Here is a 72,089-nt window from a genome sequence, read left to right as displayed (position 1 = left end):
CACCACCATCATACTCTTCTAGAGATAGGAACTTACTCTGGTCACTAGTCATATGGTGAGAACACCCACTATCAATAATCCAATCATTGGAATTATCAAAATGGGAGACAAGAGCCTTCTTGTCAGACATATCCTCCTTGACAGTTACAAACACAATATCTTCATTTTCTTCATCTTCTGATTCCTCATCAGTGACACCTTCATCAATTGCTACAAAACAGTTTCTCTGGTTTCCTCCTTTGAACTTCTTGAACTTTTCTAGTTTGTCCTTGTTGTCATGATTAGGACAGTTTATAGTAATGTGTCCAATCTGATTACAAGAAAACCATTTCAAAGGGAGCTTACCTCTATATTTATCGGTTCCCTTAGGAAGCCTTTTGGCAAGAAGAGCTTCAAACTCCATAAGGATCTCCTTATCATCCATTTCTTTTCTTTATCTTGATTCATAATGGTACTAGCTTCTTTTCCTTTTCTAAAAGGTGCAGCAGATGCTTTAAAAGCTGACTCAATCTTTTGAATACTACCATCATAATTATTTAACTCATAGGTGGTCAACTTTACAATGATGGAGTCTAGGGATATCTTTGTCTTATCTATTGATCTCAGCTCCTAAATAGCAGCAACCCTTATTGCATAGACTAGTAATAAGGATCTCAAGACTTTTCTTACAATAGTGGAGTCCTCTATTTTGCCTCCTACACTCTTGATGTCTCCAACAATAGTTTTGATTCTTATTCCATATTATTGAATGGTCTCTCCTTAAACCATCCGCATGTCTTCAAACTTTCCCCTAAGGCTCTCTTCCTTAGCTTGTTTTACATGCTCATCACTGCCATAGATATTCTCCAGAGCTTCCCATACTTCTTTGGGATTGTCTTTGTCCTAAACATCAATAAACTCAATGTCAAATAGACTACTAATTAGGGCTTCCATGGCTTGCCCATTCTCCTAAATCTCTCTCTTCTGATCATCAGTGAGAGTACGGGTAGGGATAACATAAACATTCTCAACATAGTTCCAGTGTTGACCACCTATTCTTCTGATGTATATCTTCATTCTTTCCTTCCATATTTTGAAGTTATCTCTGTTGAACTTTGGACCTTCCCTCTTCATCATTAGATTAGGATCTTTTCCCCAAGCGGTTAAGATTATAACACAGAGGACTTGGAGGATGCTCTGATACCAATTGAAGAATAATGATAAACAGTTAGTACTAAACCAATACTAAGAGGGGGGGCTGAATCAATACAGATAAAAACTCTTCCCTGAACCAGTTAGACTATAGACACTATATTCAACAGGTAAACAATAACACTGGTCTGAAGAAGTGTATAATTGATAAAGCCAAGAATGATTGAGACAAGCATAACCCGGTCAACACTTAGCTTTCCGCACAACCTAATACCATATTTCCATTTCGTCCTTATGCATGAACAAGTAATCTATCATCAGAAACATAATAATAGCTAGTTCAACAAGTTTTACCACCAGACATAAAACACTAAACCATCACATGAAAACATCACACATGACACATAGATTTTTCACATGGAAACCCAACTGGGAAAAACCATAGCGGGGATGAATACCCACAAGCTATTCTTTGAAATCTTTTGAAGTCTGCTCTATTAGGAGCCTTGTCCAGTTAAAGACATTACAATAGGTTCTGCTAGGAACCAATCCTGCTAGGGATCACCCGATTAAGGGATGGCTAAATACCTGGTTAAGGGTTAAACCCTGTTAAAGGTTACCATGTTAGAGGATTTCAAGAACTCAATGACTTTGAGTCACCTTGTTAAAGGATTTACAACAATCTACTTAAAGCTACCCTGTTAAGGGATTTTCCAACTATTGAAGTGGTTAAAGATCAATAGGTATTACAATGATCTAGTAATAGCACTTAATGCCAGTGGAGATTTGCTTTATTTCCTCTTTTCCTTCTGCACTCACACTCTGCAGGTATCACTTCTCTTCTCTGGTCTAGCAAGAATCTCGTATCTCTTCTCTTGGATAGACATACAACATTTGCCAGAAACATTAGAAAGAAACACAACATCAACCTTATAGGAAACAGATAGGTCAGTAGCATAAACCCTAAACCCTAAGACATTTAGGTTAAGCAATTCAAATGGTTCAATCTTGACCATTGAGCACATAGCATTGAAGACAATAGTCTTTAAAATATCTCAAGACATTCTCCATTGTTCATACTACACCGTTTTCATGGCGGCTTGAAACCCATCGCGTGTTTTCCACTATTTATAGAGACTTTACACATTCCCAAGGTGGATAGGAGAAATCTCCTTCATGCAAGATCCTTCACGTGCTCAAGCTGACATGACAACATGATCTGATCTTTATTACAATTCTAACTCATCACACAATTTCATCAGTTGAGTCTCATAGGCTTGGAACACTTCAACCGGAAACCCTGATGTTGAGACTACCAACTAGTAGTCATGTTAAGTTTCCATAAATGAGTTCTCATACCAACATGCCAGTTCACCTTGAACAAACATACCACTTCACCCTTTCACATATACCAATTCACAATGTTATGCTGGTTCTCAACATCATACCAGTTCTCTTACCAGTTGCTTACTTCCATATACCAGTTCACTCTTTAGCATATTGACATCAATAACAACATACAATGTCATCATGTCTTCATACCGATTCACATATGCCAATAGTAGCCACTCAGAGGGGTAATGGGTCAAGTGGATCAACATAGATCAATGGTAATCAAGATGGATCCAAGGCCTGTTGCTATGTCGCGATGCAAAAATGCTCACCAGATATCACCTATGACTTGGCAAGAAACCACTAATGATAAACCATGGCCAACAATTAATGCAAGCGGTTAAGGTAGGCAGTTCATTCTGGTGATTAGTAGAGGTCGTGCTAAGGTGGTAGAGTCAAGAGCCTAGAATGAATACCTTGGTGATAGGGGACTCCTAGTTGTAAACTCTGGAGCAAATCAAAGGGTGCCACGTGGCAAACAGGTGGTGTTGGCATATGTGCAGAGTGTGATGACATGACGATATTGTATGTTGTCATTGATGTTAATATGCTGAAGTATGAACCAGTGTATTGAAGTAAGCAAACTGGCAAGAGAACTGGTATGATGATGTGAACCGGTATATGTGAAAAAGTGAAGTGGTATGTTGGAATGTGAACCAGTATTAGGAAATTTTTGTATCAAGGTTTCATTTGGTATGACTACCGGTTGGTAGTCTCAGCTTTAGGGTTTCTGGTTGATGCATTTCAAGTTTGTGTGATTCAATCGATGAAATCCTGTGATGGGTTAGCATTGAAATGAAGATCAGATCGTGTTGCCATGTTAGCCTTGTGCACATGAAGGATTTTATTGAGGATCTTGCATGAAGAAGATTGATCCTATCTACCTCAGGAATGTGCAAAGTCTTAGTAAATGGTGGAGAGCACGTGATGGGCTATCAGCTTCTAGAAGTGGCAAAGAACGAATGATGGAGAACATCTTGAGATTTTTTCAAGATTTTTTTACACTATGCAATATCATTGAATGGTTAGGATTGGACTGATTGTATTGATAACCTAAATATTTAGGGTTTAGGGTTTATGCAACTGACCTATCTATTGTCTATAAGGTCGATGATGATTTGCATTGTGAAGTTATTGGCAAATTTTATGTGTGTATCCAAGTGAAGAGATACTTGATTCTTGCCAGACTAGAGAAGCATTTTGATACCTGCAGAGTGTGATTGCAGAAGAAAAGGAACTAAAGTGGATCTGCATTGGAATTGAGTGTTGTTATCAGATCATTGTATTACTTGTTGACTTTGAACCATTTCAACAGTTGGAAAATACCTTAACCAGGTAGCTTTAATAGGCTTTCTGTAAATCCTTTAACAGGTTGACTCAAATTCATTGAATTCTTCAAATCCTCTTGCGAGGTAAGCTTAACAAGGTTCTAACCTTTAACTAGGTATTTAGCCATCCCTTAACTGGGTGATCCCTAGCAGGATCGGTTCGTAGCATAACCTATTGTAAAGTCCTTAACCAGACTAGGCTCCTAACAAAGCAGACTTTAGAAGAGTTCAAAGAACAACTTGTGGGTATTCATCCCCACCGTGGTTTTTTCCAGTTGGGTTTCCACATGAAAAATCAGTGTGTTATGTGTGATGCTTTTCATGGGATGGTTTAGTATTTTATGTTAAGTGGTAATGCAAGTTGATTCAATGATCATAAGTATTTTTGATGTATTACTTGCTTAAGCTTTTGAGTGAAGTTGTGATAGGGTATTAGATCTTGAGTTGATCTAGATGTTACCAATTTAAGTCTTTCACAGTCAAACTGTGTTTTACCGGTAGTGCCTTGTTTCTAATCGGTGATTTTGGTTTACCGGTTAGTGCAGTCTATACAGCTTGTGTTGTAGAAATTTTTCTTGTTTGTACTAATTCACCCCCCCTCTCAATACCTGTTGGGTAGTTACTGTTCATCATTATTCATCAATTAGTATCAGAGCATCCTCCAGGTCCTCTATGTTATAAGCTTAACCTCTTGATGAAAAGATCCTATTCTAATGATGAAGAGCGAAGGTCCTAAGTTCAATAGAGATAACTTTAAGATATGGAAGGATAGAATGAAGATCTACATTAGAAGCATGGGTGCTCAAAACTGGAGCTATGTTGAGAATACTTATGTTATCCCTACCGGTACTCTCACCAATGATCAAAGAAGAGAGATTTAGGAGAATGGGCAAGTCATGGAAGCTCTTATCAACAACCTATCTAATATTGAGTTTATTGATGTTCAGGATAAAGACAATCCCAAAGATGTATGGGATACTCTGGAGAATATCTATGGCGGTGATGAGCATGTGAAACAAGCTAAGGAAGAGAGCCTTAGGGGAAAATTTGAAGACATGTGGATTGTTGAACGAGAGAACATTCAACAATATGGGATAAGAATTAAAACTATAGTTGGAGACATCAATAGTGTAGGAGGTACAATGGATGATTCCATTGTTGTTAGCAAGGTTTTAAGATCCTTGTTACTAGTCTATGCAATAAGGGTTCCTGCTATTCAGGAGTTGAGATCTATTGATAAGACAAACATATCCCTTGATTCCATTATTTCTAAGTTGACTGCATATGAGCTAAATAGTTTTGATGTTAGTATTTAGAAGACTAGATCAACCTTTAGAGCATCTATTGCACCATCTAGAAAGGGAAAAGAATTTGGTACTAGCTATGAACCTAGACAAAGCAGAGATATGGATGATGAGAAGATCCTGATGGAATTTGAATCTCTTCTTGCTAAGAGACTTCCTAAGGGAACTCGAAAATACAAAGGTAAGCTCCCTTTGAAATGCTTTTCTTGTAATAAGATAGGACAAATTGTTGTCAACTATCATAATGGTGATAATAAGGACAAACTGGATGTAATGCCCCGCCAAGAAACCCCTAAGGGTTTAAGTTAAAAACACTCAACTACAGTGCAAATATATATATATATTTTATAATAATAATTATGAGCATTAATAATAAGTTACAACATTAAGATAATTTTGGAGATTATCTAAAATTAGATAACACAGCGGAAGGATAAACAAACCTAAGGAGTTTCCCAACGTGATTACGTACCTTACACCTAACTCAACTTGCATCAATTGATCCAATAAGCTGGATATCTTAATTACGAGATAATGCATAAGACATGATTATATATATGTTCAATGATATGACATCTTAGAATTTTAGGAAGCGTTCATTTATTTCAGGTGGATAGGAGGCCATCGCAAGTTTATTTACTTATTGCACTTTAAATCATAATTACATTAAGAGGCCTCCCAAAAGGTTCAAAGCATTTAATATAACGAAGTTCATTCATTTGGGTTTAAGGTAACCACCCATAGTTGATATCTTTCTTTATAATTAGAAGTATGGATAATAAGGTGAGATTCATTCATTAAGGAATAAACTTCCATTAATAGAGTGAGGTTCCCTCATTAAAGTTTAAGCATAACCAAACTAAAGAGTCGTAGTTCTTTTATGGAGGGTAAACTATAATTAGCCATAGGATTCATTGAAGTTTTAATAATGCTAATAGATGGGCTAAATTCATTAAGATGAAAATGTATTAGGACCACATGAGTTCATCCTTTATATTAGAATATAGTTAGCAAGATGATATTCATCATTTCAGGATTTAAAATATAAGTTCATAGAGACGTTCTTTCATTAGGATTAAAATACAATTATCTTATTGCCGATCACTCTTTTCAGTTAAATAATGTTAATATGAAAATATACATTTACTAAAATTAAGATATAAACAACTATACAAATGCTTCCCATTTTAGTTCATTTTTAGCAATCATAAGAGATTCTTTTATTAGGGTTATAATGATGGAAAAATAGTTGAGTTCACCCAATTTTCAAGTTAATTTTTGTAAGGATTATTTGTGGAGATTAAAGCTTGCAATAACTAAACAAATCCATCCAATATAGTGAAACATAATTAACATGGCGTTACTCATTTACTAAGGTAAAAAGGTAGATATCAATATGGTGTTCATCCTTTAGATTTCCACTTAGAAATTGCAACATTAATTCTAACTTTGTTATTCATACACATTCAATCAATTTACCAACTCATACCAAGCTAAAACAATGAAGGCATCCTAATGAGATTCTTTAATTAACAATATCCAAATATTATTTTACACTATCATAATTACAATATTTTATGAACTTGATTACTACATTTATCAAGACGAATAATTTTATGCACTTGGATATAGCTTCATTAAATTCCCATCATACACTTATACAAGATAACAACCATACATGATAACTAAAAGCATGAAACAAAGGAAGCTAAAACACCGCATGACATAGATATGATCTCAGAGTTCACCCCTAAAGGGCTACATCTCTGGGTCTGCTCAACTGCAAGACCCCTCTGGCATTTAATATAGTTAGGAATACATAATTTATAAGTCTTTTACATCCTTGCCACTTTGGCGAGTACAACCAATATACAATAGCCACCTCGGAAGTTAATTACATAATGATCCCTTTTGAAGTGGATCCTACCCAATACATCAAAGCAAAAACAAGGATTCTTTATCTGTCGGTACCCTAAATGGAGACTTGACCGACATTGGTCAGACAAAAGCAATCAGATGATAGAGTCCCAACATACCTATCAAGACATGCTATTATAACAGATGCATCGATTACCAAAATAATAGGCCATGCTCTAGCATTGACGGGTAATTACAACATTTTCTCAAGTTGACTTAAGCATCTAAACAGATTAATTAATCCTTAGATAAACACTAATGACAAGCTAGTTTACAACAATAGTCTAGCCCCTTCTCTAACGACACAAAAATTACCCTTTTACTATAAAGAACAAATTACATTAAGAGTAAATGAAGAAATGGAGAAATCATTACCGAGCTAAATCAAGCTTCTATTGCATACATTTAAAAATTAAAGACCATTACCTCCATTCGATTTACTCATTATCATATAATTAATTATCATTCGGTTTAAAAATACAATGAAAGTCATTGCTATATTAAAGCCCAAAAATCTGTATATATAATTAATAATATATGCTAAATAGATGTTACCTATATTAGCATATATTTTAAATATATACATTTATCCCTTTTTTTTTCTTAAACATTATTTACTAAAATAAAATCTCAACTCATTTTTAAAATACAAATATTGCTTAAAATAAATTTACATCAATAAGCATCTCCCTTTTTTTTTTATACAATGAAAACCCCAAAAATCGAGTTTTAACCATACTTAAAATACTAAGTAAAAATAAATGAAAAAAAAAACATTTAAAAAAAAAATAGAGGACGGCAAAACCCTGGGCGCCGAAACCCTAGGGTGGCCGTGCCCTAGCCGAAGAGGTTGCGGCCTCCATGGAGGATGCAGGCCCCTCGGCCTCCACTTACAGTGGAGTCGGGGGTACTGCGCTCGCTGTGGGGGTCGTAGGCCCTTCAGCTCCCCACACAGTGGCGCTGGGAGGAGCTGCGGCCTCCATGGGAGATGCAGTCCCCTCCGGCCCCCACTGTGTGTGGGAACCAAAAGGAAACTACGGCGGCGCGCGGGGAGGCATAGGTTGAGCTTCGGCTCCCCCCCCAAAACCCCAAATTTTATTTTCCCCTTTTTTTTGTTCATTCATTTTTTTTTTGTATATATTTTTTTTGATACAGTCCAGTTTCGACCCAAGCATTTTTATTTTTATTTTTTTTAAAATCACATGATAAAATAACATCAAACCTCCATTAGCCATTTCACACAGTCACAACCATTTCTCTTTTTTTTTTTTTTTTCACAGACCCATTCATTTTCCAAATTTTACCAAAATCTTCATTATGGGAAAAATATTTCCTCATCAAGTTTAAAACCATAAAATCTATTAAGAAACAAAAATTTGATCTAAGAACTACCCATGTTTTCAAAACTGAATCCTACGTTTAAACAACAATCATGGAGGTTTTGGAGCAAGAAATCTTCAAGACAAATTTCGGAGATATACCCACAATTTTAAAAGGAACAAAAACGGTGCATTCGAATCCTACCTCCAAATGCATTCCGAGAAGAGTTTTGATGAAGAGCTCCACCTACAACTCAAAGCAATCTCCCCTTTTTCCAAAATTTCCCCATCCCCATTTCTTCCCAAAAAAAACTCTCAAGAAAGAATCCCCCAAAAATATTCAAAAACTAGGTTAAATGAGAAACCCCTTTTTTTTTTGCCCTAATTTTCAATTTCGAATTTAAGCATTTATTTTTTATTTATTTTTAAATAAAAGAAACATGAAAATGGAAATCATTATTTTCCACTACTCAATAAATCTAACTTGTTTTATTCTAATTAAAATTAACATGCTTCTCTTATTTAATTCTAATTTTAATTTCTCAATATCAATTTAGGCCTACATTTATATTTTGAACTGTTAACAAGGGTAAGGTATTTAAATTAATTTAAATTTCAAAAAATTAATCCTTTATACTATATCAACTTTACAAGTAAAAAAAATAATAATAATTTCTTTTAAATAATAAAATTTACCCTTTCTAGTCCAAAATGCGAAAATGATAAATTTATTTCTATTTCCCAAATGACTTTAAATCCTTCCTTTCTAAAACGCATAACTTATTGAATTCATTATTTTTAAAATTAACTCGATATAACATAATAAAGCGATCTTTTTAATAAATGACTAATCTCATGAAATAAATCTATTTATTCTAATTTTCTCAACTACTAATGTGTAAATGAACACATTAATTCAAGTTAAATACTTTAAACTTGCTACAATTATAATTAAAGTGATCTCTTTAAATTAACGATTAATCATGTAAAAGAAGCTACCTATTTTAAATTTCTAAATTACTAATGCGTACATCTACTCATTAAATTGAATTAAATACTTAGGGTAACAACTCCACTTACCCCGCGCAAGGCACGCAAATCGAGGAAGTCCACCAAATCTCATGACATGCAACCCAAGGAAAAGAAAGGCCCACAAATCCACACATGATGCTCACCTGACCATGGCTAAGGCAAGACGAGAGTTTTATGACCCTCAAATCCAAATTCTAAGGATGGAGGAGGTTTACTCAAACCTGTGAATCCTGAAGGAGATGAACCTCACCCTAGATGGTGTTGTACCTGCAATCTCCTGCACCCATGAATTCATGCAAGCATACATATACATATACATATTCAATGAGGGCGTTAACTTGGGATTTATCACAAGAGTTAGGAAACAATTACATTTACACAAGAATCGATGCAAAAGCACAATAATAGGTGTGCATGATTATTTATATTATCTAAACTACACATTGCATCATGGTTAACCTACCATTCAAGAATGCCACATAGGAAGTCAATCAAAGTCAAATGGGTTTTACAAGTCCGACTAGGAGAGGTTCAAAAAGTTCAAAGGAGGAAATAGGAGAAACTCTCTTGTTGCAGTTGATGAAGGTGTCACTGATGATGAATCAGAAGATGAAGAAAGCAAATACATAGTATTTATGGCTGTTAAGGAAGATGTGGCAGACAAGAAGGCTCTTGTCTGCTACTTTGATAGTTCCAATGAGTGGAGTATTGATAGTGGTTGTTCTCACCACATGAGTGGTGATCGGAGAAAGTTTCTATCTCTGGAAGAGTATGATGGAGGTGTAGTCCAATTTGGTAATGATGTACCTTGTATGGTAAAAGGCAGAGGGTCCATCTCTCTAAATGGAAAAAGCAGTGTTGATAATGTGTATTGGGTAGATGGTTTCAGGCATAACCTTTTGAGTGTTACCCAGTTGAATGATAATGGACTCACTCTGGAATTCAAAGATGGAGTGTGCAAAATAAAAGGAAAGAGTGGTGAACTGATGGCTACAAGTATGCAGACCAGAGGTAACTTATCTCAGTTAAATGCAAATGCCAGTCAATGTCTAATGGCTAAGTTTGATGATAGTTGGATATGGCATGGGAGACTCTGCCATGTAAATTTTGATAATATTATGAAGGCCAGTAAGATCAAGCTAGTTAGAGGATTGTCTATGCTGAACAAACCAGAGAATCCTTTGTGTAGAGAATGTCAATTGGGGAAAATGTCTTCCTCAACCTTCAAAGGTAAATCTTTCACAGCAGATAATTTACTTGATCTTGTGCATACTGATTTGTGTGGCCCTATGAAAACTAGGAGTGTTCAGGGAGATAGGTATTTTATAATTCTTACTAATGACTCCTCAAGAATGATGTGGGTCACATTCTTGAAAGACAAGTCTGAATCTTTTGGGAAGTTTAAAGCCTTCAGAGCACTAGTTGAAAAGGAAAGCGGTAAGAGGATTAAATGCCTTAGAATCGATCAAGGAGGTGAATTCAGTTCTGGTGAATTCAATAAATACTATGAAGAGAATGACATCAAGAGACAACTATTTGCCCCCTGGACTCCACAACAGAATGGGCTAGTAGAGAGGAACAACCAGACTATAGTTGAAGCAGCCAGAATGATGATGATTCAAGGGAAGGTTGCTCACACTTTTTGGAGAGAAGTGGTGAGCACTGCAGTCTACACTATGAACCGAGTACTCATCAAGAAAGGAAAGGATAAAAATCCTTATGAGTATTGGACTGGTAAGACACCAATGGTAAGCTACTTTAGAGTGTTTGGTAGCAAATGTTATATGAAGAGGAGTGAACACCAGAGCAAGTGATGCAAAATGTGATGAGGGAATATTCCTAGGGTATTCTACCATGAGAAAAGATCTTAAGTGTTTTAACAATAGGACTCAGAGAATTGTTGAAAGTATCAATGTTAGAGTTGATGCAACCTCTGAGAAACCTAAGGAAACCGATAGTGAGTAAGCGATAGATGAACTGGTTGTAACTTTCTGGGAGCTAGTTGCAAAACAACCAAGTACTAGTAATAGTGCTCCTACACCAGTAGATGTTGATGCTGATGAAGATGAGGATGAAGAGGAAAAGCAGGAGGAATCAGTTAAGATCATTTCTAGGTATGTAAAGCTGAACCATGATCCAAAGCAGATCATAGGAGATAAGGATGTAGGAATTCATACAAGAAGAAAGGTCAGAGAAAATTCTTGCATGATCTCTGAATTTGAGCCTAAAACATAAAGATGAAGACTGGATCAAGGCTATGGAAGAGGAACTTGACCAGATAGAAAATAATGGTACATGGTCTTTGGTACCCAGACCTGAGCACAAAAATGTTATTAGCACCAAATGGGTTTTCAGAAACAAGTTGAATGAAGATGGCTCAGTGGTAAGAAACAAAGTAAGATTGGTATGTAAAGGATATGCTCAAGAGGAAGGAGAAGACTATGGAGAAACCTTTTCTCAAGTAGCTAGATTAGAAGGAGTTCGAATGCTACTTGCATATGTAGCCTTCAAGGGATTCAAAGTGTATCAGATGAATATGAAATCTACATTCTTGAATTGAATAGTTGAATAGGAAGTGTATATAGAGCAACCAAATGGGTTTTCCCTATCAGAGGATAGTGATATGGTGTGTAGGCTACATAAAGCCTTGCATGGCTTAAAGCAAGCACCTAGAGCATGGTATGAACATCTACACTCCCATCCTGTGAAGATTGGATTTGAAAGAACAAGTGAAGATAGCAATATCTAGCTGAAGTCAGAAGGAGATCAGATTCTCATTTGTGAAGTGTTTGTTGATGACATAATTTTTGGTGGAGATGATAAGATGAGCCATGTGTTTGCAGATGAAATGAAGAAGGAATTTGAGATGTCACTGATTGAAGAGATTAAGTTCTTCATTGGACTATAGATTCAACAAATGAAAGATGGTATCTTTATTACTCAATCGAATCATGTCAAAGAGGTGTTGAAGACCTTTGGCATGGAAGAAAGCAAACTGGTTGGTACACCGATGATGACCGGTTGTAAGTTGTCAAAATAAGATAACTTAGCATTGGTGAATGAGAAGGAATACCAATCAATGATTGGTAAGTTGAAATATGTAGTACACAACAAACCAGACATTGCACATGCAGTGGGAATTGCTACATGTTTCCAGAAATGTCGAAGAGAATTCCACTTGGTAGCAGTCAAGCGGATTCTTAGATATCTAAAGGGAACTATAGATTATGGATTGTGGTATCCATATAGTAATGATTTCAATATCAAAGTGTTTACTGATGTCAATTGGGATGGTAATGTGGATGACCAAAAGAACACAACCGGTGGTGCATTCTTTCTCAGAGGCAGACTAGTCTCATGGATGAGTAAGAAGCAGAGGTGTATCTCACAATATACATTAGAAGCAGAATATGTAGCAGCATTTATGAACTACACTCAGACAATTTGGATGAAGCATCTACTAAGTGGTTTCAAAGTCCCTGTATCTAAACCGGTGAGCATATTTTGTGATAGCACAAGTGTAATTAATATTTCCAAGAATCCGGTATTGTATGGTAGAACCAAGCACTTTGAGCTCAAGTATCATTTCTTGAGGGAGAAAGTTCAGAACAAAGAGGTTGTATTGGAACATGTTTCCAGTAAGGAGTAGTTAGCAGACATATTCACCAAGCCTCTACCAAAGGATACATTTACCTACTTAAGAGGTGAATTAGGGGTGCTACCTCTTCAAGAGGTGAATTAAAGGTATGTGCTCCACATCAGTCAGGTATTGCACTATCAAATCTTTTTCAGGATTGATGTGTAGAAGGATGCTACTCCTCAGGGGGAGCAGCATGGTAGATGATGGATGTTTTTGCCTCCACTTTGGCATTGTTGTCAAAGGGGGAGAAGATGTGAAGTGGAGAAGATATATGTAGTATTAGAGAGAAGATGTGAAGTGGAGAGATATCTTTGTATATTGCCATCAATTCCAAAGGGTGAGATTGTTGGCATATGTGTAGAGTGTGATGACACGATGATATTGTATGTTGTCATTGATGTCAATATGCTGAAGTATGAACCAGAATATTGAAGTAAGAAAACTAGCAAGAGAAGCGATATGATAATGTGAACTGATATAAGTGAAAAAGTGAAGTGGTATCTTGGAATGTGAACTGGTATATAGAAAGTTTTTTATCGGGGTTTCATTTGGTATGACTACCGATTGGTAGTCTCAGCTTCAAGGTTTTTAGTTAATGCATTTCAAGTCTGTGTGATTTGACCGATGACATCTTGTGATGGGTTAGCATTGAAATGAAGATCAGATCATGATGCCACATCAACCTTGTGCGTGTGAAGGATTTCCTTGAGGATCTAGCATGAAGAAGATTGATCCTATCTACCTTAGGAATGTGCAAAGTCTCAATAAATGGTGGAGAGCACGTGATGGGTTATCAGCTTCTAGAAGTGGCAAATAATGAATGATGGAGAACATCTTGAGATTTGTTCAAGATCATTTTACACTATGCAATGTGATTGAATGGTCAAGATTGGACCGTTTGTATTGATAAACTAAATGTTTAGGGTTTAGGGTTTATGCCACCAACCTATCTGTTGCTTATAAGGTCGATGATGGTTTGCATTGTGAAGTTGTTGGTAAATGTTATGTGTGTATCCAAGTGAAGAGATACTTGATTCTTCCTAGACTATAGAAGTGTGTTGATACCTACAGAGTGTGATTGCAGAAGAAAAGGAACTAAAGTGGATCATTGTATTACCTGTTGACTTCTAACCATTTCAGTAGTTGGAAAATCCCTTAACCAGGTAGCTTTAACAGGCTTTCTATATATCCTTTAACAAGGTGACTCAAATTCATTGAGTTCTTCAAATCCTCTTGTGAGGTAACCTTTAATAGGGTTCTAACCTTTAACCAGGTTTTTAGCCATCCCTTAACCGAGTGATCCCTAGCAGGATCGGTTCCTAGCAGAACCTATTGTAAAGTCTTTAACTAGACTAGGCTCCTAATAGAGCGGACTTTAGAAGAGTTCAAAGAACAAATTGTGGGTATTCATCCCTATTGTGGTTTTTCCCAGTTGTGTTTCCACATGAAAAATCAATGTGTTATGTGTGATGTTTTTCCTTTGATGGTTTAGTATTTTATGTTAAGTGGTAATGCAAGTTGATTCAGTGATCATAAGCATTTCTGATGTATTACTTGCTTAAGCTTTTGAGTGAAGTTGTGATAAGGTATTAGGTCTTGAGATGATATAGATGTTACCAGTTTAAGTCTTTTATAGTCATACTGTGTTTTACCAGTAATGCCTTATTTGTGATTGGTGATTTTGGTTTACTGGTTAGTGCAGTTTGTACAACTTGTGTTGCAGAAATTTTTTTGTCTATACTGATTCACCCACCCCTCTCAGTACCTATTGGATAGTTACTGTTCATTATTATTCATCAGGTGGCATATCACCAAGGTGTATATCGAGCAAACCATGGGTTCAATGGATCATTGAAGGGACTCATCGAAGGCATCAATTTCATCGACATGCAAGGTGTCAATGAAACTAGGGTTTTGATAAAATATGAAAATGGCTAGCCAAAGAAGTGGTTTGACTAAAAGAGTGGTGGATCTGGTAGTTTGATGTGGTGGGAAAATCTTGGGAGCAAATCATGAGGTGCAAAATTGTGCCACGTAGCTAGTGAGGTGGTGGTCTTGGTGGAGATGACTTTGTGGTCCAGGTGGGTCAGGTGGCAAACCAAAGGTTGACAAGTGGTAGGCCTGACTAGATAGGTGGAGTCTAGGAAGATCTCAGAGTGAATCTAGAGATGGTAAGTGGTGACATCATGGCATAGGTGAGAGCCATTCAGAGAGGGTAAAGTCCCAGCGGGTTAAGTCGATCTGACACCCAGGTGAGATGATCCAACAATTGTCGTCATGTCGCAATGTGGAAGTGCCTGTTGGCTATCGAATGCTACTTGGTGACAAAGAACATGCACTAAAATGAAAGAAGCCTAGATGTTAAGGATTGAGAAACTTGAGGGAAGATCTACGGCTATCACTATACCGCCATGTTAAAGTGCCTGATGGTTATCACATGCGACATAACGAATGACCAAGTGGCAGTTAAGGTGGCAGTTCAAGTGGGCTCGGGGAAAGTCAAGACGTGCCCAGTACTAGGAGTATAAGAAAAATTAGGGCAGGCCCAAGTCCAATGGCAAGTCTGAGGTGGCGGGTAGATGGATCCAAGGGCAAGATAGGATGTGACATGTTTCAGGCCCGCCAGAATACCTAGTGAATTAATGAACCACTCATCCCAGGAAGAATGTTAGGTTTCTCCCTCAACTATAATGGCACAAAAATATAAGTTTTGCATTAAATGATTGTTAGGGTAAGATTATTGTTCTAGGTAGCCCGAATCTTGTTGCATCTTGATTTCTATAAAAGGATGCCAAGGCTACCAGGAAAAGGGGGGACACAAATTTTTGTAGCAAAACTCTAGCAAAATTAATATAGGCCTTTGTCTTAGCAATTTCTGAGTCAAATATGAAGTACTTGTAACCTTCTAATAGAGAAATGAAATATATAGTCTAGAGAATTAAAATCTAGATTTACATTGTCTCTATGTCACTATGCTAGTGTTTATTTCATTTAAGTAATCAAGGATTGCTCATTTGAATGATTTATTAGCCATCTAATGAAGTTGTTCCAAGTCTTTTTCTTAAGGAGAAAAAAATAAAATACTTTGAACAAAGTCATTGATATCAGTACTCTTGGTGTGGATTAGATGATGAATTCTGATGTAGATTAGGACTCTGTGTATGTCAAGCATATTAATAGTTGATAGATCAAAAACTTGTGATTTGTGTACTAGTTTCTCTTGTCAGGTTGCAGTCTGTTGTAGATGACTCTGTTTCCTGGATAAGGCACTAGTTTATCTATTCATTTTTGTTTCATTTTGTGATCCTTTTTTAAAAAGGCAGATAAATGGTTGTCACCAAGTCACAATAGAAAGATGCTTGATGGCTAAGAGGTGCAACTTGGTGACTAAGTGGTGGGACCCATAAGAAGAGCAGACTAGAGGAAGTAAAGAACAAGCAAGTTCAAAGAAGATCTATGGTTGTCACCATACCGCAAGATGGAGGTGCTCAAATATTAATGGTTGTGACTAGGCTACTGATGAAGTGGCAAGATAGGTGGAATCTAGAGGGACTCGCGAGTGAACCAGGTGGTGAAATGTGGCTGAAATCTATTAGGGTTAGTTTTTCCACATATATGGATTTATCAAATATCGGTGGATGGCTCTCAATCTGAGGAATCTGATTTTGCAATCAAGTGCAACCCACAACAAGTATTTTTGGGATAGTGACCTCAGGATCTCAGGGTTTATTCTTCAATTAGAAAGATTGTATTTTTTATAGGCCAAGTGTGGTAGTGGTTAAGTTTTTAACAGCCCCAGACTAGGTGGTGGGGCCTATGTCTAAGTGGATTACTCAGGGAAGTTAAAAGGTGTGTTAGTTTCCCATGATCGAATGGCTGTCACTATTCGACAATGGAAACACATCCAAACATTAAAGGCCACAACTTGGCAACTAAAGGAAAAGTGCTTAGAGAGAAGGCCTCCTGAACTGTGGGTGCCAAAGAATTTTAAATATTCAAAAGAAATATTGCCAGAGCTATGCAAGTTGCATCTGACATTCCTTCAAGATGAAAATGGGTTGGTGAGAGGTACTTAGGAGATCTACAGGGAGATATGCAAAGAACATAATGGTGTGCACCTATGTGTTTTATTAGAGAAGATTTCATCAATGCTCTGGCACAAGATGATCCACCGACATTATGAAGTTGTTGGTTGTTGTAACCAATTTTGGTTAATAGGAGCCTGCCCTTTCGGCCATTTTCTAAATGAATGCCTAGTGATTAATGAAGCATTCATCCCAAGAAGAATGTTAGGTTTCTCCCTCAACTGTAATGGCACAAAAATATAACTTTTGCATTAAATGATTGTTAGGGTAAGATTATTCATCTAGGTAGCCCAAAGCTTGTTGCATCCCGATTTCTATAAAAGGATACCAAGGCTACCTAGAAAAGGGAGGACACAAATTTTTGTGATAAAACTCTAGAAAAATTAATACAGGCCTTTGTCTTAGCAATTTCTAAGTCAAATATGAAGTACTTGTAACCTTTTGACAAAGGAATGAAATATATAGTTCAGAGAATTAAAATGCAGATTTACATTATCTCTATGTCACTGTGCTAGTGTTTATTTGATTTAAGTAATCAAGGATTGTTCATTTGAATGTTTTGTTAGGCATATAATGAAGTTGTTTTGAGTATTTTTATTAAGGATAAAAATATAAAATACTTTTAACAAAGTTATTGATATCAGTACTCCTTGTGTGGGTTAAATGATGAAGTCTGATGCAGATTAGGACTTTGTGTATGTCAGGCATATTCAGAGTTGATAGATCAGGAACTTGTGATTTGTGTACAAGTTTCTCTTGTCAAGTTGCAGTCTATTGTAGATGACTCTACTGCCCAGATAAGGCACTAGTTTATGTATTAGTTTTTATTGCATTTTGTGATCCTTTTTTAAAAAGTCAAATCAATTTTCCATTTAGGTTAGTTGTACTGGTCAGTAAGGAAAGTTTACAGGAATTTAGACTAGTTTTCTGCAAACCATTTATTTCAAACTTTTATTTTTCTCTTCCATTGCAGCACAAAGGTAGTAGTTTTCACTTTTAAACAGAAGAAATAGAAGTTTTGAAAATGGAGAACAACAAAAATGGTGACTTTGCTAGGGAGTAATCTAAACAGCTCTGGTATAGACTATTGAATCAGATTGTAAGTGAGTTTGCTCCTTGATGTATCTCATAGCATCTTAGAATACTATTCAGTTCTTTCCTAAAGATCAATAGTTTCATTCTTAAGTATCTTATAAGTGATTCACTATGTTAAAATATATTTTATTCCCAAAGATATTGGGTGGCGACTCTAAATTAAGGAAAAAACTAGTGTTCTTTTAGAAAAAAACATAGTCACTTCAAAGGGTTAGCAAGATGAATAGGAGAAGAAATACAAGGTCTTATATGAAGAAAAACCCTCAAGAGAAGTTGCATGAAGGGTTATTTGAACCAATCAAGAAGGGCTGGAGAGGAATTGTTATTCTTAAGCAGTCAAGTCAGTCATAGAAACAAAAGAGTAATCAAACGGATAAGTCTTTTGAACATCCCGTATATGCAAGGTCTAATGCCTCTTCTCATGACTCTAACCATGATATTATGGGTTTTCATGCTGACCTGTTTGGCACTAATGATGATATCCAAACCTTTCACTAAAGATTGTCTGATGCTAGTGTTTTTGGGAGAGATAGGCATAGTCCAAGTAATAGAGCTAGTTCCATTCCCAAGGCTATGGAAGGAAATATCAGCCTGATTGATATGGACCAGTTAAATGTGTCTGATTCAAAGGAAACTTTGCCAGACCAAGATGAAGTGTCTTAGGAGATTGAGGTTCTAAATCAGAGAGTACATAAATTGATTGCTATTAAAAAAAAGAAAGATAAGGAAAAGGAGAATGAAACTAAAGCCAAACTCATTGAAAGAGATAGGTTATTAAGATAGATTGTAGAGCTTGAGTTGTTTTCTCAAGAAGAACCTAGGAGTAAAGAGCAAGGTCCTATTATTAGGGAAATCCTTGATCCAAAAATTGTTTCCGCACCTAAAATTGCAGTGCAACTTAGTAGGGAGGTTCATAGTCATCCTCAACCTACCAGACCTGTTGTTGATAAAGGAAAACAAAAAGTAATGGAGAATAGATCTGCAAGTCTAGTGTCAAGAAATGCAAAAGGACCCCAGGGAATAATGTCACATGAGATTGAGGTAGAAAGGACAAGGAAAGAAAATGAAGACCTACAAAGGGAGTTAGAGATGGTTGAAATAGAAGCACTTAATGTCGAGTTTAGGAGAAATATATGATGATTAAAATCTCCTCCTATAACCTTCCCACCTGTAGATCATAGTAATCCTACATCCCATCATACTTCTGCCTCTTTGTTGAACATGCAACCAATGATGAAAATGAACATTATCTGACCTGTTAACCAATCTAATAATGCAGCCCCAAATAATTCTTCTATCCCTCCAAGTGCAATTTCAGCAAACTAAATCGGGTACGAATTGCCCCATAATCAAAGCTAGCAAAATCCTAGAGTTGGTGAATTAGGCCCAAGGGTGAATACTAGAAACAATTTTCTTAGAAATTAGTTTCAAAGGAGAACAATAAATGTTGAGCTGTATAGGCCCTTGTATTTTGATGGAATTCCCAGATATCCAAACCATGTCCTTATTAAAATGAGGGATAAACTCCAGAAATTTGCTAGGAAGAATGCTATGAGTGTTGAAGAGAATCTAAAATCTTTTGGTGACATGACTAATGATTATGAAATTGCACATGATGATGTCATCATGAAGCTGTTTGTGCAATCTTTGATTGAGGATGCTAGAGATTGGTATAGAGGGCTACCTATAGATAGTATAGGTTCTTGGGAAGAGTTCAAAACTTTCTTTCAAGAGCAATATGGAGACAAGACGAATGTGAGCTTCATGCTCAATGAATTTAACAACATTAGGAAATCTAATAATGAAGCTATCACATATTTTAATGCAAGGTTTCAAAAGGCAATACATAGACTTTTTCAAGTAATAAGGTTAGATGAAAATGTGTACCTAACTACCTATTATAATGCATTTGACCCCAAAATGGTTTGCATTCTCAGAGATAAGAACCCACATAGCTTGAGGGATGCTTTTAGAATTGAAATCAATGTAGAGAGTAATAGAAAAGCATATGGGGAAGAAGGACTGATGGAAGATTGTGGCAGGAACAAAAACCACAACAAAATAAATCCTCCAAAGAAGAGGATAAGATAGAAAAATTAATGACTGATGTCAAGGATCTTACTGCTAAAGTAGGTAAACCTGAGAGGCCTCACTACAACTGGCAAGATAGGCCTGCTAGATTGCATGATATTCCATATAACACTACATAGAAAGATGGCAAACCTATGCAAGATAGATCAAAAGGCACACAAAATTAGAATACCCCCGACCCTTTAAAGGGAGGAAATGTACATAATGTGGAAAATACCTCATGGTGTATGGCATGTGATGGGCCACATTCCCCCTATCAGTGTGTTGTGGCTCAAGCTCTAAATGAATCCATGAGAAGTGAAGATGAACTTGCAGTTAATATGTTGAGTATACTATGGAAACTAACTATGAGTCTTCAAAGGATGAAGCAAGTGAATATATTGTCTCAGGAAGCAATACAAATTTCTAGGAGCAATTGATAATTGATTGACATCCCACTTTGAATGTAGTCACAATAGAAGATCAAGAGATTCACCTTAGAAGGCCTAGTGAGGAGGAAGTCAAGAATCTCAGTAAGGCTGCAATAGCTAAAGCTAAGAATAATTATAATTTGAGGAGCAACAAAGATGATGGAAGTCAAGGTATCCCTAGTTCTCTATTTTTTAAAGAAGTTTTTTCTAAGAGGTCCACTGAGAACAAAACTTCTCTCAAAGATAATCAGGTTAAAGGTGATCAGTCAAGTACTTCAACGAAACCCGGTATTGCTCATACAACGGGATGTAAGGTAGAAACCATTGGTGACAAGAGAACATGTCACCACAAGGCATAAAAGGTTAAAACTCTTGTTGAGTCTAATGTTAACACTATTTTTTATATGACTCAAGCTTTAACACATATGAAAGTTTCAGTACCTTTGATAGAGCTGCTGAAAATAAAAGAGCATAGAGAGGTTGCTTTTTCTTTGATTTCAAGTATATTAGATGGAGATGCTTCTTCTAAAAGGGGAAATGCAAAGGATGAGAAGGATCAAGAAAAAGGTGTCCTAGAAGTTTAAGTGGGCACCACTATTAATCAGGAACCATCTCAAATCGATCCCTTTTATGTCACATTGTTAGTAAATAACAGATTGATAAAAAATTGCATGATAGATTCTGGTGCACCTGCTAATGTGATGCCTTATGGAGTTATGAAAGAACTAGGTTTGTCGGTACACACTTCATATGGAAGGTGTTATGCTATAAATAATAGAGAAGTTTCTGTTGTGGGTACTATGAGAGATGTAGAAGTAAAAATAGCAGCTTTCCCTGAGGTTACTTATAAAATGGATGTAATTGTTATAGATACCAAGCCACATTATTGTATGCTTCTATCTAGACAATGGGTTGCTATTGTTGGAGGACATATTCAATTAGATTTATCATACATGACTATCCTAGTGAATGGGAATTCTATAAAATTATATAGAGAACCATGCGCCCCAGTGGTTATTGAAAAAATAGACCCAAACATGCTTAATTGCATGATTGATGTGGATCTTGATAACTTCAGGATTCAACCCATTCAGCCTCAGTTGAAGAATATTGATCCGTTGATGAGATAGAATCCATACAAGAAGGCTTGTGGTAGATGTACTTTGATGGAACTTTCTCTAAGGAAGCATCTGGAGTAGGAGTGCTATTTGTTTCCCCATCAGGTATTACCTTCAAGTATTTTTTCTATTAGCATTCCAATGTACAAACAATACATCTGAGTATGAAGCTCTGTTATTGGGCTTCTAGAAATTTCTAAAAGACATGGGATCAAGTTGTTAAGGGTTTATGGAGACTCTAAACTTGTAGTGTCTCAGAGAAGGTCAAGATATGAATCTAAAAATGACAAGTTAGAAAGATACAAGCATGTTGTTTGGGATGTCATTGAACAGTTTGATGCATTTTCCATTGACTGGATTGAAAGGTCTAAGAATATTATGGCAGATTTTTTAGCTAATGTTGCATTAAAAAATGATGATGTAACATTGACTGGAGTTTCAATAATTGAGACAAAAGCCGGACCAGCCATCCCAGATAATGTGTTCAATTGGCAAGTTTTTGAGGATGATGAAGACATCCTTAGATTTGTACAATGCATAGATGCCTATGAAGGTCAAAATATTGATTGTAATGCATTGATGGAGGTAGTAGATGGATAGGAAACAATTTTTGGAAGTGACATAGTGCCATTAGAGACAAATGAAATACCTAGGGGACTAGCTGAACTAGAGGGTATGTTCAATTATAGTGATGGTCACTTATATCAAGCATCATCTACAAAGTTGGAGGAATTGGATGAGGTGAACTTAGGGACAAAAGCATCCCCTAAATTGGTGTATATTGGGAAGAACATGTCTCCCCATATTAGGACCAACCTCATTAACTTATTAAAAGGGTATAAACATGTTTTTGCTTGGTCCTATGAGGGCCTAAAGGCATATAGACAAGACTTATTTCAACATGAAATTCCTCTACATCCTGATGCTAAGCCTTTTCGATAGAAGAAAAGACCTATTAACCCCCTTTTGGAGACCAAAATGTAACAATAATTAACCAGGTTAAGGAAAGGTGGGATTATAAAACCTTAAGACATTCTTCATGGGTGTCAAATTTGGCCCCTGTCAGAAAGAAGAATGGGGATATAAGGCTTTGTGTGGAATTTAGAAATTTGAATGTTGCTTCTTTAAAAGATAATTATTCTTCCCCAAATATGGAAGCCATGTTACAAAGGGTAACAGGTTGTGATTTATTATCAATGATGGATGGATTTTCTAGTTATAATCAGGTATTAGTAAAAGAGTCTAAATAGTTTAAGACTGCTTTTACTACCCCTTGGGGGACTTATGTGTATGTGAGAATGCCATTTGGTCTGAAGAATGTTGGAGCTACTTTTCAGAGAGCAATGGATGTAGCTTTTAAGGATTTTATTAACATTATAATGGTGGTTTGCCAAGATGACATGATATGTTTCTCAAATAAGGCAGTTGATCATTGCGGTCACTTGGAAAGGATCTTTTGCAAGGCTCTAGAGTTCAGTGTATTCTTGAACCCAAAAAAATGTCATTTTGTAGTGACTGAAGGAAAATTATTAGGGAATATTGTCTCCAAGGAAGGGGTTAGAATAGACCCTGAAAGGATTGAAGCTATAAATAATGTACCTCAGCCAAAGAATGGTAAAGGGATTCAGTCTTTCTTGGGCAAGGTGAATTTTGTCAAGAGATTTATTGCAAATTTTGCTGAAATTGTCAAGCCCATTGTGAAGCTTTTGAATAAAGATGCAAAGTTTTCTTGGGATGAAGAAGCTGCACAAGCTTTTGAAAAAATTAAGAAGGCTATTCAGGAAGCACAAATGCTAAAATCACCTAATTATAGTAAGCCTTTCTCATTATTTTCTTTTTCTTCTTATCACACAGTAGCAGCAGTCCTGCTTCAAAAGGATGATGAAGGATATGAACATCCAATTTCTTTCTCTATCAAATCTTTACAGGCTACTGAGTTAAAGTATGAAATAATGGAAAAATAGGTGTATGCTCTAGTCAAGGTTGTTAAAGTATTTCATCCTTATCTAGTAAATTCCCAAATTGTAGCCTATGTGTTAGGATTCCCAAAGATACTTAGAGGGGGGGGTGAATCAGTATCTAACCAGTTGACAGATTTTCTGACCTTATTAAACAAATTGCATTCCAAAACAGTGTACTAGTAAATAAGAATTAATGCAGTAAATATGAACAATAAATACAACATAGAAATCACACCATAACACAAGATTTTTGTCGAGGAAACTTGGTGTGGGAAAAACCTCAGTGGGATTAGTGACCCACAATATTCACTCATTGGCCAATGAATGGATATTACTTACAATAGGTGGTTCCTTCACATGTAGGAAGGCCAACTACCTAGAGTTCACTGCTCAATTACAAAAGGAAGTCTCACTGACTTACAAAATGGATTATGGAAATCCTATGTGATGTATTGCTACAAAAAGCATCTGCTATGCCAAGTTCAGTATAGGTTTAAGCCCATACAACAACCATAAACCTTACTCCAAAATCTTCCTTAATATTGGCTCATCATATCCATCCTATCATCTATATGTATGTCCAAAATGATCTTCAAGATCTCATACTTATATATGACTCTTATTACAATATGCCATGTCAGCTTACAAAAAGATATTACAATTAAATACAATATACAATAATCAAAATCCTATCGGCTAGGGTGTCGTTAATCATCTTTGTCACTATTGGTGAACTATCTACTAGTGTAGAGTCTAATAGTGTTAGTGCCTGCCGGTGCCATAGGATTTCAAGGTTTCCATCAATGACAATACCTTCAATCACCTACAATTCTCATTGGAGTGTGTAATGCCAACACTATGTACCACATGCACCTGTCAAGGATATCCTATCCCAGTCTAAAGTAACTAGAAAAAAATGTAGATGGATAAGAAGAATACAAGAATTTGATCTTGAGATCAAAATCACAAAGCTGGTAAGATGTCTAGGCTTAGCCAAGTTGATGACTGAGACAAACTTTCAGGATATTGACATAAATAATGTTGAGATTGAACAAGCTTTCATAACCAGCATTGAGAGGCAGCCATGGTATTTAGATGTGGTATACTTCTTGAAGAATGCCTCATGTCCAGAAGGTATGGCACACAACCAGAGGATAACATTAAAGTTAAAATCATATAAATATGTTCTTATTCAGGGAAACCTATATTGGAGGAACATTGATGGGATGCTACTAGTTTTCCTAGACAAATTCCAAGCTGAGAAGGTTATGAAAGAGATGCATAGTGGGGTGTGTGGAGGCCACTATTCAACTAAGACTACTGCTGGTAGTATAATTAGAGAACGGTATTATTGGCTAGCCTTGTTCAAGGATGTTCACAAATATGTTCAAAAATGTGATCCTTGTCAAAGGTTTTCTTCTAAACTAAGGTATGCTGGTGCTTTGCCTTTGAATTATGTTACAGTTGATGCCCCTTTTGTTCAATGGGGCATTGATTTTATTGGAGAGAATAGAGAAATCAAGGAGAGGTCATAGATGGATTTTGGTGGCTACAGAATATTTCACCAAGTGGATTGAAGCCATACCTACCAAATAGGCCACTAGTAAGGTAGTCATTAATTTTTTGATGGATAATATAGTGACAAAGTTTTGTGTGCCAGCTAAAATAGTCATGGACAATGCCATGTACTTCAGGTCTAAGGAGTTTGCATATTTCTATGCTAATTATGGGATTATTATATCATACTCTTCACCCTACCACCCATAGGGAAATGACCAGGCAGAATCAAGTAATAAAAGTCTCCTCAACATCATCAAGAAGATCTTAGAGGAAAATAAGAGGTCCTAGGATCAAAAGCTCAGGTTAGCTTCATGGGCTGATAGGGTGACTGTAAAAAAGGCTATTGGTATATCCCCTTTTGAGCTAGTTTACAGAGTCAAGGATAGGTTACCCGTGAATAATTTGCTTCCAATTTACCAATTTTTGCAGATTGAAGAATTAGGAATGTTTGAACCCATGGAAGAAAGAATGATTCAGTTGGTAGAGCTGGAGGAAATGAGTACTACAGCCTGTAAACACATGAAACTTCAATTACAGTCGAAGTACCTTTTTGATAAAAGGACTAGTGCAAGAAAGTTCCAGATTGATGACATGGTGTTGCAGTGGAATACAAAAGACCAAGATGAAGGCAAGCATAAGAAATGTGAATCACTATAGATAGGTCCTCTAATTGTTTGTGATATCAATGGAAAGGATTCATACTTCTTGCAAAGAATGAATGGCAAAGTACAGGAATTTCCAGTGCATGGACAATTCTTGAAAGATTACTTCTCTTGATTTGTTTCAGTCCATGCACAGTAGTTGTAGGTTGTATATATTTTCTTTCAGTTGTGTGTTTTTCAATAAAGAGCCCTTATTTTGAATTAAGGAGAGGTCATTTGTTCTTGTTCGTCTGCATTCTAGAGTTTTTGCTAGATTCTTGTGTTGGTCTTATATCCAACCATCCCTAGTCAGAGCCACTGATAGGACCTATAAAATTATGAGGGTTTAGGGTTTTTGCTTTTCTGTGAAAACATTTAGAGAAATTAAGCCTTTGTAGCACATTATTGTAATTCATATTGAACTTGAACCCTTGAACCTTTTTTGGTTTAAGGCTCAAGGTTCAACCACTTCACTTGCTTGTGTCATGGCTTTGTATTGTTTTTTAATAAGCAAGTGAAAATGTGTTATGTCTGTTTTGAACCATTTGCAAATTGGTTTAAGGTTCAAGGTTCATAATGTACCTTTTTTTTATCCAAGGTCTTTGCTCGTTGCCTTTTTCCACTTAAGTGGAAGGGTCTATGCATTATCAAGAGGGGCCCATTTTAAGTCTGGGCCTGGGTAGGTTCTGTTAAATTTTAATTTTGCCTATGTCTTATGTATTTTCCTATGTATCTATTGGGCTTCCTAAAGATCAAGCAGGTTCCTATTGATCTCGTGGTTTTTGCTATACCGCAACACAAAAGTGCTCAATGGTTATTCACCATGACATAGAGACTAAGTGGTGGGACTCGTGAGAAAGGTGCGAAGCACAAAAAGTCCAAGAAGCTTGGAAGTCAGGTTTTCAGACTATCTTGTTGACCCGATGGAAAGGGCTAAAGCAAACCATTTATCCTAGATTGGTGGTGGGAGGGGCATTTTAGTTTTTAAACATAAAGCTGCACACATTCATAGTGTGAAATGTTAAAGGCTTTTGGCAAGTGGTAGCTTAGAAGTGGTGGGCCCCCTATGGGCATCTCAAAGAACCCAAAATTTTGCAGTAAAAGGGCAAGTTAAATAGTGAGCAAGTTGAATGTAGATCCACAACCATTGTTATATCACTATGTGAAGGTGATCCACTATTAATGGCCATGACTTGGTGATTGATGAGGTGGTAGAGAAGTGGCAAACACATGGTGAGACCATGGCATAGGATGTAGGCACTTAGAGGGGTTAAGGGTCAGTGGATCAACAAAGATCAACTTTGATCAAGATGGATCCAAGGGTTATCACTATGTCACAACGTAAAAATGCTTGCCAGATATTGCCTGTGACTTGGTGATAAACCACTAATGGTGAACCATGGCCGTTAGTTAATGGAAGTGGTTAAAGCAGTTAGTTCATTCTGGCAGTTAGTAGAGGTCATGCTAAGGTGTTAGAGTGGAGAGCCCAGAATGAATACCCTCGTGACAAGTAGCACCCAATTGTAAACTCCAGAGCAAATCAAAGGGTGCCACGTGGAAGACAGGTGGCATATCACCAAGGTGTATATCGAGTAGACCATGGCTTCGATGGACCATTTAAGGGACTCACCAAAGGAATCAGTTTCATCAACATGAAAGGTGTTGAAGAAACTAGGGTTTTGATAAAATATGAAAATGGCTAGCTGAAGAAGTGTTTTGGCCGAAAGAGTGGTGGGTTCGAGAGTTTGAGGTGGCAGATGGGGCCGTGCTTAGGTGAATTTGGGAAGCAAATCATGAGGTGCCACATGGTGCCATATAGCTGATGAGGTGGTGGGCCTAGTAGAGATGACTTGGTGGTCTAGGTGGGTCAAGTGGTGAACCAAAGGTTGGCAAGTGGTAGGCCCGACTAGATAGGTGGAGTCCTGAAGATCTTAGAGCGAATCAAGAGATGCCAAGTAGTGACATTGTGGCATAGGCAAGAGACATTTAGAGAGGGTAAAGGCCGAGTGGGTTAAGCCAATCTGACAATTGGGCAAGATGATCCAATGGTTGTCACAATGCAGAAGTGCTCACTAGCTATCCCATGCAAGTTGGCGACAAAGCACATGTGCTAAAAGGAAAGCAGCCCAGGCATTAAGGATCGAGTAGCTTGAGGGAAGATCTACGTCTGTTGCTATACCACCATGTGAAAGTGGTCAATGGTTATCACATGTGACATAGCGACTGACCAAGTGGTAGTCAAGATGGGCTTGGGGCAAGTCAGGGTGTGCCATGTAGCAGGAGTATAAGAAAAATTAGGGCAAGCCCAAGTCCAATGGAAAGTCTAAGGTGGTGGGTATATGGAACCAAGGGAAAGAGAGGATGTGACATGTGTCAGCCCTAGGAGAAGAGAAAGTGATAATGGGAGCTGCTTAGGTGAGGTAAAAGCTGAACAAGTTAGGGTAGATCAACGGTGATCTAAGGAAGATCAATGGTTGTCTCCAAGTCGCAATAGAAAGATGCTCGAAGGCTAAGAGGTGCAACTTGGTGACTAAGTGGTGGGACCCGTAAGAAGAGCAATCTGGAGGAAGTAAAGAACAAGCAAGTTCAAAGAAGATCTATGGTTGTCGCCATTCCACAAGATGGAGGTGCTCAAATGTTAATGGCTGTGAATTGGCTATTGATGAAGTGGCAAGATAGGTGGAATCTAGAGGGATTCATGAGTGAACTAGGTGGTGACATGTGGCCGAAATCTATGAGGGTTAATTTTCCCCATAGATGGATTTATCAAATATCAGTGGATGGCTCTCAATTTGAGGAATCTGATTTTGCAGTCAAGTGAAACCCACGACAAGTATTTTTGGGATAGTGACCTTGGGATCTTAGGGTTTATTCTTCAGTCAGAAAGATTGGATTTTCTATAGGCCAAATGTGGTAGTGGTTAAGTTTTTAACAGACCGAGACCAGGTGGTGGGGCTTATTTCTAAGTGGATTACTCAAGGAAGTTAAAAGGTGTGTTAGTTTCCCATGATTGAATGGTTGTCGCTATACCACAATGGAAACACATCCAAACTTTAAAGGATGCAACTTTTAAACTAAAGGAAAAGTGCTTAGAGAGAAGGCCTCCTGATCTGTGGGCACCAAAGAATTTTAAATATTCAAAATAAATATCGACAGAGCTATGCAAGTTGCATCTGACATTGCTTCAAGATGAAAATTGGGTTGGTGAGAGGTATGTAGGAGATCTGCAGGGAGATATGCAAAGAACATAATGGTGTGCACCTATGTGTTTTCTTAGATAAGAATTCATGAATGCTCTGGCACAAGATGATCCACTGACATTATGAAGTTGCCAGTTGTTGTAACCACTTTTGGGTAATAGGAGCCTGCCCTTTCGACCATTTTCTCAATGAATGCCTAGTGAATTAATGGAGCACGCATCCCAGGAAGAATTTTAGGTTTCTCCCTCAACTGTAATGGTACAAAAATATAACTTTTGCATTAAATGACTATTAGGGTAAGATTATTCTTCTAGGTAGCCCAAAGCTATTTGCATCTTGCTTTCTATAAAAGGATACCAAGGCTACCTAGAAAAGGGGGGCCACAAATTTTTGTAGCAAAACTCTGGAAAAATTAATATAGGCCTTTGTCTTAGAAATTTCTAAGTCAAATATGAAGTACTTGTAACCTTTTGACAAAGAAATGAAATATATAGTCCAGAGAATTAAAATGCAGATTTGCATTGTCTCTATGTCACTGTGTTGGTGTTTATTTCATTTAAGTAATCAAGGATTGCTCATATGAATGATTTGTTAGGCATCTAATGAAGTTGTTTTGAGTATTTTTCTTAAGAAGAAAAATATAAAATACTTTTAACAAAGTCATTGATATCAATACTCCTTATGTGGGTTGGATGATGAAGTCTGATGTAGATTAGGACTTTGTGTATGTCAGGCATATTCAGAGTTGATAGATCAGGAACTTGTGATTTGTGTACTAGTTTCTCTTGTCAGGTTGCAGTCTATTGTAGATGACTCTATTGCCTAGATAAGGTACTAGTTTATCTATTGGTTTTTGTTGCATTTTGTGATCCTTTTTTAAAAAATCAAATCAATTTTCCATTTAGGTTAGTTGTACTGGTCCATAAGGAAAGTTTGCAGGAATTTACACTGGTTTTCTACAAACCATTTAATATTTTTGTGAGAAAATAGTTTTTAAAAGGTATCACCTACCCAATCTTTAATAAGCTTAACATGTAGGAGGTTTCCTAAATCTGGAACCTCATATTGTTGTCTTTATTTCAAACTTTTGTTGTTCTTTTCCATTGCAGTGTAGAGGGAGTAGTTTTCACTTTTAAAGAGAAGAAACAGAAGTTTTCAAAATGGATAACAATACAATGGTTTGGTGAATATATCTTCCAACTGCTCCTTACTAGACACATACTTCATTTTTACTTTCTTTTCCTATACTCTTTCTCTTAGAGAGTGATACTTCAATTCAATATGTTTAGTCCTTGCATGCAACATAGGATTTTTAGAGATGTTTATTGTACCTGTGTTATCATAGTATATAATCACCAATTTATTCATATCTTCTTTAAATCCTTCCAAGACATGTCTCATCCAAATATCTTGTGTATAATTTATTGATTGAGTCACATACTCTGCTTCAACTGTAGACTAAGATATATAAGTTTATTTCTTACTAGTCCATGATACTAGTCTTCCACCAAGAAAGAAAGCTCTACCAATTGTGCTTTTCTGGTCATCCACATTTCCTACCCAATCTACATCTATGAAAGCCTTCAAAGAGAAATTTCCATTGTATGGATACCATAATCAATAATCCACTGTTCCTTTAAGATATCTAAATATTCTCTTAACTACAGTCATATGTGTCTCCTTAGGATTCTTCTGAAATCTTGCTACTAAACCAACTACATGAGCTATAGCAGGTCTACTATGAACAACATAATGTAATTTTCCAATCATAGATCTATATTCCTTCTCATTAACTGGGGGTGAATCATCTTCCTTTGACAGTTTATAAACTATAACCATAGGTGTTCCAACTAGTTTACAATCTTCCATTCCAAAAGTCTTCAAAACTTCCTTCACATACTTAGTCTGACTGATAAAAATTCTACCTTCTAGCTGTTGGACCTACAAACCAATAATATTTTTTTATCTCACCTATCAAAGACATCTCAAACTCTTTCTTCATCTCTTCAACAAAATCCATACACATATCATCATCTCCTCCAAAAATTATGTCATCAACAAATACTTATGAAATCAACATCTTGTCTTCTTCAATCTTCAAATAAATATTGTTGTCCTCACTAGTTCTTTAGAATCCAATCTTAATTAGATGTGCGTGAAGTCTTTCATACCATGCCCTTGGTGCTTTCTTTAATGTATATAATGCTTTATGTAGTTTTCATACCACATCCTTGTCACCACTTAATGCAAACCTATTTGTTTGTTCAATGTACACCTCTTCTTCAATAATACCATTCAAAAATGTTGATTTAACATCCATTTGATAAAATTTAAAACCTTTATAAGCTACATATGCAAGTAGCATCCTAACACCTTCAATTATTGCAACTAGTGAAAAAGTATCTCCATAGTCTTCACCTTCTTCTTGTGCATACCCTTTGCAAACTAGCCTTTCTTTGTTTCTAACAACTTCACCATCTTCATTCAGCTTGTTTCTAAATACCCACTTTGTGCCAATTACATTTTTATCATCAGGTGTAGGAACAATAGACCAAGTATTGTTTTTCTCAATCTAATCAATTTCTTCATTCATTCCCTTCAACCAATCATCATCCTTTAAAGATTCTCTAACTATCTTTGGTTCAACTATGGAAATCAGACATGCATTTTCTCTGATTTTCCTTCTAGTTTTTACTCCATCATTCTTGTCACCAATTTTTTGGTCTTCAAAGTGATTTAACCTTACATACCTAGGTAGAACCAGTTTTTATGTAGTAACATCTTCATCTTCTTGTTCATCATCTTCATCTTCTACCGGTTGAGAAACTTTATCCGCATTATTCTGTTCAACATCTTTTTGCACTTCCAATTCAATAATCACATGTTTTTGCTCATCATCTACTAGATTAGATTTGCTGGTGTCATTAGGTTTATCAAAGAACTCATCAACTTTTACATTCACATCTCCACAATATTCTTTGTCATTTTGTTGTAGCACTTGAAAGCTTTTCTCTTAGTAGAGTAGCCAAGCAATGTTCCCTAATCACTACCAGCATCAAATTTACTTGTATAATCATCTCTTTTTATGAAACATCTGCTACCAAAAAATTTGAAATAACTTACATTAAGATTTTTACCATACTATAGCTTATAAGGTGTCTTACCTTTACCTTTCTTCACAAGTACCCAGTTCAATGTGTATAAAACAGTACTGACTGCTTCTCTCCAAAACATCTTAGATATATCTCCTTGTATCAACATAGTTCTTGTTGCTTCAATAATAGTCTGATTTCTCCTTTATGAAACTCCATTCTATTATGGTGTCCTAGGTATAGATATTTTCCTCTTTATTCCATGCTCATCACAATATCTTACAAACTCATCAGATGTAAACTCTCCACCTTGTCAGATATTAAACACTTAAGATTCTTAGTGGTTTCCTTTTCTACTAAGGATTTGAATACCTTAAACTTGATGAAAGCTTCTGACTTCTCCTTCAGAAAAATAACCTACATCATCCTTGAATGATCATCAGTAAACAACCTAAAATACTTGTCACCATAAAAACTTCTAGTCCTCATAGACCATATAAATCAGTGTGCACCAAATCTAGAATATGCTCAGAAGAAAAAGATTTACTCTTAAAAGTAGTAGTCATATTACCCAACTCACATTCTTTACACATCACATTGTCAAGTTTAGCAAGATGTGGCATACCTCTCACCATACTAGACTTGTTGACCTTAACCAAGTTATCAAAATTCACATGACAAAACCTTTTATGCCTGTAAAGTGGAAAATCGAACCCTAGGTGTTCCCCCCACTCCAAGGAGAAAGGAGGTCACTAGGATTGATGGTTTTCACTTAGGAGAGACTTTACATTCAAAAGAGGGGTTGAAGCTCACAAGATCCAATCCCACACAATGCAAGATTGAATTCTAAATGAGTTTCAAGGGTTGAGACAGCAAGGCTACCCTCTTTTGTAAAGAATGTAGATAGAAGGATTGAATTAGGAGTGTAGGTGAAAGTAAGAAAGATTCATTTGCAGATAGAAATAGAGACATGGGATGAAGCTGCAGACCTGGAATTAGCAGTAAAATGTTGAAACAATGCTGTCCTACAAATTTGAGTGAAAGTTGACAGGATGATGGCACCCGACGTGCACACGGTCCTCCGAAAAATCCGTGAAACGAAGGGGGATCTATTCGTCTCTGCACAAGGGTTCTAGATCTTCAATTACAGCCGTGTACCTGCAACCTACACACAGAAAAGAGAGGATGATTGGGGGGTTAGGGATTAGGGGTTTGCCTTTAGGTCAAACCCCGGTTTTGGAATTAACCAAGAAATGAGAATGTTGTAAACGTAAATGTTTGTAATGTAAACAAGTACTGATACCTTGTTGTAAGAATGTTTGTATTCTAACATGCTAAGGTGTAAATGATGTTGTATGTTGTATGTTGTAAGTGATCTCATCTCCAATGGTTGAATCCTTGTCTTGAATGGAACACTTAGCCTTGAATGGAGACTTAGAATGCTCAATTGCTTGAAGGAATGCTTGAATTCTTGAATGTTTGAATGTTTCTCTATAGCTTCCACCTCTTGTACACATCTGTCCTTCCTTCCTAAAATGGGAGAGAAAATGTAGTTTATATACTTGTCAATTAGGGTTAAAAGACTAATTTTTCTGACCTTAGGCCGACCTAGGAAGATTATTTTCCAATTTGCAAACTTGAAGACCTGATGCCAAATAAGAGACCGGGCCCAAAATAGGGCCAAGGACCAGGGCGCTGGGTGCCATGGTCCTGAGGGACCAGGGTGCTGGCCCATAAGAGACCGAGCCCAAAATAGGGCCAAGGACTAGGGCACTGGGTGCCATGGTCCCACGTCCCGGGACAGCAAGTTGCAAGGAAGGATCAGGCCAATGTGCAGAAATATGCAGTTTTTGATGTCACAAATAGGTTTTGGGGTCTCCATTCAGGTTCAGTGTTGCATCACCATCGTGAAGACTCAAATGGAATCGAAATTGCAAGTGTCACAATTTTAGGATGATACATTTAGCCCCCACTTTAGCAAGAGTATAAGCATACGCCCATACTTCCAGTAAAGTACAAGGAAACAACATTGAAAGACTTTCACCATGTCAAGGAGGCAAGATACACAAAGCCCCCAGTGGACTAAGGATCTTATGACTTCGATTGACAAAGTAACAGGGAAGATCACGAGGGAGAACCATGACTATCAGTAGTAAGGTTCCCTCACTATGAGTCATGCAAGAAAGATATCAAAAATTTTCAAGGCAAAGCTAAGTTCGTCAAGAAATTTTCAAGTATCTTGAAGAGATATGGACGGGGTGTATGCCCCCCTATGTTAAAGCGATCACACACGCCTCAATGGGGGTGATTGATTTAAGGTAGTGATACACATAAGAAATGAGAAGGGAAAGGAGCATGTTATCACAAAGATTTAGCCCCCAAGTGTGAGATAAACCCAAGGATAATGGACACAAAACACAAAGCATGAGGTGACTTCGCTTTCCTTGGGGTCAGTATGCTGTATGATATTTCATGTATATCATATGTATGTATGCATAATTGTTCTTCATTCCCCAATCAAGGAAGGTCACCTAGAAGAAGGGAACACATGTCTCTTTTGAGTCAACATGAGAGAGACCAAAAGAGATCTCAATGCTTTGCATCGTCCTCAAGTAGACAACACTAAGGACAACAAATAGAAGAATGAGAATAACACATAGAAGAAGTAACAAAAGATGTTAAGAGAGGAGGAGAGAGTCTGCTATGCTAATGAAACTAGTCTAGCATGTCATCCACCCCTCGATCTTGCTGATCAATGTTTCGAGAAGGCATGAAACATGCTAGAGGAGGAACATCCAACATAGCAGATGGAGCTATCACAAGATCCAAATAAGGGCTGTGTTCATGTTCCAAGCCACGTTGTTCTTGTCTAGGAGCTAGGATAAGTCCTTTAGAAAATTCGTTAGATAAATGGTTATCAACATCAACATATTCATATTCACTATCAGAAGCAAGAGAAGTAACATTTTCATCATGAATAACATTTTCATCTATATCAACATCAAGATTTATAAAAATAGGATCTTTAACTCGTACAAGATCAAAATCATCATGCATCTTATGTTTAGGAGATTTTGGCTCAATTTCTGGCTGAGGAGAAAATGGAATAATATTAGCTGAAAGTGTTTTTGGAGATTGCAAAGTTTGAGAAGTAGTTGCACGAGCTCTAAGATGATGCTTTTGTCGGCGTTCACGTGCAGAATGATTTCATCTAGTCTTAGTAGGAAGTTGAGAAGATTGAGGAGGAGGAATGTTCTCATCCTTATCACTTGGGTGTTTAGGTTGTGGTCTCTTAGGTTGGATAATAGGAGAGGAGGAAGGTCTCTTCTCTTTATAAAAGGAAGGAGGAGGAACTGCTCCATATAAAGGAGGAATATTTGGTTTAGGAAGGAGACCAAGTCCATCATGATGAGGAGGTATAGGTCTACCTTTAGAAAGTTTATTAGACATATACATAGTCACATCCATAGGAATGGGTTGGGAATCTTCTTGAGGAAAGACATTAGTTTTATCTTTCAAAGGAAGAACTTCCTTCTCAAGAACGACAGGAATATCAAGTTTGGGTGTTCTAGGTTCACTTAGAGATAGGATCATATCTTGTTTCCATTTTTGATAAGATTTGAAAAGATGATCACTTCGCAATGGAAGAGATTGGAATTGTTTAGGCCAAAAATAATCAATAGGAATGCTAGAAGTTCTTTCAGCTGGTTTAAAGAAACTATGATTGACAGTAACAACTTCACCATTATGGGGAAATTTCAAACACTTGTGAATAGGAGAAGCAATAGCTTTTATGGAAGATAGCCAAGGATAGCCTAGCTTCACATGAAATTGTTCAGATGATGGAATAATAGCAAAGCTCACATCAAGGGATTTGTTATGGACCTCAATAGGTAATGTAATAGAACCAATTGTAGGAGAAGAAAATGCATCAAATAATTTCACAACCACATTTGTTTTGTCATAGATCACTTGATTCAATTGCAAAGTAAAAAGAAATTCTTCAGTAATAACATTAACCATGCAAGAAGGATCAATAAGCACTCCACGGCAAGGTGTATTCTTGACTTTTGCAACTATATATAAAGGACCATCAGGTGCCCTGATAGTTTCACTAGAATAAAATGTGATGGAAGGTTCTTTAGGGATTTTCTGTTGCTCTACAAAGTTAATCACATTCGGAGTCATAGACACAAGCCCATCAAGTGAGAAAGAGGAATCATTAGTCTCAATCACATTAGAGGTATGAGAAGGTAATGGAACAGTAAAAATCTTAAGATTTTGGTTAGGAAGAGCTACAGATGTGTTGCCTTTATCATTCACACCTGAAACAGAGATAGTATTATTATCAATCAAATCTTGAATTTTACCCTTTAAAGCAAAACATTTTTTAGTATCATGCCCAGGTTGACGATGAAATTGACAAAAAGATTTGTTATCAAAATAGGGTGAATTAACCTTTGCAAGATCTATTTGCTTTATAGGAGGGAGAGTAAGCACATTTTGTTCCAACAACTTATTCATAATACTATGCGATGATTCATTCAAAGGAGTAAACTTTCTTTCTTTCTTGGAAAACTTAGAAATAGGAGGCACACCTGATGCTGCATTCACATTGTTGTTGATGATGTTTTCATTAACGAACCCTCTATTTGGTTTAAACTTCCCAAATGGTTGTTGACTACTATCACTCTTATCACTCAGAGCCATAGGATTTGCTTGTTCCATTTGACTCACAGTCAGTTGATAATTGTGAAGAGTTGCACACAACTATTGGAAAGAAGTAAACTCAGAAAACAGAAGTTTTTCTCTGATATTTTTTTGTAAATTAGAAATAAAGATTCTTTGAATACCATTGTCAGGCACTGGAAAAGAAATTTGAGCACACAAATGCTTATATCTACCAATGAAATAAGTCACTTTTTCTTTAACACCTTGTTTACAATGCATTAAATCAATCAAAGTAACTTTAGGACTTATATTGTTTTGAAATTGTTGAATAAAATCATTTGCAAGTTGTTGGAAAGAAGTAATAGAATAGGAAGGCAATGAGCAATACCATTGTAGAGCCTTGTCTCTTAATGTTCTAGTAAACAGTTTTGCAAGCAACCTTTGGTCATGAGCAAAATCGGTACATACTGTTTGAAAGGTCTTAACATGTGTTAGAGGATCACCTTTACCATTATAAAGCTCCAACTGCGGGATTTCAACATGCTTTGGAGGGATAGCTCGAACAATGTCAAGATAAAGTGGGCTCACAACATCAAATGTGGGCACACTAAACTTAGATTGATTCTTAGAGGCAATTTGTTGCTGTAAAGAAGAGACAGTTTGTGCAAGATTGTTAATGGTCGCTTCAGTCGAAGAGTTCATATTAGACATGTTAGATTGTGATGGAGGTATTATGTTATTGAAAGAAGGTATTGATTGAGAGTAAGGTGGTGGGACATTATGATGGTTAGTCATAGGAGATGATTGGAAAAAGGGAACACTACAAGGAGGAATGGAATGATTAAACGAATTGCCCCCTTGCATCATGTTCATTTGTGGAAATGTAATAGGGACACTCATTGAAGGAATGAACGAAGAAGTCAGATTGAATGAAGGAAGAGGGTTTATTGAAGAGGAAGGATTGCCCCCATGACTGGTGATCATAGGTGGAATGTCTTGTATTGAAGTAGTCATTATGTTTGATGTAAAGGTAGGTATACTAGCAATAGAAGTTGTCAAAGGGATAGAATGATTGACTTGAGTAGGAGATTGCATATAACCTAAAGTTTCGGCACAACTCTTCATAGGCATCACATTCGAGTCCACGATGTGTGCAATACTATGCAAAATATCAATTCCATTCTTATCACTTTGAACCATACATTTTAGACCCTCAATTAATGAAAGAGCTTGACTATCGGGGTATTCTCGAGACATCCATTGCTGAAAATCATCAAATTGGTTATCCAATTTCGAAAGTTGTTCTATAGAAACCTCATGGAGAGCTTCTTCATCATTAAGAGGATTAGGGGAATTACCCGTGTCCTCATTAAAAAGGCCATTCAAATTAGGTTCCATCTCCTGGGTAATTAAACCTTGGAAAGACTTAATTCTAAGGCTTCCTCTAACGGGAATAGTGTAAGTAGGGCTTATTGTTGTAAAACTCATGCACTAGAGAGAAAGAGAGAAGATTTTGAATTTATTTTCAAATTTAGAGGTAGCAAATCTCAATAAAATCAACCAATCTCCTAGATTTAAGCTATTAAATGCAATCACGACAATCTCCTGAAGTTTCAGAAAAAATGTCAGGGACCGTGGCGAACGAAGTGCACACGGTCCTCGCAACTTTTTTTGAAATTTTCAGGGATGAAAGTTATGATGATTTTAAAGCTAATCTGAAAAAATTGAGTGATTTTACGATTTGTAGATAGGCCAAATTAAAGTTGTAATCTCAAAATTGAACCCTACCAAGATTGTTGAAAAATGCAAAATTTGAATTTTGAAAAAGAGAGGGAAACTGAAATTTTGAATTTTATGATTTTAGAGGGAATACTAAAAGCAGTGAAAGCTTTGAAATTTAAAAGTTGACTCAATTTCATGCAAAATTCAATTTTGAAAGTGGAAATCAAAGTTGTTGCAATTAAACATTTAATTTCAAAAGTCACAAATTGCAAAAATTTGAATAAAGCACTGAAACTTTGAATGAATGCCAACACACTTTTCAGATTTAGGATAGTAAAGACACAATTTTGCCACAAAATTTTAATTTCAACAATTTTTTAATGATTAGAAGCCTTAATCCAAGCAATCACTAGACCAACTTTGACTTTAATTTTGAAAGTGTTAGAATTGATGAAATCAGCCAAGATTCTAGATTTTAGTAGAAAAATACAGTAAGCTCTAGCTCCCGAAATTTCGAAAAAAATGTCGGGGACAATGGCACTCGAGGTGCACACGGTCCTCGCAACTTTTTTCAAAATTTTCAGGGATGAGAGATATTATGATTTTGTTGCAGAATCCAAAGTTACAGCCGATTTGGAGGTGTTTTGATCAGTGAAATCGTCGGTCAAAGGTTGAATCAAGAGGGTTTTAAAAATTAGGGTTTTGACACTTAACCACTTAATTTTCAGAATTAAAGCACAAATATGAATTGACAATTGCAATAGAAAGGTAGATCTGAAACAAGCATTAACAATTAAACATTTCACAAGCTCAATTACTAAAAAGAAAATTTAGGGTTTTTATGCAATTAACCTCTAAAATTTGCAAAAGATCAAACATGGAAATGTAATTAAGGAAGCAAATTTTTCAAATCTAACCATGAATAATCAGAATTAGGATGTTTCACGTCGGGTTCACCAAAATGTAAAGTGGAAAATCGAACCCTAGGTGTTCCCCCCACTCCAAGGAGAAAGGAGGTCACTAGGATTGACGATTTTCACTTAGGAGAGACTTTACATTCAAAAGAGGGGTTGAAGCTCACAAGATCCAATCCCACAAAATGCAAGATTGAATTCTAAATGAGTTTCAAGGGTTGAGACAGCAAGGCTACCCTCTTTTGTAAAGAATGTAGATAGAAGGATTGAATTAGGAGTGTAGGTGAAAGTAAGAAAGATTTGTTTGCAGACAGAAATAGAAACAAGAGATGAAGCTACGGACCTGGAATTAGTAGTAAAATGTCAAAATGATGCTATCCTGCAAGTTTGAGTGAAAGTTGACGGGACGATGGCACCCGACATGCACACGGTCCTCTGAAAAATCCACGAAACGAAGGGGGATCTATTCATCTCTGCACAAGGGTTCCAGATCTTCAATTACAGCCATGTACCTACAACCTACACATAGAAAAGAGAGGACGATTAGGGGGTTAGGGATTAGGGGTTTGCCTTTAGGTCAAACCCCAGTTTTGGAATTAACCAAGAAATGAGAATGCTGTAAATGTAAATGTTTGTAATGTAAACAAGTACTGATACCTTCTTGTAAGAATGTTTGTATTCTTACATGCTAAGGTGTAAATGATGTTGTATGTTGTATGTTGTAAGTGATCTCCTCTTCAATGGTTGAATCCTTTTCTTGAATGCAACACTTAGCCTTGAATGGAGACTTAGAATGCTCAATTGCTTGAAGGAATGCTTGAATGCTTGAATGTTTGAATGTTTTCCTATAGCTTCCACCTCTTGTACACATCTGTCCTTCCTCCCTAAAATGGGAGAGGAAATGTAGTTTATATACTTGTCAATTAGGGTTAAAAGACTAATTTTTCCAACCTTAGGCCGACCTAGGAAGATTATTTTCCAATTTGCAAACTTGAAGACCCGATGCCCCATAAGAGACCGGGCCCAAAATAGGGCCAAGGACTAGGGCGCTGGGCGCCATGGTCCCACCTCCTGGGACAACAAGGTGCAAGGAAGGATCAGGCCAATGTGCAGAAATATGCAGTTTTTGATGTCACAAACAGGTTTCGGGGTCTCCATTCAGGTTCAGTGTTGCGTCGCCATCATGAAGACTCAAATGCAGTCAAAATTGCAAGTGTCACAATTTTAGGATGCTACAATGCCATAACCAACTATCTTCATCCTTAGCAACCAAACAACTAGTTACATTAGCATTCAGATGTGTTAGTGAATAGATTTTGTCTTTCTTTAAGTTAAATTGATTCTAAGCTCTGTTACCCCTTTGAAAGACAAAAGTTCAACTAAAGAATTGGGTAAGTGTGACATGCATCACTTCCTTCTGAATTTTAGATAGGTATAGCTCCCTCCATTAGCTATTTAGAGAATAATCTAACTAAATAAATTGATATTCTTTTAACCTCAAAGAATGTAAGGCTGCCTACTTCATTCTTAGATGAGAGGCCAGGTAATATGTAAAATATTTCAGAATAATTTTCCACATGATGCTTTACCGTGAATATCATGTTGTCCTTGATTTCAGTGTAGCCAAAATCATGAGGCAACCCTATGAAATTGGTCTATTTCATACCTTATGGTCTCTGGGAGAGCTTAATCGACTTGGTTGGTTAGTTCGTTTCATTCTTTGCTTTTCATTTTTATTGTTTTCCTTGTTTCTTAGGATTGTAGTTCGGACTTTAAAATCCGAACTGTAGGGTTCTTTGTTAATGAATTACACTTCAGACTTTAAAGTCCAAAGTGTATTTGTAGTTTGTTGAAGTATGCAATTCAGACTTTAAAGTCTGAACTGCATGTGGTCTTGGATTGTAGTTCAGGTTTTAAAGTCCAAACTGTAGTTTGTTTTATCTTGCAGTTCGGATTTTAAAGTCCGAATTGTAGTTTGTTTTATCTTGCAGTTCAGACTTTAAAACCTAAACTGTAGGGGGTTTGACCTAGCTTTCATGTTGGACTTTAAAGTCTGACATGCAAGTGTTCCTAGTTTGCATGTGGACTTTAAAGCCCGACATGCAACTACGAGTTTTAATTAATGTCGCATTAATTGATTTTTAGGGTTTGTTTTAAATGATTTTTAAGTTAATTTTTCACGTTTTATTTTTCATTGTGGTTTTTCTTCTTCTCCACATGCCCTCCTCTACTCTTGCTTGTCGTGATTTGGATTTTCCTTACCCCATCATCAGATTTTCTTTTTGGTTTTGCCTCTTGTTTATTTTTATTTTGTTGTTTTTGTTTTCTATTTTTCGAGTTTCTATCCAGATGACAATCGGGTTTTGAAGTCTGATTTCCTCCTTTGAACCAGAGAGCAATCGTACTTCAAAACCTAATTGTCCTCTGAATCCCCCTATCTTCCCTGCACCTTGGACTTTAAATTCTGATGTGTAGTTAAAGAGTTATCCCTCTGCGTATCGGATTTGAAAGTCCGATATGCGGCTTATTAACCTCTGCACATCAGACTTTAAAATCCGATATGCGGAGGGGTATGAGTTGACATGTTGGGTTTGAAAGCCTGACATGTCAACCAAATCCTTCCCTTTAAAAACCACATTAGAATTTAAAGTCTGATGTGCCTTTAATATTTTTAGATTGCACATCGGAGTTTAAAGTCCGATGTGCTTACTGTAAGCTTTTCCCTGCACATCAGAGTTTAAACTCTGATGTGCTGATGTTTTTCCCTACCTTGCACATCGGACTTTAAACTCTAGTGTGCAAGTTGTTTTTCCAATTTTGTACATCAGATTTTAAACTCTGATGTGTTGTTAACTTATCCCAAGTCTGCACATCAAGTTTTAAACTTCAATGTGCAAATTTTTGTTTGTAAAGAAGCAGATTAGACTTTTTTCTCCGACTTGCTGTTTTTGGTAGTTTTACTCCAAAGCTTGTTTTAAGTCTCATTTTTTGATCCATTTGAGAAAAATTGATTTTGATTATGATGAAGAGCTAATCATCAGTATTGAATGCAGTCATTGTGCATGAATGTCAAATCTCTCTCACAACAAGCCCGAATCTTCCTTAGGACAACTGTCTCCAAGTAAAGCATCATCAAAAAAGATGAAATACAAGTACAACAGGTACTTGAATATGTATCCTAAGAGTTTAGTGGACTCAAACATTAAGGAGATTAGGGACACCAAAATTGGGCATGTTGACATGCAAGAATTTGTTGACCGGGTTCAAAATGCTCCTGCACGACTAACTAGTTTAATCAAATCTAAGCTGCATAAGTATGCATCTTTCCTAGTTGTAGCTCACAATCTTGAATTTGTACTTGCAGTAGCTGATCATTTTGATCCAAGCACAAGGCAAGTAAAAGATAATGATCAAAATGTCATCATGACCTTAGACAGTGTATTCTTCAATAGTGTCTTCAAGGGCTCAGTAGTTGAAGAAGTAGCGGATATTTCTCAAGAGAGTGCTCAAGAGTACTAAAAGAAACATGAGGATAAATGCAAAAGGAAAAGGGGCCACAAGGATGTTGAGAAGAAGCACGTGAAGATTCAAGATGCAATGTCCCACGTCCAAATCATCAAAAGTTCTACCTTGATGTCGAACGAAGCAGAGATCAAAGCCATCCTTGCTAAATTCAAAGGCTTCCAGAAATCCAATGAAGAAGAGAATCAAGAATGAAGTTCCCCCTCTTGGCACCCTTTCCTCATGCAGCTGCATCAATAGATGTTGTCAATTTTAATGCAGTTGCACATTTTCTTTATGCAGAAGTTCTAATAAAATGGGACTGTGCAGTTGAATAAGTCAACTATGCCCACCTTTCTCTCAACTTCTTTTCCTATATAAGGAGAACCTTTTTGTAAATATTTTATCTTTTTCATGCTTAGAAAAACTTTGCTGGATTTTTATCCCAATTAAGACTTTGGGCTTTTGTGGTGAAAATTCAATCAAACAAATAAAGAAAACAGTTTTGTTGATTACAAACTTTGTGTTGTATCAAGAAAGTTGTTTATATTATTTAATGTTCCTATGTTCATTGAATACATATTACCTTTACTTCTTTGATCTTTAAGATATTGCTACATGGTTAGAGAGCTCTCAAATCTTGCCAATAGACTTTGTGCTCTTAGCATACTTGAGAAATCTACTGATAAATTAAATAACTTGTAGTAAGCTTTTTATTGCTATGGTTATTTGTATTTTAATGGATTAGAAATCTACACTTGAAGACTTTGAGCTTTAAGCTAAGTTTCTAATTGTTTAATTTGTAATGATCAGTGTGAATTAGTGTTACCATAAAGGAGACTTTGTGCTACTTAAAAGTAACTCTTTGTGTAGTTTGTTAGATTAATAGTTCTGTTCTTTGACTATCTAAAGAGGTAGAGGAATTGTAACTAGGTGAAGGGAAAATACAGAAACTCTGAAAAAATAGAGTTATATGCCCAACACCAATGAAAAAATTTAATTTCTTATTAATTACAGGATAAATTTCATAGGGAACCTCCCCTTGATGAGAGGAGAGATTAATTTCTTAGCATAGCATTGTGTGAATTTTATGTTTTGTCATTAGTACGTTGGTGACAAAATATTCACCCAACATATCAAAAGAAGTCAAAACAAAGTTTAATAACACTGATTTCAACACTTCTTAAAAATAAAAAAGAGAAGCAAAGTCTCTTTTCAACTAAAAATCTTTCTAAACAACATGGAAAGAAGCTCCATACTAATATCAACATCCACCATCAGAAAGGTAATCACAGACATTTTGATTAGACTAATATTTGCAAAGAAATACCACTCCAAGGATTCAAACTCAAAGATTTTCCACCTCAAAATGCGTATGATCTTATATATATATTTCATGCAACAAAGACATAACAATACATACATAAGTTCTTTCCAAGTTTAGATCTTGAAAAACTTGATCACTTCCTTCCAACAAAACCAAAACTTGTAAAAATATAAGTCTACTATTCTAACCCTTTCTCTATCTATCTTCATCTAATTTATAGTAGCTTTTTAGAGAACAAAGGACGTCTCCCTGAAAACTTGACCTCCTTTGAGACAGTTATAAAAATCAACAGAGTATTTAGGGGATAGATGTCCCGAAGTCATTGCAAGGCTAAGAAAATCATATAAAATAAGAATAAAGCATAAGCATCATGTTATGCCTCATCTCCATCATCATCCTCTCCTCCACTTTTCTAGGCATCATGGGCGGTTGCAAGCTCTTGAATTATAGAGTGACTTGGATTTTTCATGGCATTGATCTTTTCTTTTGTGGCTTCTTTCTCCCATCTATATTTCACCATTTTCTCGGCATGCTTAGGTAACTAATCATTACCAATGAATGTCATGGACTCAATTCAGGCGATTCATGTTATATCTTTGGGAGTAAAGTTGCCTTTGGCCTTAACTTTCTCCATATGTAGCCTAAATGCCTTTATTGCGTCTTGCGTGTTCAGCCCAAAAAGTCCCAGTTGCCAATCATGGTCTAGGTTAACCAATTTATTGTCACTGACCAAGCTACATTGAAGTTCTTGAAGCTTGTGAATAGAGGCCCTCGCATCAGAAATCATAGACTTGAATGTAATTACCCGCCATGCTATAGTTTTCTTCAATACAAAGAGCTGACACTCATTAGTCACCAATTTAATTGAATTTTCTACTAAAAACTTTGTAGCTCTGTATTCTTCTATCTTGGTGAGCATGGGTAATACATTTTCCCATTTATTCTCTTCCTTTTCCCATGGCACAATCTGATTCTGAATCTCTATAGTGAGGTTTTGCATTTCATTGCATAACTTCCTAGAGTGTGTAATATATTTTTCACCATCTATAATCACTCTTTCAATCCATTTGTCTATGGCCCCTACAATGCTCTTGGCTCGCTAAACTTGATTCATTAGCTTCTTATTATCTAGTGAAGTAGGGTCAAAAATGTCTAAAGCATGTGATATGGGAATTGCTCCAAAATAGCCTATGCTATAAATGAATTGAGCTAGAATTTTGATATGCTGGTTCAGTTCTCTTTTCTCTTGCCCATATTTTTCTGACCTAGTGAGCATCTTCTTAGTCGTCACATTGAAAAGGTGGTTATCAGAGTCCCTGCTCATGTTCCCAAGATCCACTTTGGTGACCTCAAAATCCTCCGCATTTATTTCCTTATTCTCATATTTGGGCTTATAGGAAACAATTTCGGCAACCCACCTCCCAGTCTTTTCATTTGCATCCAATCTGGTAGTTGTTTTGAACTTATTCTATTTGGGACCCTTCTCCATGTATTTGACCACCATATCTTGAATTGGGATAGTCACTGGGATGAAGCTCCATTTCTTTCTTACCGAAGTAGTTAACCATTTAGGAGTTGTACTTGAACAAGTTGTTCCTTTGATCACTTTAGGTGGCGATGTCATGGCTACAGTGATTGCATGAGAATCCATGGTGTTGACAATGTCACTGTAAGGGTCCTCGACTTAAAAAATCTAAGTATCAAGGATCTTGTCTTTTACCTCTATGTGTTTGACCTACTCCATTTTCTTCTGTGTAGAACTCTGTGACCTTGTATATCGAGGGGTGGAAAAGTCCAAAGCTAGATTAGGCTTGTGCTTGGTGTGAGATGACTTCTTATTTTTACCTGCATGAACAGGCATTGAAGTGGGGTTAGAAAAAAGTTTTGGGGAATGTAGAGAAACCTCACTATCTCTTGCAGGATCAATCTTGATGCCTAATTTCATTGCTCTTCTCTTATTAACCCAATCTGTAGTTCTATCTAAGACTCTCTTTGTTCTGAGTTGTATATCATCCTCTTCTTCCACATCCCAATTAATGTTAAATGTCTCGGGTACAGTGTGGTCTAGATAGCCAGGTTCAAAAAGCTCCAGATAATCTTCTTTGATCCCACTTATATCAAGTTTCACCTATAGTGAAACTACCTATTCTAGAACCATTCTCATGTTTTCTCTTTTGAACACTTCAAGCTCATCACCACAATCTTCCCAAAAGTGTGGGATTGGAAGGTGTAGCATGAAACCAAGACTCTGTGAGAAACCTTTATTATCAAAGCCCTTCCTTTCATGATATAGTGGAAAATTGAAATTCTTCAAGTAAGCCACTATGCTCAACGCGTCTGACATTGAACTACAAGATATAACACCTAATTGAATAGGAAAAGGATCCTCAAATTTATCTCTGGGTTGAGCTTTCTTAATTACGATAGATAATTGCCTACAAATCTCAGCAAGAACAAATAAATCTGAACAAAAATGAGGAAGTCTGAAAGGCCCTTCTTCAAAACCACCTATCGTTATATAACACAAATGAGGAAATAGAACAAAGAAACTACCATATCTTTTCACTAATGCCTGGGCATCTTTAGACATCCTTTTAGATTTCATGTTCCTCAATTCATAACACAAGTCTCCCAAGAAAGCATTATGTAGTCTCCTAAAATTTTGCAATGCATTATCTTTTTGCAACATGGGATAAAAGTCATATACAGAAACATCCCCTTTAGCAAGTAGCCTAGGAATTCCCATTATTTCTTGGACACATGCCAAGCAATATATAAAATATGAGGAAATAAAGAAATTTTGCTTGAACTTCTTTGCCATGCTCAGCTGTTCCCTCATGGAGTTAGTAATAAGCTCTGCCCAGTCAAGGTACTGCTTTCCTTACAACACCAATTGCACATAATAGTAAATCTAGTCATCAAATCTATAAGCTTCAGTTAAACCTCTAACTTAGTGTAACAATAACATAACATCATGGATGTGGGGAAGCATGTGATTTTTGTTGGGATATTTAGGTAACCTAGAGCCACCCCTCTAAGGAACTTTCAACCAATGCTTCGCTATATTGTTATGGTGTCCAGTTTTATCTACATTGAACTCATTGATAGATTGGGAAAGAGAAAAATTTGAGAACTTATAATCACACAATTTGAAAATAGAAGAAATCACTTCCCTATTACTCACGAGGAGGGTTTCACCATTATCTCTCTTGATAGTTTCAGAAATAGGATCATATCTCGCAATGCACTCCCTAACTAATTCTGGGTAGGGAATACCAGGGGGAAAGGCTACCGCCTCTACGAGGCCACTACTTAGAATCTCTAAATGAAAAGAACCATCAATTCCTTTAAACACCCTTTCCTTCAAGACCTCTAAATTCTCTCCTTCTAGGTCTGTGTCGCTGGCAATGGGTTCTGTGCAAGCAAGATTGAAAGTATTTCCAAAAAGGTGCAGAGTGGAGCTCATAATTCATAAACAACAACCCTTATTCCTCCAAGAAAATTTTATTATGAGAGAGAAAAGTAGCTAAAAATCACTGGACAAGATAGGAAACAAAACTCACCTTCACAGTTGAAACCAATAGAATGACTACCATTAAACAAACCTTCTATCAAACACTCCATAGCAATGAAGAACAAGTTTCAAAAATCAATCACTTCATACCTTATAGAAAAAGAAGTGATACAAACTTATTTAGTGCATTAATTTTGGTCATCAACTCAAACGTGTCAAGCATTGGGATTTGACATCACGCGTGTGTATTGAATGCATGGCAGTGCTTTCAGGGTAACTGCCAATTCCCAAAAATGATTACTTGCTTTAAAAAATTGGCTAGTTGATGTCACCCAAGATATGGTTCAATCTTCATCATACTTAGCAAGAAATGCACCATCATGTCTTTTAGTCCATGGGACCCACCTAATTTGAACATGCATGAACAATTTGAACTGACTTCATGAGGGTTCAGGTAGTTCAAAGCATACGCTATGCCAAGAAAATTCCCTTTGAAAAGATTAACTTTGTTAAGTGTCGTTGGCCTTTCGAATTTCATTGAACGTGTTGAACACCACTAAACTATTTGAACTAGGTTCAAATAGTTCACAACCTAGAGGAAGAGAATATGAAACATCACCTGTGACCATGAAGTAGAACTGCTGCAAAAAACTTGAGTGAACGTTAGCCTAAAAATATCTTAGACGCAACTTAGAACCTGGGGTACCTAAATGAACATTATGAACTCTTTGCAAGATAGTTCAAGGGGTTCATGAGGTTCAAGAAGACCATTGAAACCTAGCAATATAGACTAAGAGATGATTTACAAGCGGACTAAGGATTGAACAAAGGAATTTTTAACAAGACAAAGAATGAAATGAAATTTTTTATGGTGACTTACTCTGGTTATGAGGGATGGATGACAGGATAAAATTGGCTCTAATTGGGGATTGCTTTTTGAGAAAAATGCAAAGAACTCTAAATCTTTGGTTTTGCATAGTACAAAAAGAAAGGGAACAAAGAGGACACACACCAAAAAGACACAAAACAAACAACTAATCTACTATGTCCAGGAACTCTTGTTTAAAGATTTCAAAGTTTATAGAGCTTTAGGTCCTACCCATTATAGGTATAGGGCATAACCATTCCATCAGAATAATTCAGTCTGAATGCATTCAATCCCACTACTTCATGGATCTTGAATGGACCTTTCCACAATGAATCAAATTTTCCATGGGCACCTTTTGGTTCTCTTCTCTTGTCCCACAATAGTACTTCATCCCCTTTTAGGAACCCTCTTGGTCGAGCTCTCATATCAAAGATCTTCTTCACCCTGTTCTGATGTTTAGTAATTCTGTCCACTAACATCTCTCTTTCCTCTTCCAACTTCATCAAATACATGACTCTCTTTTCTAGAGCATTTTGGAATAAGGAATCCTCAATCATGGTTTGAAGCCTTGCTGCTGCCAATTCCAAAGGTAAAGAAACCTTCACACCAATCCCGTATACCACTTCATAAGGTGCCATTCCAATAGCTCTTTTAGGGGTAATTCTATCTACCCATAAGGCTTCATATACCTTTTTATGCCAGTTTGGGGCATTATCATCAACTAACTTCTTCATGATTGCTACCAAGTTCTTGTTGTTTGAGTCTGCCAACCTATTACCTTGCAGGAAGTAATCAGAGGAGTGTGAAAGAGTAATTTGATGCTCATAATAGAACATAGTCAATTCTTCAAAGGAGAAATATGATGCATTATCTGCGACAATCTTCTGAGGAACCCCAAAACGGACTAAAATGCTATCTTTGAGAAAATTACATACTACCTCTAAGTTTGCCTTCTTACTAGGGATAGCCTCTACCCACTTAGTAAAATAATCTATTTCTATTAGAATATGAATATGAACCACACTAGAATGAGGATTTATTGGACCAATAAAATCAATACCCCATTGTTTGAAAGGTTCATCCACTACCACAAGCCTTAAAGGTACAGAAGATAATTGTGGCCTTCCAAAAAAGAGTTGACACTTTTCACACCCCTTAACATAAGAATATGCATCATGAAACATACCAAGCCAATAAAAACAATTCCTTAAGATCTTAAAAGTGGTTACTGAGGAGGAGAAATGTCCACCGTAGGCTTCATCATGATAAACTTCTAGGAGCTTTTGTTGTTGAGGTTTATCTGCACATCTCAAATAGGTACCATTGAAGCCCTTTTTGTACAAAAAGTCTTGCCAAATAACATACTTAGCTACTTTTAATTTGAAATTTCTTTGTTCTTTGGTTAACAAATGACCCGAGCAACTACCATAGGTTAAATAATAAGCTACACTAGAAAATCATGTATCTTGCAAACCAACGAATAGAGTCAATGGTAGCTCTTTCTTTGTCTCCAACTTATTCTCTACTATCAATTTGCATAAGCCTTGTTCTTTAACCCTCTTTGGAGGATGAATATCTAGATCATATTCATGAATTTTGGTTACCCATGTCACACTTTTATTGAGTCCAACTTCCTACTGAGTCAAAATACTTTTCACTATAGAATCTGGAACAAACACCATAGAGTGAGAATGCAGAATGTAATACCTGAACTGTTTAACTTCTTTAACCATGACAAAGGCTTTTTTTCTGAGAGTGAATACTTAATCTCATGTTTCTTAAGAGGGACACTCATGAATGCTATAGGCACTTCATTCCTAGATTCATCTACTTGTAATAATATTCCTGACATTGTATGTTATGAGGCATAACAGTATATTGACAAAATTCTTTTTAAAATCTGGGTTGATGAGGGTTGGTGCATTGGCAACTGAACTCTTGATATTTTCTAATGCTTCTTTGTCTAGATCAGTCCGTTTAATAGGATACTTCTCACTCAACAAGCTAATGATGTGCTTAGTAGTTTCTGCAAATTTGGGTACAAAACTTCTCAAGAAATTTACCTGACCTAAGAATGACCTTACTCAAGTCCAGTTTGAAGGCAAGCTGAGCTGTTGGATTGCATTGACTCTTTCTCGATTAATCTTGACACCTTCTTTTGAAAGATGTGCCCCAATAATTTGCCCTTATTTACATAGAAAATTGACTTTTTAGGGTTCAAGGAGATACCATGCTCTCAACAACACTGTAGAACTACCCTTATGTCTTTGAGATGATCCTTCCTATATTTAGAAAACATGGTCAAGTTATCTAGGTAAACAATAATAATCCTATCATGGAAATCCATAAAAGAAGAATCCATGGCCCTTTGAAAAGTTTATCCCACATTAATCAAACCAAAAGGCATACGATTATATGCAAACGTTCCCCAAGGGGTGATAAATGTTGTCTTGTGTTGTTCATTTTCTGCAACACTAATTTGATTGTAACCAGAAAAACCATCTAACATTGACATCATTTTTGACCTAGCTACTATCTGCAAAATATGGTCCATATTGGGTAAAGCATAGTTATCCTTAAGACTTGCCTTGTTCAGATTGTGAATGACTACACAAATCTGAATTTCCCCATTTTTTTTCCTTACAAGTACTATATTGGCCACCCAATTGGAGTGACGAATTGGATATATAATCTTGTCTTTTAGCATTTTATCTACCTCCTTAAAAATTGCTTCCACCATCATGGGATTGAAATTTATTAGTTTTTATCTAAAAGGAGAAACACCAAGCTTCAACAGAATTTGATGTTGAAACTGACCATTCCTAAATTCCTTCAAATCATCATAAGACCAAGCGAATACATCAATGTATTCTTTCAATAACTCAGTGAGCATTAGTTTCTCCTTAGAAGAACAACATTTGTCGATGGTTACCATTCTAGGGTTAGATTCATCACCAAGATCGATCTTTTCACAACCCACCTTGCTGTCATTATCAAAAACTTTCTTGCTAGTGAACACATCATTACGGGTGAAAAACCTCTCTAGAGTCACCAAACCTTTTGGTATTTTGTTTCTCTTAAGCTGAATAAAACTCTTATCAGAATCAATACCAAGATCTGGGTAAAATTCTTTACACATATCTTCAGAACCCTCAAAATATGATTGGACAAAGGAATGGGTACACTCTATGAAATATTTAATCTGAGCATCTATATCAAATACTTGCCAATGATTCACATTGTTAGGGACACTAGACCTATAAATCATCTCAATCCTATAAGAATCATTCTTAAAATCTAGGTGTGGTAACAAGAGAGAAGCTGCAATGGCTAATGAATCCACCCTAGTGTTTTTCTCTCTTGGTATGGCCTCAATTGGGAAAGTATTGAAAAAATCTATCTCATCACAAACTCTATTTCTATAATGTTTTAGTCTATCATTCTTAATAGAATAAACATTTCTTGCTTGTTTAACAATTAGCTCTGCATCACCTTTTACTCTAAGCAATTTTATACCTTTATATTTGGCTTCATTCAATCCTAAAAGTAATGCCTCATATTTCGCAGTGTTATTTGTATTCTTGAAATCAAATTTAAAGGAAAAAGGGAAAACATTAATGTTAGGGGAAAGCAAAACTACCCCTGCTCCTGAACCAAAGTTGGCACAACTTCCATCAAATTCCATTTGCCATAATTTATGTTGTTCATCAACTACTTCTTCTAATTCTTTTTTATCAGGTGCAAGAATGAGATAATTTCCAAATTCACACTCTTGGAATAGAATCTAGGCTTTGGGATTATCAGAAAGAAAGACTGTATATTTATTTTTCAGTCCAGGTTCAAGTTTGATCTTCTATTTTCCTAATGGTATGATAGCTTCTGACCAATCCATCTTGATTTCACCTCCAAGATCTTTATAGAAAGTCCTACTTAAAAGCATCCCGTAACTTGCAAGAATATTAGAAACCAAAATGATTAGTTTTACCTTTTTATCAGGACATGCTGCAACCACTGCTTGAGCATCCTTTACTTGCAAAATGAGAGGGACCTGCTTCCCATCCATCGAGTAACATCTCCCAAATGTTTTAGTAAGTGTTAAACCTAAAGCTCTAGCAATAGATGATGGCATTATGTTATCTAACGCCCCTGAATCTATAATATAATTGCTAAGCTTATGACCATTCAAGAGAAGAAAGATGTAAAAATGTTTAGGTTTCAGAACTTTAGTGTCAAGCTTATCCTCGGCATTGTGAAAAGCACAGGGGTTAACTGAATTAGTGGAAGGGCAAGAAGCAAATGTAGGTTTTTTAGCAGCAAACAAATCATTATCAACCACACACTTATGCACTGAAGACTTCGAGATAGGATCTCCTTTTACATATTTGACCAGCTTGTCTAATTCCCTCAAGTTCAGTTTCAAATATTCCACAATGGAAAGCTGAACAGTTGAATCTTTACAGAATTCAAATATGTCAAAGGAGGGAGAAAGAGAAGAATTATTTTTACTTTCAATATTCCTTTGTAAAATCTTGACTTCAGGAGTCTTTGCATGAAAGGAAGAATCATTACTTGCGGGATCCTTACCCCTAAAATTGGTTCCATTAGAGTTCACAAAAGGAGTAGGCTAGGAGGTTTGTTGATTCCTTGTAAGGATTGCACATGCAGGGTCTGCAAGAGTTACCAAAATATTTCCACCTATTTCTGAATCTGATTCATATTTAAGGTGAAAGGATCTAGAGTCGCTAGTTACTTCTTGAATCTTTTCTGCTTCAATGAATTCTTTGAGTTCATCCTTAGTGCTTCCAATTTGGACATGCCTTATCATATCAGGACAAGAATTCCCATCATGATCTAAGGTAAGGTGAAAAGAGCACATAGTAGCTCTATCAGGAGGAGCCTCTATTTGTAATCTTTGCGAGACAAAGGGAAGTTGCAAAGTTTGCCCATGATTATATCGATTTGGTTGTTTTCTACTTATATCTTGATATGGCTGTGGGTAAGAACCTCCAGTTTTCAAAATTTGCCTCTTGAAGGCAATCATATCATTGACTAGTCTTTGGACAACTAGATCAGTCGAAGAAGTGGAAGCTTGAGATTGACCTTCAGGAATTTGTACATCTTTTCTCGACTTCCCAGTTGTTATTAAATCATCTTCAAGATCTATAGCTTGATTTTGTGTAGTAGCAAGATTAGCTAGCCTATTCCTTCTGAGATGGAAACCAACATCAGGAGGCATGGAGTTGATAAAGAAACATTGTTGGTTATCAACAGTTGGTCTTTTAGCTTGGGGAATTTTATGAATAATCTTATTATACCTAGCCACATAATCTCTCATTGTCTCATGAATCTCCTTCTTCATTTGTGTGAGCTGAGCCAAAACTGAGTGCTCATCATCAGTGCTCTTGAACCATTTCTCGAAAGCAGTTTTCATTGTTTGCTAATCAGTTACAGATCCTGCCTGTAGATGACTGAACCAATATGTTGCTCCCTTGGTAAGAGTTTAAGTGAAAAGCCTAAGAGCCACATCCCAATTCTGCACTACCAGTATCCCAGTAGCCACATTAAAGGAATTCAAATGTTCTTCAACCAAGATTTTCCCATCCCCATTGAGCTTAGGTAAAACATCTCTAGCCCCTTTCGAGAGAGAATTATGAGGACTGAGAGCAAGAGGCCCGACTGCGGTACCCCATGGTTGGGCCATGATGAAAACACAGTAAATAGTTATAAGAGGAGAAGCTTGAATTCCAAAAAGCATTAATGCTTGCCAGTGGCTAGAAGAAAGAGGTACTGTGGGAGTAGTTTTAGTAGGAGAAGAAGGTCTACTTTTAGCATTCCTCTTGGGAGTGAAATTTGTGGAAAATGATAACCCTTTTAGTTCTTCAAAATAACTATCAACAACTCGCTCTCTCCTTTGTGATCTGTTACAAGGACAAGAATCCAGTGCTATTTCTTCTAGGGTTTCTAAACAACTCTTTCAACCACAACAACGTTCTTGGGTTATGGGAATTATTCTCAACCATTCACCTCTTTCTTTTTCTCTTTCCAAAACAAAACAATCTTGCTGATACTGTTGGTTATGAGTTTTAGTTCTAATACTCATGTAACATACTGATCTATTGAATGTTGACATTTCCCTAGTAGAGTCACCAAAAATCTGTTAGTGAACAGATTTTGTCTTTCTTTAAATTGAATTGATTCTAAGCTATGTTACCCTTTTGAAAGATAAGAGTTCAACTAAATAGTTGGGTAAGTGTGACATGCATCACTTCCCTCTAAATTTTAGATAGGTATAGCTCCCTCCATTAGCTATTCAGGAAATAATCTAACTAAATAAACTGATATTCTTTTAACCTGAAAGCACGTAAGCCTACCTACTTCATTCTTAGATGAGAGGTGAGGTAATATGTAAAATATTTCAGAATAACTTTCTACAATATGCTTTTCCATGAGTATCAAAAGAAATCAAAACGAAGTTTAATAACACTGATTTCAGCACTTCTTAAAAATAAACAAGAGAAGCAAAGTCTCTTTTCAACTAAAAATCTTTCTAAACAACACAAAAAGAAGCTCCATACTAGTATCAACATCCACCATTAGAAAGGTAATCATAGACATTTTGATTAGACTAATATTTGCAAATAAATACCACTCCAAGGATTCAAACTCAAATATTTTCCACCTCAAAATGTGTATGATCTTATATATATTTCATGCAACAAAGACATAACAATAAACACATAAGTTCTTTCCAAGTTTAGATTCTAAAAAACTTGATCACTTCCTTCCAACAAAACCAAAACTTCTAAAAATCTAAGTCTACTATTCTAACCCTTTCTCTATCCATCTACATCTAATTTATAGTAGCTTTTTAAAGAATAGAGGAGGTCTCCCTGAAAACTTGACCTCCTCTGAGACAGTTATAAAAACCATCAAAGTATTTAGGGGACAAATGTCCCAAAGTCATTGCGAGACTAAGAAAAGCATATAAAATAAGAACAAAGCATAAGAATAATGTTATGCCTCATCTCCATCATCACCCTCTCCTCCACTTTTCTGGGCATCATAGGTGGTTGTAAGCTCCAAAATTATAGAGTGACTCGGATTTTTCATTGCATTGATCTTTCCTTTTGCGGCTTCCTTCTCCCATCTCTGTTTCACCTTTTTCTTGGCATGCTTAAGTAGCTAATCGTTACCAATGAATGTCATGGACTCAATTCAAGCAATTCATGTTATATCTTCGGGAGTAAATTTGCCTTCGTCCTTAACTTTTTCCATGTGTAGCCTAAATGCCTTTATCGCATCTTGCATGTTTAGCCCACAAAGTCCCAGTTGCCAATCATGGTCTGGGTTAACCACTTTATTGTCATTGACCAAGCTACATTGAAGTTCTTGAAGCTCATAAATAGTGGCCCTAGCATCATAAATCATAAACTTGAATGTAATTACCTGCCATGCTATAGTTTTCTTCAATACAAAGAGTTGGCACTCATCAGCCTATGCTATCAATGAATTGAGCTAGAATCTTGATATGTCGTTTCAGTTCTCTTTTATCTTGCCCATGTTTTTCTAACCTAGTGAGCATCTCCTTAGCCATCACATTGAAAAGGTGCTTATCAGAGTCCCTACTCATGTTCTCAAGATCCAGTTTGGTGACCTCAAAATCCTCTGCATTTATTTCCTTATTCTCATCTTTCAGCTTATAGGAAACAATTTTGGCAACCCACCTCCCGATCTTTTCATCTGCATCCAATCTGGTAGTTGTTTTGAACTTCTTCTATTTGTGACCCTTCTCCATTTATTCAAACACCATGTCTTGAATTAGGATAGTCACTGGGATGAAGCTCTATTTCTTGATTACCAAATTAGTTAACCATTTAGGAGATGTACTTGAACAAGTTGTTCCTCCAGTCACTTTAGGTGGTGGCATCATGACTATAGTGATTGCACGAGAATCCATGGTGTTGACAATGTTGCTGTCAAGGTCCTCAACTTCAAAAAATTTGAGTATCAAGGATCTTGTCTTTTACCTCTGGGTCTTTGACCTGGTCCATTTTCTTCTATGTAGCACTCTGTGACCTTGTATATCAAGGGGCAGAAAAGTCTAGAGCCAGATTAGGCTTGTGCTTAGTGTGAGATGACTTCTTAATTTTTACTTGCATGAATAGGCATAGAAGTGGGGTTAGAAAAACATTTTGAGGAAAGTAGAGAAACCTGACTATCTCTTGCAGGATCAATCTTGATGCTTAATTTCATTTCTCTTCTTTTATTAACCCAATCTATAGTCTTCTCTAAGACTCCCTTTATTCTAAGTTGTATATCATCCTCTTCTTCCACATCCCAATTAATGTCAGACATCTCAGGTATAGTTTGGTCTAGATAGTTAGGTTTAAAAAGCTCCAAATAATCTTCGTCGATCCCACTTATATCAAGTTTCACCTGTAGTGAAACTACCTATTCCAGAACCATTCTCATGTTTGCTCTTTTGAACACTTCAATCTCGTCACTACAATCTTCCCAAGAGTCCTCCAAGTGTGGGATTGGAAGGTGTGGCATCAAACCAAGACTCCATGAGAAACCTTTATTATCAAAGCCCTTCCTTTCATGAAATAATGGAAAATTGAAATTCTTCAAGTTAGCCCATATGCTCAACACATCTGACTTTGAATTGCAAGATATAACGCCTAATTGAATAGTTAAATGATCCTCCCATTTATATTTGGGTTGAGATTTCTTAATTATGATAGATAACTAACTACAGATCTCAGCAAAAACAAAACAATCTGAACAAAAATGAGGAAGTCTGAAAGGCCCTTCTTCAAAACCACCTACCCTTATATAACAGAAATGAGGAAACTGAACAAATAAACTACCATATCTTTTCACTAATGCCTAGGCATCTTCAAACATCCTTTTACATTTCATGTTCCTCAATTCATAACACAAGTCTCCCAGGAAAGCATTATGTAGTCTCCTAAAATCTTGCAATGCATTATCTTTTTGCAACATGGGATAAAAGTCATATATAGAAACATCCCCTTCAACAAGTTGCCTAGGAATTCCCATTATTTCTTTGACACATGTGAGTAAATATATCAAATATGAGGACATAAAGAAATTTTGCATGAAATTCTTCACCATGCTCAGTTGTTCCCTCATGGAGTCAGCAATAAGCTCTACCCAGTCAAGGTACTGCTTTCCTTCCAACACCAGTTGCACATAACAGTAAATCTAGTCATCAAAGCTATAAGCCTTAGCTGAACCTCTAACTTGGTGTAACAATAACATAACATCATGGATGTAGGATAGCATGTGATTTTTGCTGGGATATTTAGGTAACCTAGAGCCACCCCTCTAAGGAAATTTCAACCAATGCTTTGCTATATTATTCTGGTGTCCAGTTTTATCTGCATTGAACTCAGTGACTAATTGGGTGGGAAAAAATTTGAGAACTTATAATCAGGCAATTTGAAAATAGAAGAAATGACTTCCTTGTTAATCGCAAGGAGGGTTTCACCATTTTCTCTCTTGATAGTTTCAGAAATAGGATCATATCTCGCAATGCACTCCGTAACTAATTCTTAGTAGGGAATAGCAGGGGGAAAGACTGTCGCCTCTATAAGGCCACTACCTAGAATCTCTAAACCAAAAGAACCATCAATTCCTTTAAACACCCTTTCCTTCAAGACCTCTAAATTCTCTCCTTTCAGGTCCGTGTCACTAACAATGGGTTCTATGCAAGCAAGATTGAAAATATTTTTAAAAAGTTATAGAGTGGACTTCATAATTCATAAATAACAACCCTTATTCCTCCTAGCAAATTTTATTATGAGAGAGAAAATCAGCTAAAAATCACTAGAGAAGATAGAAAACAAAACTCACCTTCATAGTTGAGACCAATTGAATTACTACTAGCAAACAAACCTTCTATCAAACACTCTGCAGTAATGAAGAACAAGTTTCAAAAATCAATCACTTCATATCTTATAGCAAAAGAACTGATACAAACTTATTTAGTGCATTAATTCTGGTCATCAACTCAAATGTGTTGAGCATTAGGATTTGACATCACTCATGTGTATTGAATGCATGGTGGCACTTTAGAGGTAACCGCTAATTCCCAAAAATGATTACTTGCCTTAAAAAATCAGCCAATTGACGTCACTCGAGATATGGTTCAATCTTCATCATACTTAGCAATAAATTCACCCTCATGTCTTTTAGTCCATGGGACCCACCTGATTTGAACATGCATGAACAATTTGAACTGACTTCATGAGGGTTTAGGTAGTTCAAAGCGTACGCTACACCTAGAAAATTCCCTTTGAAAAGATTAACTTTGTTAAGTGTCGTTGGCCTTGTGAACTTCATTGAACATGTTGAACACCAATGAACTGTTTGAACTAGGTTCAAATGATTCACAGCCTAGAGGAAGAGAATATGAAACATCACCCATGACCGTGAAGTAGAACTGCTGCAAAAAACTTGAGTGAACGTTAGCCTGAAAACATCTTAGACACAACTTAGAACCTAGGGTAACTAAATGAACATTATGAACTCTTTTAAAGATGGTTCAAGGGGATCATGATGTTCAAGAAGACCATTCAAAGCTAGTGTTATGGACTAAGAGATGAATTACAAGCAGATTAAGGATTGAACCAATGTATTTTTAACAAGACAAAGACTGAAATAAAATTTTGTAGGGCGACTTACTCTTGTTATGAGGGATGGATGATAGGATAACATTGGCTCTGATTGGGGATTGCATTTTGAGAAAAATGCAAAGAACTCTAAATCTCTGGTTTCACATAGTACAAAAAGAAAGGGAAAAATGAGGACACACACCAAAAAGACACAAAACAAACAACTAATCTACAATGTGCAGGAACTCTTGTTTATAGATTTCAAAGTTTATAGAGCTTTAGGTCCTACCCATTATAGGTATAGGGCATACCCATTCCATCAGAATAATTTAGTTCAAATGCATTCAGTCCCACTAGTTCATGGATCTTGAATGGGCCTTTCCACAATGAATCAAATTTTCCATTGGCACCTTTTGGTTCTCTTCTCTTGTCCCACAATAGTACTTCATCCCCTTTTAGGAACCCTCTTGGTCGAGCTCTCATATCGAAGATCTTCTTCACCCTATTCTGATGTTCAGTAATTATGTACACTAACATCTCTCTTTCCTCTTCCAACTTCATAAATACACGACTCTCTTTTCTGGATCATTTCGGAATAAGGAGTCATCAATCATGGTTTGAAGCCTCGTTGCTTCCAATTCTAGAAGTAAAGAAACCTTCGCACCAATCTCATATACCATTTCATAAGGTGCCATTCCAATTTCTCTTTTAGGGGTAATTCTATCTACCCATAAGGCTTCATATACCTTTTTATGCCAATTCAGGGCATTATCATCAACTAACTTCTTCATGGTTGCTACCAGGTTCTTGTTGCTTGATTCTACCAACCCATTACCTTGGGGGAAGTAATTGGAGGAGTGTGAAAGAGTAATTTGATACTCATAATAGAACATAGTCAATTCTTCAGAGGAGAAATATGATGCATTATCTGTGACAATCTTCTGAGGAACCCCAAAATGGACTAAAATGCAATATTTGAGAAAATTACATACTACCTCTGAGTTCACCTTCTTAGTGGGGACAGCCTCCTCCCAGTTAGTAAAATAATTTGTTGCTATCAGAATATACATATGACCCACACTATAATGAGGATTTATTGGACCAATGAAATCAATACCCCATTGTTTGAAAGGTTCATCAACTACCACAAGCCTTAAAGGTAGAGCGGCTAATTGTGGCCTTCCAGAAAAGAGTTGAGACTTTTCACACCCCTTAACATAGGCATATGCATCATGAAACATACCAGGCCAATAAAAATAATTCCTTAAGATCTTAAAAGTGGTTATTGAGGAGGAGAAATGTCCACTATAGGCTTCATCATGATAAACTTCTGGGAGCTTTCATTGTTGAGGTTTATCTACACATCTCAAATAGGTACCATCCAAGCCCTTTTTGTACAAAATGTCTTGCCAAATAACATACTTAGCTATTTTTAATTTGAGATTTATTTTTTCTTTGGTTGACAAATGACTCAGGCAGCTACCATAGGTTAAATAATAAGTTACATCAGAAAACCATGTATCTTGCAAACCAACGAATAGAGTCAATGGTACCTCTTTCTCTGTCTCTAGCTTATTCTTTAATATCAATTTTCATAAGCCTTGTCCTTTAACCGTCTTTGTAGGATGAATATCTAGATCATATTCTTTAACTTTGGTTACCCATGTCACTCTTTTATTGAGTCCAACTTCCTACTGAGTCAAAATACTTTTCACTGTAGAGTCTGGAACAAACACCATAGAGTGAGAATGCAGAATGTAATACTTGAATTGTTTAATTGCTTAAACCATGCAAAGGCTTTTTTTTCTGAGAGTGAATACTTAAGCTCATGTTTCTTAAGAGGGACACTCATGAATGCTATAGGCACTTCAGTCCCAGATTCATCTACCTGTAATAACATTCCCGACATTGTATGTTCTGAGGCTAATAGTATATGACAAAATTCTTTTTAAAATCTAGGTTGATGAGGGTTGGTGCATTGGCAAATGAACTCTTGATCTTTTCAAATAATTCTTTGGCTCATTAGTCCATTTAAAAGGATACTTCTCACTCAACAAGTTCATGATGTGCTTAGTAGTTTCTACAAATTCAGGTACAAACCTTCTCAAGAAATTTACCTGGTTGAAGAATGACCTTACTCCAGTTCGGTTTGAAGGCAAGCTGAGGTGTTGGATTGCATTGAATCTTTCTTGATCAATCTTGACACCTTCTTTCGAAACAATGTGCCCCAATAATTTGCCCTCAATTACATAGAAAGCTGACTTTTTTAGGGTTCAAGGAGATACCAAGCTCTCGACAATGTTGTAGAATTGCCCTCAGATCTTTGAGATGATCCTTCCTATATTTAGAAAGCATGGTCAAGTCATCTAGGTAAACAACAATAATCCTATCATAGAAATCCCTAAAAGAAGAATCCATGGCCCTTTGAAAAGTTGATCCGACATTAATCAAACCAAAAGGCATACGATTATATGCAAACGTTCCCCAAGGGGTGATAAATACTATCTTGTGTTGTTCATTTCCTGCAACACTAATTTGATTATAACCAGAAAAACCATCTAACATTGAAATCATTTCTGACCTAGCTACTATCTGCAAAATATGGTCCATATTGGGTAAAGTATAGTTATCCTTAAGACTTGCCTAGTTCAGAATGTGAAAGTCTACACAAATCTGAATTTACCCATTTTTCTTCCTTACAGGTACTATATTGGCCACCCAAGTGGAGTGATCAATTGGATATATAATCCTGGCTTTTAGAATTTTATCTATCTCCTTAAAAATTGCTTCCGCCATCATGGGATTGAAATTTCTTAGTTTTTGTCTAAAAGGAGAAACACCAGGCTTCAACAGAATTTGATGTTGAAACTGACCATTCCTAAATTCCTTCAAATCATCATAAGACCAAGCAAATACATCAATGTATTCTTTCAATAACTCAGTGAGCATTCCTTTCTCCTCAGAAGAACAACATTTACTAATGGTTACCATTCTAGGGTTAGATTCATCACCAAGATCGATCTTTTCACAACCCACCTTGCTGTCATTATCAAGAACTTTCTTGCCAGTGAACACATCATTACAGGTGAAAAACCTCTCTAGAGTCACCAAACCTTTTAGGATTTTTTTTCCCTTAAGCTGAATGAAACTCTTATCAGAATCAATACTAGGATTTGGGCAAAATTCTTTACACATATCTTCAGAACCCTCAAAATATGATTGGACAAAGGAATGGGTACACTCCATGTAATCTTTAATTTGAGCATCTGTATCAAATACTTGCCAATGATTCACATTGTCAAGGATAGTAGGCCTATAAATCATCTCAATCCTATAAGAATCATTCTTAAAATCTAGGTGTCGTAACAAGAGAGAAGCTAAAATGGCCAATGAATCCGCCCTACTGTTTTCTCTCTTTGTATGGCCTTAATTGAGAAAGCATCAAAAAACTCTATCTCATCCCAAACACTATTTCTATAATGATTTAGTCTATCATTCTTAATAGAATAAACATTTCTTACCTGTTTAACAACAGCTTCGCATCACCTTTTACTCTAAGCAATTTTATACCTTTATATTTGGCTTCATTCAATCCAAAAAGTAATGCCTCATATTCTATGGTCTTATTTGTATTCTTAAAATCTAATTTAGAGGAAAAAGGGAAAACATTACCATTAGGGGAAAGAAGAACTATCGTTGCTCCTGAACCAGAGTTGGCACAACTTCTATCAAATTCCATTTGGTACAATTTGTCTTGTTCATCAACTGCTTCTTCTAATTCTTTTTCATCAGGTGCAAGAATGAGATAATTTCCAAATTCAAACTCTTGGAACAGAATCTGGGCTTTGGGATTATCAGAAGGAAAGACTGTATATTTATTTTTCGATTTAGGTTCAAGGTTGATCTTCTATTTTCTTAGTTGAATGATAGCTTCTGACCAATCCATCTTGATTTCACCTCCAAGATCTTTACAGAAAGTCCTACTTAAAAGCATCCTGTAACTCGTAGGAATATCAGCAACCAAAATGGTCAGGTTTACCTTTTTATCAGAACATGCTGTTGTTTGCATATGGACACTCTAATGAGACATTGTGTGTGATTGAAGGTTTTGTCATTGATGGCAACCTTGCAATCCTATGGCACTAGCAAGACATTATACCAACAAAGCATTACACAGGCAACCTTGCAATCCTATGGCATTGGCAAGACATTATTCAAGCAAGACAGTGCACTGGCATCAACAAGAACAATCTACACTGACACCAGCATAGAAGAAAAGATGTATACCGGAATAGAGGCCAACAAGATTTTTGATATGTAATATTTTATTTATTATTGTAACCCAACTTGGAAAATTGTAAAATGACTCTTGTATATAAAAGAGATCATTGTAGACATTTGTAGGATATGGATAGGAAGCATAAAGAAAATTATTAGGCAGACCTAATGTGCAAATTATAGGTCAAGGGTATATGTAAAGAATAGAGCAAGAACCGATATTGAATCTGGCATTGAAGATACTATTGTAAAGCAGTACAGATCATTGGATTTGCATACTCCTCATTGTAAGTCAGTGTGACTTCTTATTGAGCAGTGTGCTCTAGGCAGTTGGCCTTCCTACATGTGCAGGCCCCTATTGTAATTAATATTCTCTTATTGGCCAGTAAGTGAATATTGTGGGTCACAAATCCCACTGAGGTTTTTCCCACACTGGGTTTCCTCGTTAAACATCTTGTGTTATGGTGTTCTTTTCATGTGGATGTTTTTGGTTCTATTAATCACATTATTTCTTGCATACTGGTATACTATTACTTTATGTTCTGCATGTTCTATTTTAAGAAAATCACATTACAAATCAGATACTCATTCACCCCCCCCTCTCAGTATCTGTGGGAACCCTAACAATTGGTATCAGAGCTTGGTCCTTTATTTTTAGAAGCCTAACAGCTTGAGGAAGATCTTGACACTAGTAAAGATGGAAAATCTGATGAAGCAACTTGAAGGAGCTCTTACTAACTATGATGCGGAGAAGTTGAAGAATATCAAATTAGAAGATGATTTAAAAGCAGCTCAGGACATTATTCAAGCACTTCAAGAAAATATTACTATTACAAGAAATAAGAGAAGAGAACTTTGTGAAAAATTGCAAAATGAGAATGATGAAAAGGAATCGCTTAATGATATGATAAGCAAACTAAAACAAGAGATCATGACAACAAGAAATGAAATGCAGGATATGACTATGAGATTTTGCAAGGAGATTGAGGATAGAAAGAAGAATGAAGAAGAATTGACTAGAAGACTAAGTGATGTAGCAAATGAGAACACAAGACTTAGCTATGAAAATGACATGTTGAAGATAGATCTGATGCATACTCAGAATGACTCAAATGAACTAATGAGACAAAAAGAAATCTTGGAAAGGGAATTGGAAACTGCAAATCAACACAAAGAAAAATTCAAGAAAAGCTCAAAAGAACTTGGTACCTTATTGAAGAATCAAAAACCCAAAGGTGACACTTTTGGAATTGGATTTGAAGTTGGAGAAAGCTCTGGTACTGTAAATACTCAGGATCATAGAAAACTAGTAATACCTCCTAATACTTACAACTTCAATGGAAAATGCTTTAACTGCAATAAATATGGTCATAGGGCAAATGAATGTAGATCTAGGAATTATCAGAATATCAATCCTCCCATCAGTCAATGCTCCAAATGCAACAAAATTATAACTTTGAAAACTATAGAATGAATGTAAGATGTTATGTTTGTGGAAGATTTGGACATTTATCAAATCAATGCAAAACACAAACTGACATAGGTTATGGGAAAGGTATTCAGAAAAATAATGTAACAAGATTGGTCATATTGCTAAATTTTGTAGAAGTAAAGGTACACCTGTAGACAACAAAAGTACTAGCTTAAAAGGTAAAGAAAAGGTTGAAGAGGTTAAGCAAGAATTCTCAAAGCAATGGATTAGAAAAGGTGATCTAAATATTAGGAATACTCCTCCACCAGTAGAACCAACAAATACTCCACTGGTAGGACAATGTGATGCTCCACTGACAAGATAGAGCAATGCTCCACTAGTAGGAAGTTCTTCATCAAATTGAAGAAAATTATCTTGAGGGTTTGGCAATCTAATGATACATGTGCTATTATTCCCTTGGTTAGAGAAAAGAAGGTTAAAATCACTCATTACCAGCAAATAAAGTTAAGCTAATACATTATCGGCAAACAATTAATGTGGTAGGTAGTAGAAAAGACTTTATAAAATAAGGTTTTGGCTCCATTTCATTTCACCATGATTTTAAACTTTCAGAGAGTGTGAAGATTTCCAAGCTAAGGCATTTCGAGCAAAAAGACAAAGCACTTCAGCAATCAATCCATCCAAAGGCAGAAAAAGGTATTTATCACCATGGCATCCTCCTCTGCACCTGAATTCATAGCAAACCCTATAGTGATCCTAGAATACATGACAATACAGGTGCTTTTTCCCAAATTCCAAAAGGTGTTGTTTATGCAGAAGATCCTAGAATGTATATTCATTGCAACATAGAGGAATTAGGTGATGAAGAAATTAAAAACATGTATAGGACTGTTATATGTGACAATTCTGGAAATGTGAAACCTAAACATAAAGTTGTTGAAACCCTAGGATTCATTGAAATCCTCTACATTCCTGAATTTCCCAAGGAAGTGGTTAGTATAGTTTTAAGTAGGGTACATGGCTCATTCTTTTGGCTTGATTCAGTTCACAAAATCACTAAGGAAGCTGTGAAAGCAGTAACAGGGTTACCTGACAAGACTAAGAAGGTCTCCAATGACCTAGTAATGAACTTAACTGGTGCAACATCAGACAAAAGGTCTCTAAGGGTTAATGATGTGACCGATATAAATGTTAGATTTGTTAGCATGATTTTAGGGTACAAAGAAACTCATGCAAATAGACTCAACTCAGTCTCTAGTTTATGCATTAAGAGTGCTCATGATATGGTAAAAGAAAATGTGAAAATTGATGTATGTGAATGGTTAAAAGATGAATTGATTGATAACTTAGCCAAAATCAAGAAAGATAGGACAGGAACTTTTAGATCTAGAAATTTACTTGTATGCTTAATGCTACACATAACAAAATAGGCCCCTAGTATAGGCAACAAAGATTTTGGATATGACATACCGGTAGGAAAACAATTATCAGACTTATTCAACAACATGGGTGAAAACAAGGAAAAGAATATCAATGATTATTTTCAGGAACTAAAGGTCAGAATGAACAAAAGAATCACAAAATCACAGGAAATTGTCAACAAATACAAGGATGATATATGTTTTGTAATTAAAAAAGATGAGATCTAGATGGAAGCAATCATCCCTAGGACAATTTGGGTAACAGAGATGGGTTATGAGACCGATGATCATATCATTGAAACTTATGCCAAAGCACTTCTGGAAGAACCCAGGGAACCAGAAGAAGAAGTATTTGGTAGTGTTGAGACCATAGAAAGCCAAATTTAGTCAAAGAAAAGAGTGAAAAAGGTGCGTTGTATCACCAAAAACAACTGTTTGTTTGCCCGTCAAATTCTGACAATCAATAGATCTTGAAAACCAAGCAGCTTGGGAAACAAATTGAGTCTATCCATCGATATAAGGTTCATAATCCACTCTTTTACTCGATGAACTAAGAGCCAAGGTATTCACATTTTTTTGAATCTGGCAGATCCACTCCGCCATATCTACAGCTCCCATGGGAGCTGTAGATATGTAAGGCATACCATATTCTTTATTTAAATACCTTACTGTCATCAAGCCCACTTCATGATAAGGAATTAAATTGAACCAAGCTTTTGTTAAATTTTTAAGCTCTTCTACAAATCCTCCTTCAGGAATTATTTGATTCATTTAGATGTCCAAATCTCGTAATAAACGTCTTAACTCATGACAATCGTGTTGATTATGAAAACCCAATGTAAAAATTCCAATTATATTGACAGAAGGCGCATCGGTTAGAAATTGATCCCATTTTTCTTGTCTATGACATCTATCTAAATAATATCGAACCACCTGTTCTAAAGTTCTATCCACTGCTTGAATTTCATTTACTTGATAATGATCAACATCTGCAAAAATTACGTCGGAATCAGAAATTACGGTTGACCAAAATGAGGATCCCAAATTGCATGAGCAATAGGTCTTACATGTAAGGGGTCGTGGACCCATGCTTCGAAATTGCCTTGCCAAGCTACGTGGAACAAATTACCAGAGCTCCACAGAAAGATTATAGCTAACTAACCAAAGTTAGAAGCAAAAATCTTTTGATAAAGGTGCTCTTTGGTAATATCATCATGACTCTCAAAGTCATGTGTAGTAGTAATACCAAACCAAATACGATGAGTAGTTGGGTCCTGGGCCAAGCCTTGGCTGAACTTTGGAAATCTTGATGCCATAATGCTTTTCAAATCCTCCTAGTCATTATCCTACTGCAATAATTCTTTCTAGGAAGAATGCCCATGTTGTGATGATTCCACCCAGAAGGTATTCCAGGTCCTTTATAAAAAGGAAATATACATTTTGAATCACTATTCAAAGCCTATTATTATTACGATATATCATTGCCGCGAAAAGCATGTTTCTCAGATTTCTCCTTTTAATTATTAATTATTCTTTATTTAATAACAAAGAATTGAAGTAGATACTCATCTCAGACGGAGAAAATGGATTATGGGAGTGTGTGACTTGAACTAGTGGTTAGGCCGTGCAGATCAATTTTAGGATCTGCCATATAAAGATTCAGATCGAAATGTGTCTCTGTCCCAATTTTCTTTCCAAAAATAGGAAGTTTAGAACCTGGGTAAAAGGCAAACACTTTGTTGTCTTCCAAGAGAGTTATTTCTATGATCGAATCCGAATTAGGCTCCGTGAGATCCAGGTAATAGTAATAGCATTACTAAGTAAAATTTATTACTTAAATTATCCTTTCCTTTTCATAGTATGAAAATGCATGCATTTCCCTTGCATTTCAATAGGGTAAACTATCGGAGTAAAAGAAGGGGTCTAAAGAAGGAAAAAGGCCAGATCAGTAACAAGTCAATACCTTGTATGCAAAAAATTGTGAGGGTTGAGATAAACATAGATTACAAGGAATAAGATGATCCAAAAGGCATATTGATTGTGAGCTTACTTGGATACTGAGCATAGGAGTTACATCCATTATGTGGCATAGGAGTTACATCACGTACATAACTTAATTGTGTACCACTTTGAGCAATGGCTCGTAATGTTGTATCTCTCCCCAGACCAGGGCCACTTATCATAACTTATGCTTCTTTCAGAAGACCTTGATTTACTAAGGTATCAACAATGTTTGCTGTTGCAGTCTGAGCAGCAAATGGTGAACGTCTTTTTGTACCTTTGAATCCACAAGCACCGGCAGAAGACCAAGAAACCGCTTGCCCCCGTGTATCTGTAACAGTAACAATGGTATTACGAAAACTTGCTCAAACATAAATAACTCCTTTCAGTATTCAATGTTTAGTTTTACGTGGCAAAAATCTTCTTGTAGCTCTACGTGGCACATATTTTCTTCTAGTTTTTGACACAAATTTTTTTGTATTTTTTCACACAATGCAAATCTTCTTATAATTTTTGATAAATTTTGATATTTTGAAGTAAAAAAAAAGTAATATAATATAAGAAATATATATATATATATATATATATATATATATATTTCTTATATTATAATAATTCTAAATTGGATGCCAAAATTCCTTTTAGAATTCATATCGTGATATATAATAGGAATTAGCCCTATTTTTGTTTATGCCTCGGATTGAGGAATTTGTGAGAAAAGGATCTAGACAAGAAAAAGCTATAAAGGAAGATGTATTAAAAAAAATTGGCATAACTGAAGATGAGTTGGCAGCCCAACAACCTGAAGCTCATCTATCATCGATAGGTACTTCCTCAGAAGGAGATATGCCAACAACCTTCAAAAGAGTTGTTAGGAAAAGAGACCCCTCACTAGCAACCACTCCTTCACCTAGAAGGACAAGGCAGAAGCAAGAAGCTATGAGATCTTCAATCAGAAAGGTCACACCTAAAAGGAAGCTGACCCCTAAGAAGAAGAAAAAGACAAACACAGACTTGGCCCCTCTTGATATATTACTGAATGAGATCACAGAGGAAGGAAAATTGAAAAACGTAGGGAAAATTTATGACACCCTATCAGATGATGAGAAAGGGCAAGTTGAGGAGAGTGTAATATTACACATGGACATCTATAAAAAGTTTTTGATGCAAGTCTTAAATGAAATTCCTCATGAACTATACAAAAGACTTGAGGCCAGAAGGCAAGGAATAATTGAATTGGATAAGAAAATTAAAATAGAAAATCTACTTGTAGTATATCTGGTAAACTCACCTAAAGAAATTGATGATCTGATAGCTCAGGCCAATCAGAAAATTTTTTCCACTGCATACCGACAAATTTCACTGATGGCAGGTAGAGTTACAGAGGTTTCAGAGGAAATAGAAGATGGTTGGGATATATTCTTGGTTGAAAAAGAAAAACAAGAAGAATATAGGAATCCCAAGCCCATTAAGGTATATCAGAAGGACAAAGGGAAAGGTAAAGTTGGTGGACCACCAAGTATCAAGATTAGAGACAACTTACCCCCACCTCCTTTAAATACTTCACCGGTAAAATTAACAACCACTGAATATCAACCGGCAGCTAAGAGCATGGATATAGAGGATAATAATCCTAATCCTGAATTCCTATATACTGTGAATGTTGATACTCAGAAGATCAACATAGTGGTAGATAAGGATACAGCAGATAAATCAGGTATAGCCAAAGAGCCTCCGATAACAGGAAATACAGAATGACTGGTAGCGGATACAGGGAAAAAGGTGGAATCTGAAACACAAATAGAGAAACTGACAGAGCTAAAGGCTCTAGAATAGATGCCACCAGTAAGAAATGAAGTAGGAAAACCAATGCTTAAGGAAATGCAGACACAAACTGACCTACCAGAGGTCAATACAAGCTTGGTCACTTCCACTGGTACTCAGTTTGTTGGGTCACCATCAAATGTGACTGAGGTATTACTTGAATCTATCAAGAAAATAACTGATTATAGCTCACAAGCTTACAAAGCAATAGATGATTCAATCCCATTTTTGAAATCAATAGCTCCCAATTGTAATATAGACAATAAAGATTCTTTAGGATAGTTGGATACACTTTGTAAATATATTTCTGGAAATTTTGAGCAAACAAAGGTAGAATCTGTAAAGGAAATTGTAGAAAAAGAGAAACAAAAATTCTTTGAGGAAGGAATAAAGAAGTGTAACAGGGAGTTCGACACACTTCTAATGGAATTGTGTAATTTGTTAAAAGAGTACAAAAACCTGTATAAAGATACATGTAAAACAAACTTTTTGACTGTAGATATTGACAAAAAGATAAGCAAGGCACAAGATGAGATAAATAAACTTGCAGACAATTTTGTCAACTCACTTGATTCATTATCAGTTTTTGAAGAGAAGATAGAAAATTTTGAGAAAGAATTGCTCAAATTGGAAAGAGAGAAAGAGGCAATAATAAACAAGGAAAAACTTTTGAGATCTAAACTAAGTCCAAGATTGGACTATTTAGCATCTCTATGGAAGGAAATCTCATAGGCATTAACACAAGGAAGCAAAACACCAGCAGAGCACTTGTAGTATCTCACCAGTATAGTAAAAAGAACTGAGATAGCAATAAAAGACAATAAGAAGTTTATGGATGGTATAAACTTAATTTTGGGAGATCTTCTTCAGATAATAACTACCCAACTACAAGGTTAAGGTTATGGATTCGTAAAACTACAAACTCTACTAACCTTTGTCATTGATGCCAAAGGGGGAGTAGCAGGATGAGAAAATTCAAAACATAGGGATCATATGCTCAGGGGGAGTTCTCACATTTTTGGTAACATTTTTGGTCTACACATTTTTGGATATCTTTTTAAAATTTCTCATGAGTGTTGCCATCAATGCCAAAGGGGGAGATTGTTGGCATATGGACACTCCAATGAGACATTGTGTGTGATTGAAGGTTTTGTCATTGATGGCAACCTTGCAATCCTATGGCACCAGCAAGACATTATATCGACAAAGCATTACACAAGTAACCTTGCAATCCTATGGCATCGGCAAGACATTCTACAAGCAAAGCATTATTCAAGCAAGACAGTGCATCGGCATCAGCAAGAACAATCTACACCAGCATCGGCACAGAAGAAAAGATGTATACTGGCACAGAGGCCAACAAGATTTTTGATATGTAATATTTTGTTTATTATTGTAAGCCGACTTGGCAAATTGTAAAATGACTCTTGTATATAAAAGAGATCATTGTAGACATTTGTAGGATATGGATAGGAAGCATAAAGAAAATTATTAGGCAGACCTAATGTGCAAATTATAGGTCAAGGGTATATGTAAAGAACAAAGAAAGAACCGGTATTGAATCTAGCATTGAAGATGCTATTGTAAAGTAGTACAGATCATTGGATTTGCATAATCCTCATTGTAAGTCAGTGTGACTTATTATTGAGTAGTGTGCTCT

This window comes from Cryptomeria japonica, chromosome 11 (genome assembly GCF_030272615.1).
Source record: "Cryptomeria japonica chromosome 11, Sugi_1.0, whole genome shotgun sequence".
Lineage (NCBI taxonomy): Eukaryota > Viridiplantae > Streptophyta > Pinopsida > Cupressales > Cupressaceae > Cryptomeria > Cryptomeria japonica.
Note: the sequence above shows the minus strand (reverse complement) of the source record.